We start from the raw sequence: 72,089 nt of genomic DNA, 5'->3' as shown, positions 1-72,089 counted from the left end.
CGGGGCATCAAAGCCATTGAAGATGCTGTACCCATGAGGTGATGACATCTGTTCGTATCTTTCTATTTGTTCAGCCCCGACAGCCTATCCTTCCCAAGCCGCGCCAATGTGTTAGAGTGGCACGTCGACCAGCGGATCGCGACCGGACCACTACTGCCCTGGCGCCGGCATGATGGGCGAGACGCTGCGAGACACCGCTGCGTTCGAGTATTGCGCTCTGCCGGCCGAGTGCTGCCAGCCGATACCGAATGCCGTGTTGTTCGCCCACGCGGCCTGCCTGCCGACTGCCTACGGGACGACGCTCCTGATGACGATGACCCACGTACGCATCTCTACCGGCGAGAAGGCGCTGATCGGAATATTGACGGCGGGAAAGAGGATGCGGAAGGTGGTCGGGCGGCTGCAAACGGCCCTTCCACTTATATATCACTTCCTCTTTCTTCCACCTCCAAACGCAGCAATTTGGTCGCGTTCGACGAGAAAGTCGACATCTTCTGCAATAGTCTCTTTGACAGCAACGTCAACGTCTTTGCCCGCCCCATGCCAACGGGCCCTTCCACCTACTTACACCCAACAGAGGAATTCTGGTCCCTGCCCACCAACTTCCTTCCATACCACATTCGCAGTCGAATACGACTGCTGGACTTCATGCCGGCCGGAAGGGATTGCCTTGCTGACTTGTATACCACCAGAATATCAACATCACTCACCATGACGCCTGCGCCCGCGTCCACGGTGGCCCGTAGGCTTTCAGCTCCGGCGAAATGTGGGAATTGATGGTTGATTCCGCGAAGTCTATGATAGCCCTGGAGCAGTGGGCTGAATACATGCTATGCCTACGTGAAAGTCTCCTTTGGAGGTGGGTGATGGTCTCCAGGGCAGCCTCCTTGCGCCCGCGCCACTTCGGCGACGCGCGCGAACACATTTTGGAGAACGTCGACCCGACGATCCGGTGTGACAGGCAAGCATTTTCCGTCAACTATTTAGAGAGCGGTAACTCGTCGCTCGTCTCCGATACCATTCGCGCCCAGACGAGCAGATTGACGGACTGTTGCCGGCCATCTCTTTCGAGTAGAAGATCGACCATCTCTAAGAGCCTGCGCTCGACCATCGGCACCGTCACCGGGATTTATTACTACATGCGCCTGCCATCCCGTTGACGAGGTGGCGAGACTCGACAAGAAGTACAAGCATGACATTGACGCGGTGGTCGGCCCCGGCATGGTGGCCGGCCTCGTCGATTCGCTCAAGACTACGCTCGGAATGGCCGACAACATTGCGGTGGTAGAGTTCATAGACTGTGTCAAAGGTAAACATGAGCCGCGCCGCATCATCGTGCCGGCCAGCCGCACGGGTATTCAACCTCAGCAACTCCCAAACGCCGACAGGCCCGTGAAGCCGCATCACGCGAGGTACGGCAGTGTTGCGAGATTCATCTGGTTCTCAGGCGGAACGAAGACTAGTAGCGATCGCGGGCCAAACAGATTTTCGACCTCCTTCCCAGTGTCGCACCCTCATTTACGAACCCCTCGACCCTCATACCGCCAATGACCCCGACTTTACGCCTGACAGCCGCGGTCGGCTATCCGGTCCCCGCCGTTTATCCGGCCGTGTCCGGCTTCATCGTTAGGATCGGCCCGATCTGGATGTCGATATCCGAGGTATTTTGCCTCAAGAGACGACAGGCGGACATGGCCACCGGCTGTCTTGGCATCGACGCCGGCGATCTCCAGCCCCATAAGCAAGAAGATCTAGAATAGATCGGCCAGGGCAGCTACATTGCGTCAACTCAACTCCGGCCCGCAGTTCCGCTTCTCGGCTACGAGCGTTCGTGGCGTCTTTGCAAAGCCGTCTGCGGACGACCAAGACCGCAGGGTCGTTCAGTGAGAATGTGCTATCCCATTGATTGCGACTTGACGTCAGTACAGACACCTCCAGTTTTCTCCAACGTGGGCACTTTTTGGTCGGGTGCATGGGTTGGAACTAAGACGAGTGCTAAACGGATAGTTGTTGAATAATACGTGATTCTCTGCTCCCTCATAGAAGGTACGTACTAATCTACTGACATTAACTCACAGTCGATGGGATAAACACGGGATGGGGTCGGTTCAGGGGCACAACAGGGCACAGAGATCGAGGCTATCGAAGACAGCCGACAGGAGCGCGAGATAGTGGCTCATGCCCGCCGGCCCGACAACGCTGACCCTGACCCCGATAATATGCGAGCGCATGCTGCGCCCGGTCGACTACTACGCCCAGCACAATTTCGTCCAGTGCGGCTCCGAAGCCGACTTCACAGCCTGACCCACCGGTGCGGCTGGACCGTCCGCAAGACGGTTGCGATGCCGGGCATCATACTAGCGCTAACGACCGCGACCTTCGTAATCATCAGTCTTCTCTACTACGATATACCGAAGGGCTTCTGTTCGACGGAGGATAACTGCCTTATTACCTCGATGGCTATCGGACCGGACGACGCCTCTTTTAATGCCATCTTGGCCCTCCCGATCGCGCTCTGACCGAGGTGGGCCGCAAGGACCCCAATGTTATTGCCGTGATGTCGACGGTTGGTGGCAGCGGGCCGGCTTCGACTTGGAACTCAGGCCGAGGGTTCATCGCTCGTCGTAAAGAAAGGCTGGCCCGTCGATGCTGACATGGAGACGCCCGTCCACGTGGAGCCGGATCCTGGGACATATATGGTACGTGTTCTGGGCAGAATGACGCGCCGAACGTTGTCGTCGAGAGGCTGACTGACGATTTGATAGGCCTGAAGCGGTATTGAGGCATTGAGGACCCCCGGAGCGACCCCTTTTGTGTAGGCATTAATTGCGACGACGACATGCCGGGCCCTGGCGGCGCCATCGGCAGCGCTGACCGCCCAGGAACCGGATGCCGCGCCGACACTGGCCGAAAGCGCCCGGCTCCAGGTCGAAGACTTCATTCTGGATGCTGCAGGAAGACCTATCTTCACGCTTTCATCGTCCTTGGGCGTCGACAGCACCGGCGCACCGATCAGCGTCTTCGTCGAGGTAAAGTACGCCGTTGCGATGAAGAACTCTTCTCCTGGCTCTGTCACCACCACGGCAAAACCGGACACTGCTTCGGCGAGCGGTTTGACGGCGCCTATGTCTATCAAATCTAATATGGAGCATGTTTGCAAAATGACTTCATATCGGCAACCACTTGCCATGGCATGGATGGCTGCAGTGCGATCTCCCTGACTGATCTCTTGGAGTGGAACCCGCCATTTGGCTTCATTTGCGAGGGTCTTTAGCTAGAAGCTATTTTCTATGCAAGAGTACTGAGATCCAGCAATACCAAGCCGATTAAGATGAGAAGCTGATAGGTGACTGCGGCTGTCACTACAGCCGTCAACGGAACCACGACGCCTCCCTCAACCCGGACCAACATGGTCAAGACTCATGATAAGTCCCACCTCGTTCGCAAAATGACTACCTACAAGGGAATTACTGACAACAACCAGATCACAAGTAACGAGTTTCTCAAGCAGAACAAACCATCGGCCCAGGTTGCGAGAGCTTATGGCTCGTAATGAATGCCTGTGTTGGTGTCATCGGCATCACCAACCAAGACCATCACCAAGGCCGCGACGACAACGACCTGAGCTTTTAGCAGCAGTCTCGTAATGCCGACTCCCACTCATTCTGGCATAGTCACGAACTTCGACAAGTCTCACTTCATCAAGACGACGATCATGTGTCCAGGAGATTTGACCCACAACAGCATCACTATAGCCGAGTTCCTCGAGTGGATTCCCGGAGCAAAGAGTCAACTTCACGGGTATACAGGCCAGCAGATAAGGTTGCGTCAAAGTTTTAGACATGATTAAATACCAATTCCAGCCTGACTGGCCTTCGGCATTGTCACCCTCATTCCGACGCAGGCGAGAATACTTCAAAGGTGCTTCCAGTTCCAACAGGTCAAGGCAACAATCACCTGCCAAGACATTTTGGAGTACAAATGACCACTCTGGACTGTTTCTGACTGCCCAACACTGCAGCTTGGCTTGTAAGAAACCGCTGCCAACTTCACAGGCTCCAAGTACGCAATTACTCCTGCTATCCCCTGTGCTCTTTTGACTTCCACAGACACAGTAGACAGCCGACGAGGGATCGAGTGCTTGAAGGACCTTGGAGAGCAGGTGTCCGTCGAGCAAATTTGGCAAGTTTGCCTAGCTGAACCAGAAGATTGTTGTGGCACTTGGTGTCGAGAGCTGGCTTTTGCTTCATGGCACGGAGAAGGACTGAATACTATTATTGGCATGTGGCCACCTGGCGTGATGCAGAGCACCAACCTGTAACCTTCACGTCTTTTACAACTTGACCGGGACGTCCCCTCCCCAGGACAGATTGAATGACAGACGTCTGGTGTCTTTAGTTGTGAATACATTGATGGTTTCACCGAAAGCAAGATTTGTTAGGCTTCCTTGATGCGGGTATGTTGTATTCCATTTGAAGATATCGAGGACAAAAGCGACACCAAAGGCGATGATGAACATGAGAACGATCATGTTTAACCAAGGAGTGAAACCGACAGAAGACTCATCAGATGGACGAGTCGAGCAATGGCTTCCTTACGTTTCACGCCTCGGCAATGGCAACGTATCAGTACCCTTTCTTCATGTAGGTTCATATTATAGACAACAATTACGTTGTCTGGTACAATAGGTAAGCTTGCGCCGACGGCCCTTGATTGACAAAACGGTTGTGCGACGTGTTGTACTTGTAGTTCAATAAGTAAACGCGAGGCGCGGTGATTCTGCCTGTCCGAAAGACGGCTGCAGTCATTTCCCAGATTCTCTTGAGGGTGAATAAACTAGATATTGGATAGCAACAGGTGCTGATGTGAGATGCATTTGTGTCGCAGGTAAATGAAGTATCCAACAGCTGCAGTGAAGCACATGAACGTTTCTCCCAAAGCACATTAATGCTGCTGCAAGGCACGTAGCTGCTGTTATTCAAGCACTTAGTTACTATTGTTGGAGCACGTAGATGCTCAAATCAAGCGCTTTGGTGCTTTATTGCCGCGGTTGATGTTGAGAGCCTGCTGGTGACGAAGGGTCAGTTGCTGCATGTTGATTGAATTTGTGTGACAATATGTATGGGAGATTCCAACCGTATGATGGAGGGACAATTGAGGTCCGGTTGAGAATCGGACTGGCCCCTGTGCCGCCCTTATCTCGTAGTCGGAATAGACTTCTAATCCGAAAGTTGAGAACTTCACGACGGCATAAGGGGCATATGATCGATCGCGAGACATAACTCAGCCACCTAGTTGACGCCACTCTGGCCATTGAAATTGCCGCTTTGATTACAATCCTGATTTGGATTTCACCGTGGAAGCCCGAGCCGTCCGGCGCATTGTCCCGTCACTACAAGACCAGAAGCTGCGCAGCCAATGCCGGGGCAATACTTGTGAGATAGCAAACAGGTGCGTCCAAAGAAGCCGATGTCGAGGTCGATCTGGTTGCTCGGAGCCTCTGCAATGGCCACAAGGCTCAGCACTGTGTCAAAAGAGCTCTTGTTTGAGATCGCACAGGTATTTTTCTTATCGTTTCCTACTCTCCAGGCCGTAGGCCACATGAAGTGCCGCTAGGATTAGAGGCAAAAGGAAAATGCATCGTATGCTGATGCCGGAGTAAGCTGGTAAATGAGCGCGAAGAATGATGATGATGATGATGATGATGATGATGATGAGCAAAAGAGATATCTTTGTGCTTAGTCGCTGCCAGCACAGGAGAGGGTGGAGGACTGAACGGGGCAAGAAAACTAGGAATGTGTAGAAAGAGAATATAAAAGAGACAAAGAATTGGAATGAGTGAGAAAGAGGCTGATCTCAACTCAAGACATATTACCAACCACTTGATTTGACACGTAAATTTGCCAGAGTCTGGTTTATGAAGACACCCATCAAGACTGGTCTACCTCAACTGTCTTTCAAATAGACGCCTCGAAGCTATCGGCATTGAGACTTTTAAACAACATGATTTCCTACCTACACATGATGTTTGACTTGAGAAAGATGGGCTTCGGAGAGTCTTGAACGGTCATCAACAAGCACTGATTGAATAGATAAAACGCCCAGGCTCCGGACATGAGTTATCAGTCATCCCATGCCAGATGCTGACATCAACAAGAGGCCATGACTCGTAAAGATTAAAGACGTCTGTGCATCTGACTGGGGTCTCGGAGCTGAATCACTCTTGTCCATCAAAAGCGCGAGACAAAATTCGCAGAGGACCTGAGCATATTCTACGACATTTCCCGAACATCGGTCATTTTAGTCACCCAGTTGTAGGGGACTATTACGGTTGTATAGCCGTCATTTCTGGGTTCAAGACTCGAGTTTTCTGCGGACCGGAGGGCAAGCACCCGGGTTTTTGAATACTCCGCGTAGGAAAATTCAAGAAAGTGCCCGAGGGAACCCAGAATGTGAAGAAACTCTAGAGCCTCGAGCGGAAGGGCAGCTGAAAGTAAGGTCATTGATGGTAGTTGAGTCAAGAATTTCAGTCGTTACATCGCCAGCGTCTGACTCAACGAGGCCGTAGTTTTGCCCTAGCCCAACAACAGCGTGCATGTGAGAAGTCTCACGATCAGGACTTCAGCGTACCGATCTCACAAGCTGAAGCCATCGTCTTCCCTGTCCAACGTAAGGTACCTTGTTGACGGAAGCGAATACACTTCACTTACTTATTGTCAACAGTCCCACGGTCTGAGTATCGCGCATTGATTCCCGTGGAAATTTTGCATGCCAAAAAGATCGTGGATTGACAACAGAGCCGTCCTGAGCCGCGTTTTGACACCACAATGGGGATCCTTGACTTCGACTTCATCCAGACATCTTCTACTTCACTCGCGTTCCACGGGACCTCGCTCTCCAAAAACAGGAATATTTCATATATCCAGTCCTTCACAATAGATAACGAGGAACAAAATGAAAACAAGGGTGGTTGATTGGTCATTCCTGTTAGCCACCGTGTGGGCTATTGTTTCAATCCACCAGATCCCAGCTGACGTCTGCCTTCCGATCGTCCGTCGAGATAGGGAGGGTCTCACCGATATCCGCACCATGGTTCGAATTAAACGCTTAACTTTGACGTCTTCCTGGCATGGACGAAAGATGCCGGCAATGTTACGACAAGTCTTCGATTGACTTGCGTTGCACATTCAACTGCAGAGTGTCCGTTGATGGATGGCATGCAACAGGTAAACCCCTTCTGTGAACTAACTAAGCCGCTACTCTAGCTCCGACAGCCTCAGCTACCACACAAAAGTGCTCAATCCGCTGTCAAGACCCCCGTGCAAGATACCCCTGGCATCTAACGCCAATCGCTCCAATGTTTTCAGTTGGAGCGCGTCATCTTGCACGACAAACGCGATCATCACTCCGCCTCCGTTAGCGAGGTCACCCTAGGTACTGCCGCGCCCATCGCAATGTCGACAGCGACGCCTGCATATGCCGCTCCAGAACGGATGCATGGGTCAGTACATTGCGGAGAAGCAGCACACGAATATCCTCTAACTCTTGATGGTGAACAGTTAGATAGCTGAAGGCGCAAACCTGCTCACCACTCCCGGCACTGCGCTGTGCATGCACTCTCACTTGCGATCCGTATGTTGTTGTCGAAAAGATGATACCTTATCGTTATCGCACACGTTATTAAGACCACTTGGGCCTAGATCGTGTTCTGGAACGCGGAGCGGCGGTGACCCTGCCTGAATGTTGGACGCTACGGTGGCGTCTAAGTCTGCATCTCGAACCTCAGAAAGTACCCAAGCCAGATCCGGCTCGGGCATCACGACTTGTGCCACTGTGTCAAGCAAGACGACGACAGTGAAAACTGTGATGGGGCAGACGAGACCCTCCGGCCTTTGAACGCCTTGTTTGTATCTTCGAGGATGGGACGCAAGCGACCTTTTCGGCCACGATGTAAGTTGAATGACGTTTTTTTTTTCTCTTTCGTGTCTATATCAAAGTGTTTACATTTTCAATGATAGCAATCTCAATGAATAAAGAACATAAGACCGTCATCATCCCCGACTTATGGACCTGGAATGGCGAGGAGGAGCTGGGAAACTTCTTCTTCAGCATAGGAACCTCATTCAGAGCAAGAAAGTGGAAGACTTTATTTAGGCACGAAGAGATGTTAGCCAAATACCAACATTCAATTTTGCGAGAAACCTCCATTATGAATTGTGCAATGCCCGAATCTAATGAATTCAGCGATGACATAGCGGGCAGCAAGCTCAGAAAAACTCACATCATTCAAGGGCATCAGAAATTCACACATCAAGACAGGAACGAACGTCCCGAGACTAGTACTCACTAAGATTCCTAGAAATTACGCATGGATATCCCGAGGACTCATTCGTCTATCAAATATCACCGGCTGCATCAGCTAGCATGAACCACGTACAGAGCAATGAACACAGCATGAGTGGTGAGGGACTCATGTTCATCTATGGGTCCTCAATATTCACGCCCACATTTACATCCACACCAATACCCACTCCTAGTCTTGGCCCACCAAGTCTATGGCCCTGCAATCAGATGTCTAACCAGCCGTTAAATCCGATATGGTGTAGTGGCCAACATGATGCCCTCTCATTTTCTCGAGAGGTTAGGCATAGCCCCGAGTTCGATTCTCGGTTTCGGAATACCACCCCTTGATTTTGGGTGTCTCTCTTTTTGTACTCAATACCTACTACGTTCTTTCATAGTGGACAGACAGTTCGTGAACGGCCCCATCAATGACCTCCGCCACGCAAGGACAAGGTGGTTGCAGGGATATACTACCCGCTACTAAAAGTCGTTTCGGTCGCCTTGAGCAAGATAATAGATGTGCAAGTGTCGCTGAAACCAGAGACATGTGAGTTGAGGATGCGCGTTATGACAGAAACCTTTCATTTACAATAGACCCGAGTAGTGCGATGCCAATCCGCCTTTGTCTTCAACCACGCCGCCCCCTCTTCCCTACGTCGTCATTGCGACTCTCGGAAAAGACGGTGAAAGACGTCCGAATCTTTGCCGTTTTGGTATCAGCTACAATGAACATCTCACAACAGCAGGTTCAAAAGCAGCATCAACGTGCTTGATAGCAACGTGCTTCACGGCAGCAATGCTGCTGTTGAATTTCCAGTTCAGCCGCGACTCCTCATACGAAAGCAGCACATTTGACAGAGGCGAAAGATAGACGTCAAGGCCTCCTATTGTCTCTTCGGCCAGACGCCAGGCCTGGGCACCTGTGGTCAGGATCGCCTAGGCAGAGGTTTCAGCCGCTCCTGCGTGCGAAACCTACCAGGTCACCATCACATGTAAGAAGCAGTTCACCAACTATCTATACTTCTGTAGAGAACTGCTACTGATTTCACATATCCACTTGTTGCTGCGACGCCGTAAAGTTGGTGAACTTGCAAGTGACCAGGAGACCAAGCGCGTTGATGAGGTCTCACACAGCGATTGTATCCACGTCGTCTAAGACATTCCCGCAAGACTCAAGTTGGCGACGTACGCGATCAACGGCTCAGGCCACGGAACCTACCAGGGATACAGCAACATTGACTTCTAGAAGTTTCGCTGTTGGAAAATTTAGGGCAGAAGAGAATTTCAGAGGGTGTTCGGACCGTTGCAAACGAACCCTTCACCTACCTTCACCTAACGAAGGATTAGTGGGCTCTGCAACTTCTTCCTTCCATATGTATACTCAATTCAATACCATGATTATTGAGCTTCGTATTGGCCGGAAGGCCTTCCTTGCTGATGTGTATATCAACACTTTCTGTTGCGGTCAAGACGCACCGCTCGCACTAGGTAGTCAGGTGTCAATGACTCAGTGGATAGCAGCATGAAGGTGTTTGGACCGGCAAAGACATGTCCGTTGAGTAACACTGCCATCACTTCATCCTCTCTAGGTAACAGATTGCAATGCTATCGAGTACATCCGCTGCCTGGGCATCGGCTGGGCCATCTTCGTCAACCACATGCAATAACCCGCGCCCTACGCAGAGTTCAACATGCTGAACAAATCAGAACGCACCAATGCCGCAGGGTGGCTTCTTTCAGCCCAGACTGCCCATGAACAAGCAGAAGTAAACACCAAGCAAGATCCGACCACGAGCGAGGCCAACCCGCCTTCGGAGACGAGCACCACGGCAGACAAGAGCTCGTCAAGACAGGACATCATATTGGGCCCCTAGTGTGAGCTTTTCTCTTTGAAGAAGTGGGAAAGGTTTCACTAGAGGCCTTTTAACTCAAAAATTGGTGCACAACATCAGAAGTACAAGATAGTCTGATCTGTGCGTATCATCGGACGAGTAACGAGTAGCCTACTTCCGCTGGCGTGGAGAGGGCAGACGCTACGCAACTACTTCAAAGGCCCAAGATCTGCTCCAAAATCTCCACAGAAGCGAAATAAGCTTGATAGCCACGCTCGAGGCCACGATTAGTATCGCCATCAGCGACGAATCGATTCCCGACGCTGCTGTTAGTAAGTATTTATAGCTTTGATACCGCGGCTAAAGAAGTTGGATTTTGGAAACCATTCTAGTGTCATCTCGCCAGATAGAATTTGGCGTTGATGGTGTTGTGAGTCTATACGGCTTAGCTTATTTAAACATACATGTTAATACAGCTTGAAAGTGCTATTATGGTATTTAGGGTCGAGCCGAGGTTTTTGTTGAGGTGCTGGCCCTGTAGTGTCTTTGACTCTTTGTGGTTCTCTAAACCAAAAGTGGGAGGACAACTAGGCCCTCTTATCTGCTGAGTCTCATGTTCTGACTCTTTTCGCAGCAAATTATTGGAGTCGAGTTCGAATGAACGCTGCGATAATGAGGGCACTGGAGCGGCACGTCATCGTGTTTTCCTTATGTCTCATCTTTTCCACGCCAGTAATACCAATGTCCTATGCACACAGTCTTTCATACTTGACAAAATTTGCGCTGCTGCGTCTCTGTCGCCCACGGGAACACCCATCCGAGCAAGCGTACGGCCAAGCTGGCCAAAAGAGAAAACCTCGCTAAAGCTCCGGTCTACCCAGAAGAGTTGGCGTTGACGACAGAGGCTCCAAACGTCAATTACATTCCGGCATGCGGCCAGAGGAAACGTGCTTCTATATCTCCATACATCAAGAGCAGGTGAGGATTCTATTGGAATGTCGACCGCAGAAAAGGTAGGCTAGGCTGTGCCGACGGACCTTTCCACCTGCTAACGCGTCTCCTAACACTGATCAGTGGTCGAATTAGACAACTCTTTTCATCACAGGGCAGCTTGGGCATGACCGATAGAAACGACAGTCTCGATCGGCCGAGCCAGCGATTACGAGACACTGACTTTATTCCGTCTGTTCAACTGGCGATACACGACCCATTCTGACTTATCTCAATCTCTCCTCCGTCATCGCTGACCGACTGCCAGTCTCAGGCCGCCGAGAGAGCGTCCCATCACACAGACCTCCTTCAGCCAGCTCACCGGAGGAGTCGCTCCGACAGGTGCCTCAGTCGTCAGACCGCTGGACGCTGAGAAGACGATGTTCCAATACACCCACAAGACCAGTTTCTTCCACCAGAAGTCCTCTGCGGAAAGGCTTCCTTCGGCAAGTTGTTTTTCTGCCAGAATTATTCCCTGTGGAAAGAGCTCCCTCGGCGAGTTCCTGAGACTGTTGACCGTTAATCGTTTGACCGTTGGACGTTGGGCGTTAGGCGATGGGCCGTTGGACCGTTGAGAAAATGGCAGTCTGCCTTACGACCTCATTCCGCCAGAAGTCCACCGCGGCGGAATCATCTCAACAACTCCTTCTCTAGCGGTCCCTTTAGGCTCCCTTCTGTCAGAATCCGACGTCGCTACGGAGGGGCCACATCAACGAGCTTCTTCCTGCCAGAATTTCTCGTGAAAAGACCTTGGTCGACAAGCCCTCAGCCGCCAGATCAACCGCCAGACTACTGGCCGCTGGGAGACGGTGCTCCAGAAGTGTTGGAATATTCACGGCATAAGAGGGATTTGGAATATGATCGGGCCGTTTCAAACAGCCCTCCCGCCTCCTTCGAGCTCCTTGCGCGAGAGTCTCGCCGCGAGAAGGCTCGCTTCAACAAGTCTTCTTTCCACTAGATATCCGCCGTAGAAGGATCACTTCGACAGGACCTCCTTGAGCGGCCGTCACGCTGAATTGCTTCTCCTGATCGCCGCGGAAGAAATCCATCTTGACCACCTTCTGCTGCCAAGGGTCAACCTAGCCGCGGAAGGTTTCCTTCACCAAGCTTTCTTTCTGCCAGAACTCCTTGCGGAAAGAGCTCCTTTGACAAGCGCCCCGCAACCAGCCGCTGGTTCAGACCGCTGGTACAGGGCTTCCCCGAACCCCTACCTCGATTCCTTCGTCCAGAAGCTCGCTGCGGAAGTATCTCATCCTTCTACACCACCGCCGAAATCCAACAGCCAACAACTATTAGAATTTCCAACTTCCACCAAGTATCTGCCAGGGTAGCCCTTCGTTTCGACAAAGTCTCTGTTGATAGTGCGCATCCCCCGTTTTCTGCGAAATTTGCGGTAAGCCTACATCCCTCCATCTTTCCTCACCCTTTTGCTCCTTCGTCAATGGAACTACAGGTCCGATAAGTAAGACCAGTAGCTTGACAAAGAGAAAAGTGCCGGGGGTTTCCATCAGTACGGCGAGTTGCCGAGAATTTTCCCTCTGGACGATTGTTTGAGATATCACCACAAGTTCAGCAAAAAACATACAACACCAGGTATTCGCTGGTCGTCACCGACCCAACTACTAATCCGGCCCTCATTGGCTTGTCTATGGGAGAGCGGACGGGATCCCGAATTTTCCAATGGGTATGGTCGTATGTGGTCATTGAAGAAGGTAGGATAGACTAAGATGACATCTCTGTGTTGAGTCCCTTTGACGGCGGGCCAGCATTCATCAGCACTTTCATCGAGCCACTTTCACCTACTGCAGCCATCCCAATGGCCCTTCAGCACTGCCTCCAGCCAACTCCACCTCCAGCCAGTTCGACGGCAACCCCTCTGGCTACATCCACGACTAGTGACCTCCTTTAGCCGCCTCGACGGCACTTCCTCTAGCTGTCAATGACCACAAGGCTGCCCTGCTGACGTGTATACCAGCAGGTCCTTTCGCGAGAGTACCTGCGCATGTCCCGCGCTGAGCAACGAGTTCGGCACGCCTGGCGCCTCTTTGAATATCTCCAACCTTTCCCCTCGAACTCACAACGACACATCACAGTCGTTGTTCTCTTGGACCTTGAAAGAGACATTTAAGATAGGCTTGAACACCGGTGGGATGACTGTTGACTTTCAGTCGAATTCACCCAATTCAGACGCCGAGAGCAAATGAGGCCGCCGCTGTATCCTCGCATGTATTACCATCATCAAGCTCGAGCCCCAGTGCAACAATAATACTCGTCTGGTGGCCAGAGCCGAATGAGATGCGGCGGTCGAAGGAAGCGGGTTCGAGCCAAACTACTTTACGAGCCATAGATGCCGGGGAAATCTCGTAACTGGCTCGGTAGGGCTTCAGGCACTAGTATGTGCGCCTGCTTGATGGAAAAGCCGCACTATCAGGTGAACCCGGGCGGATTCTTCCTGGGCCTGGAGGCTTGGACCAGACAGGTCTGCAAAGCCCTATGTAGATTGCCGTGCCCGATGCCTTCGTGCTGGGATTTGGTCGTTCGAAGAATCAGAAAGAAGACAATTCCATCAAGGAGAGAGATCACCGACTCCAACCTCACCTTAGTGCAGTCGCCCTGGTGCGGTGGAGAGCCATTGATCCGGCACATGATGGCTATCTTCACCGACTTCAAATTCGTGCCGCCTGGTTCGGTGACGGGACTAAAGTATACCAAAACCGATGCCATTTGGGACAGGTATGTGTGTGCTTACACTTGGATTGACTCTGTATTTTGATGATCCGACCGGCGGTTTACCGCCCTCGGGTGGTGGCATGCGCGACGCAGAGCTTCTGTAAACAATGACGCCGGCCGTCTTTCGTCGCGCGTCTTGTACGCACACTTCGCCGATAAGACCCTGGCTGGGGTCGAGACGAAAGTGGCAAGCTTTTATACCTAGAAGTGATATACCTTATCAAAACGGGCTGCTTGACGTCCACGGCATGCACCAATGTGTTAATCCGACTACTGACCTTGCTCAATAGAACTCTGTCTTCCGTGTGCTGAGGTGCTGCTGCGGTGGCTCAATTCCACGGGAAGGTTCAGCCAACGTCTGATCTGTTCATGGCATCACGGGTCAATTGGATCTGAAGGCGGACGGGGCAGGCAACCTTTGAATGGTCTACCGCCTATCGTATATGGTAAGAGACGTAGTTTTACTTCCATCTTGTCTAGTCTGGGGCTGGACCAATATCCTCAAATTTACTTTCTCGGCCTCAATTGACACAATGTTGAGCGGTGTAACCCGATTTGATGACTTCAGCCCATAGGTCGTCCTGGGCGAGCCACCTACCCGATCAAGGGAAAGTTATCACGGTCAAACCAGCGGCCCAATCCACGGATAGCCTTCTTACGACTACAGCACACTTTGTTGGCCTGCCAAATTCTGTTGAATTCGAGGCTGTCCACATCAAAGGCTACTTAGCCGCAACCGGGAAGTAAACACAATGCTGCGCATATGAGACAGCCCGTTGAGGGAAGAAGGCCTGCTAGACGTCTTCTTGCTTTCTCGCGCTTTTGTGAACAGGTATACTAATGCTTTACCTGGACAACTAACTCGGGAAGAGCCGCAGATACTTCAAAGCAGCGCCTGGACTTGCCGTAGCTTCACTCAAGAATACCCACTGAGACGCATGCCAGCGACTCATCTGGAGCAGTGCATCATCTACACGGTAGGGCCCCGGCGGATTGCTCCGTCAGGGGTAAGCGTGAGTGAGTATAGAAGGTGCATTTGGCGGTGCTATATCCGGGCGGACTCAGCTCGTAGTTGCCTGATTACTTTAAGACTGAGGTATTAGCAGTCCTTCAACGTCAGTGCCAATGTACATGCAGTAAGGTGGTCCACCATTTAACTAGATGTCCGCGATCGCTCAAGAAGCCTTGCATGAGGTTGAGGAGAGCAGCTTTCCTTCAAAGTCATCGTTCATTGGACCAAAAGAAAACTGACATCGCAGCAGATGCTCTCGGAAGACGGGTATAAATGGTGGTCATGAGGTGAACTAAAAATAGGGATTTTTTCCTTAATGAGGACATGCGGTCGGCGTATGCCTTCGCCCGTGTCACGACTGAACCCTGTTCCATGTCACGATGTCACAGGCTCTGCATATCTAGCAACCCGAAGCTACGAGCCGCCAAAGGACAATTAAAGCCTTCTCACCTCGTTCTTTGAGGCAAGACCATCGTGAGATCTGTCATCATCGCTGGTCTTGAGCAATCAAGCTCAAATAAATGATACCTCAATGCATCCTAGCTATAAATCCTTCCATTAATCAAGTTCGATATACTGTCCAGATAAACGAACGGACGGGGAGCATCTCACCCCTATCTCTGAAGGGAGTACCCGTAGCTAAGCTATGTCTAGACTCGCCATTGAGTAGTATTGATGATCCAGGCCCCTCTCCATCTGGCTATGTGCAAATAGACTACGTTGACTCTTCAAAGGCTCGCGCGATGTATGTTTCGAAGCAGGTGTCTCAAGACGCCGTTGCAATTTTCTCCGTGAAACTTATTGGGAAATATCTTGTTTGTCTCCTTGGTGTAGGCTCGTAGCGTGTTGACGTTTCGAAAGGTTTGAACTCCTTCCTTGTTTCCCCGCCTGCTTTCGATCAAATCCACGATGTTGACATGCGTCCGTCGTACAGCCTACAATACATGTTAGAATAGATAGATCTAATCGGTATCAGATCACGGACACTAACCTTTTTGCATTGCTCATTGGTAACCGGCAATGGGTTGATCCCAATTGCGCGACAAAGCGCATGCCACGCAGCCAAATCGTCTTCCTCACCAAACCACATTTGAAATTCCTTCTCAAGAGCTTTTTGGTATTTATCCCAGGCTTCTTTTGACGCCGGCTGATCACGATGATACCACCCCATATGTCTCTGTAAGTTGGCGTACGAGATATGTGGTGGAAGAGATCGGTCGTAATCAAGGGACGCGTATGAACGGAAGAATACATCTAAAGGTGTTTCCGTGCTTTGCTGATGAATGGAAGAGTCGCGAAGGTGCTGTTGAAGAGCCTCTTCCGTGCTAAATGATCGATTGCAGGTATCACAGTCATAGAACGGCCTGTGAGCAGGAGAGTCGCGCAGATGCTGTTGAAGAGCCTCTTCATCTCCAAAGGACCGATTGCAACTTTCGCAATCATAGGAAAGCCTGTGAACAGGTGAGTCGCGTCTGTGCTGCTGAAGAGCTTCATCGTCGCCAAAGGATCGTTTGCAGGTATCACAGTCATAGGATGGTTTGTGAACAGGAGAGTCGCGTAAGTGCTGTTCAAGCGCCTCATCGTTGCCAAAAGATCGATCGCAGGTGCTGCAGTCATAAGAAGGCTTGTGAACAGGGGAGTCGCGTAGGTGCTGTTGAAGAGCCTCGTCGTTGCCAAAGGAACGATCGCAGATATCACAGTCGTAGGACGGACTATGGATAGGAGAGTCGCGCATGTGTTGTTGAAGAGCCTCTTCGCTGCTGAAGGATCGGTTGCATGTAACACAGCGGGAGCTCATTGTGCCAGAAATGCCGTACGACTAATGTTGATCATGGTACTCAGAGAGATCGCACGGAATGGTTGGGAATATGAGCCATCAGTCCAATTATAAACTCGGCACATAGAACGTAAGTATGCCGTATAAGTGCGGCTTCGCACTATCGTCCAATGAAACTGTGACACATGGTGCTGTTCCTGTCGTAAATTATCTACCTACCTCAACCAGCCCAACCTGGGAGAGACAAAGCGGGAGAAGAACTTGCAGTAGCCCAAGAACAACGACAACCACCGATATGCCCCATGACCATTGCTTCTATGAGGCGGTTAGCTGTAGCAGGGATCATGTAATGATGGTGCTATCAATCTATCTCTCAAGGCTGGGGTGGAGCGCGACCCAAGGAGCTCTTTTTGACCTTGATATGAGGAAGGCTTTTGCTGGATAATAGATGTCGGTTAGACGTTTGTTCGCTTCCTCCGGATCATGGGTTGTTTGTGATTCTGGGCCGAGGAACCTGTTCCCATCGGCCAAGCGGGGTTCGTTCATGCGCTATGTATGGTCTCAGCCTTTGCATCTTGTCATATGTTGGAGGCGCAGGTTCAGTAATATCGAATCTAGACGCATGCATTAAGGCGGCAGATGTACTCATTTGCGCAGAACATAGCCTTGCCGGACACCAATCTTTGATGGGAGAAGAGGTGTAATGCTAGACGGGCGAGCGGGAACGTGTGGGATGGCGTGCCTGCAACGCCCGGGGTTTTAGCCACTCAAACATCTTTGTGCGCCAGTTGATGTGGATTTACCTGCAAATGATCGCCTCGTTGTTGGTGCATTGCGCAGAGAACAACAACCAACCGCCGTTATGTCCCAACTGGTTCGGCGCACAACATAAAGCTATCGTTGGTTCCGAGCGGGGTTGACATCAGGCAACAATTAGGCACTTATTATCGCTAGTTCGCGAGGCTCCGGCAGGCGAAGTGGACCATGAGCTGATCAATTGGGAATAAGGCATGCTGCATAGGAACGGAGTGCGTCAAGCGCTGCAGCATCGTGATCAGCGCACTCGTTGCTCGCCACAATGTCGACGTCTGGGACTCGAAAGCGAATCTTGAGCTACCCTGGCAGATGAGGATGCTCGAGTGTTGGTCCGCTCGGTTCTAGCGGAGAACAGCCCGGTTGCAGCTGGTGAGGAGCCACGAGAGCTCCGGCCAATGGTAAAGCCTTCGGTTCGGATCTCCATATTTAGCGACAGAGGTTGGGCGCTAAACAGTCCTTAGTACCTCGACCAAAGCAAAGGCTTCTGGGCCATGCCTCGGTCCCTGTCTTGACATGGAAATGCCCGGCCGCGGAGGGCGTCAATCCCAGTGATCACGGAGGCATTCGAACCTCCCTTGTTCTGCTTTGCTTCGTGCCGCTAGATACTTATCTAGTCTCTTGGAAGAAAGTAAGTATGCATGGCTCTTATGACTCTATGGTTTGGGGTCGCGGGTCGCGGGTCGCGGGTGGTGCAAAGAACCATGCTGCTTGACGCGGGGACGCAGGGGGCAGGCAGGTCTGGCATGTTGTGCTTCCAGTACCACATCTTGCTGCTGGCACAGCTCGTTGTATTTGTTCGTTCTGCTCGCAGCCACTTGAGCTCGGGTCAGAGCCTGGACAAGACACACGCTGAATATGTATCGATGACTATCACCGTGATTGACTCTTCATGGAGGCGGCTATCTGTTGTGGTCAAAGTAACAACAGCCGTCTTGTCTACCTACATATATGTGTGTACATATCTTGTTCTTTCCGGAGACTTTGATGCAGCTTTGGAACTAAGCCCATAAGCCTTTGGGATCGTCATCGTCCTCAGAGATGTACTGCAACTCAACACTGTCAGTCAAACTCAAGATCATCGTTTTGCTCAACCGTTGCAGTTCCGGCCAGATGGAACTCGTGCTCTCCATGATCTCCTCGATCCTGCTACGATACTTAGAAAGATGGTTCATTCGATGCATGTGGACATCGACGGCCAATGCATACACCAATGGTATCAAGTCGCTGACTTCTCTGTGAATAGCCTTTCTCCGTGGACGGCACTTGCAGAAGCGTGCCCCAACTGCAAGAGGGAGGCTACCGACACCTTTGAACATAGTTAGACAGGCACAGCCGCCCCAGAGGACTGTGCTGTGAGCCACTTCCTGTGTCATGAATGGAAGAAAGTTCCTCCAGACGACACTGCCTAGAACGATGCCAGTCTCAGCCACTCTTGCCTCTGGTATACAGGAGCAACCATGCGAGAATTTTGACAAAGGCATCTCGAGACAGTCGGCGTCGCGACAAAAGTGCCTGCTCCAAGGATACGAGCGGCGGGCACAGCCGTTCTGAGAAGTCTCAGTGTCTTCTCGATAGCCTGGTCAATCTTGGCCTCGATGTCCGGGATGTGGGCTGCGCAGATCGCCTCCGATACGACAATTTCATGGAATGAAGCCGTGGCCATACTAATCAGACCTTTGATAGAGTCTTCGTCATCTAGAAATATGCGAGGGTGGTCAGAGAGAGATCAAAGTGCTCTGGAAACGAGGAACCACGTACCTCTGGAAACGAATGCAAACTTCACGCACAACTTGGGCCAAAGTTCTCTTATCTCCAGTCTCTATCTGCCTCAAAAGATTACTTTCAACACAATCTGTCTCTCCGCTGATAGCGAAGTCTCATTAACTTATATCAAAGTGGTGTTCGTACCGCGTCTGATCGTACCTGTGCGGTAGGAGAAACTTATCTTTCTCCGTGCCAACGATGATTATGGGGACTAAAGGTGCAGTGGACGCCACCTCTTCCAGCGCACGAGCCAGAGCGGCCTGAATAGGGCGAGCAGTCTTCGCATCGACACAAGTTCTGGTAAATTAAACGCTGAGCTCATGCAATGGAATATCCTTCGCGAATTGATGACACAACGCATACCATATTGCGTGAAAGCTCTCCTCGACCAGCGTCTGGCCTGATCTTTTGGCCAGAAACTCCTTGAACGCATTCACTTTCTTTGAGGTTGCCGGCCTGAAACCCTTCAGAATCGTGACCATGATTCCAGGTGTTCACCTGTCTCGAAAGCATCGTGTATTAATCTTCGACTAGCTTGTTACGGGTCTGGAGGACGTTAGTGTTGAATCGTAGTTGCTTTCTTCGTCGATGTCTTACCATGGTTATGCCAAAGTCACGATTGAGCAAAGTTGACTTTCCGACTCCAGCATTACCGCAGCTCAGGATCCGGCATCCTGTGCTAAATATCGGAAGATGACCTCGGATCTGGATATTAAATCTCGCTGTTGTCCTCCCTGTGTCGAAAAATCAGGTCAAGCATACCTTTTCTCGTTCAGACTCCGTGTGACTTTGGAATCCTTTCAAAGCTTACTGTATACCCGAGGTAGCGTATGTGTTCATCAAGAAGTAGATGGACAGGTGAACGACAGTTCCGCCTTTTGCTGGATAGATCTAGGTCAGATCAAACACCAATAATTATCAGAACAGCTTACAACAGGTACTATAGCCCTGCAGCTCACCAAGTGTGCTACCTGCAAACACAGCGCGTTCTCCTCTACCCAGGTGGCCTCAGGTTCCCTTGTTGATGCTGACCCAATTTGTGGCCTTCTCTGGACTATGGCGCTTTTGAAGCTTACTTTCTGTGACCTCTTAAAGATTTCCATGATTGTGTAACTGCGGAGATCGACCATGCTGATTTGAGCACCGTTGGAGTATCGGTATATCCAGACTTGAGACGGAACGGGGCCCTCATATTAAAGCGTCTCTGTCAGCACTGTGGAATTTTTTGCCGTTGGGGTGACCAATGGTGAGCTTGGGAAATATTAAGTTCAAGGGTTTCTGTATCTGACCTTTAAGATGGCGCGGAGGATCGTGCTTGGATACCACACCCTGGGATCTGCTTTCAATCAACATCCACTGGAGGGGTAACAGAGATAGTCCGTCGTGCACTGCTCCTCCGCACATATCATCACGAGTGCCCACGAGTCCTGCTTGCTGGTGGCAGTCTTCTTGCCCCCGATGCCCAGAGTTGTCGACGGGCTCGCTTCGAAGGACTGGGAAGTGCTTGCGCTCCTCGTTCATGGCATGAGCGTGTCTCCCGGGCTCGATTCGGCTGACGTCTGGAGTATCGACCTCCTCGGAAGAGCTGTGTTGTTTGGCAGTGTCAAAAGGCCCCAGAAACTTGACTTTCTGAGGCTCACGTGTGTGTTGACAACTAGATGCAATCGTTAGCTATAGATTCAGCAACCTGAAGGACATGGACGTCCCCGACTTCTCCAAAATAGTACTCTCAACCCGGTGTGATTGGGCCCTATTGCTTTTCTCCTTACCCACGATCTTCAATCGCTTTAGAAAATGATCTTTCTGGTCTGGCGGCACGTTTTTCGATGGGAACCACTCAATGCGTGCCGCCACGGCGCGGCTACATCTGTGCTCGATCTTCCATAGTCCTATCCTCTCAGGGGGGCAGGGTAAGTGTAAAAGCTCCCCGACTGAATTCAACTAAGTAAACCTCATTGACGGAGGACCTGACTGCGCGGGTGCAGAAGTAAGAATATTTCAGTACGCCTTGATCTCGAGGGGATTATGGTAGGAGAATTACAAACGGAATAAAACTCGACTATCTCCTCAGCGCAATCAGCACCGGTGCCGCCATCTTTGTATTAATCCAACGGCCACTTGTCAGCGCCGATTCCGGGACAGTACTTGACAATATTCAAATCTATCAGCGATTGCGGCAAACGCAAAATTTGGTTAGGAAGCCCGTACCTGCTCAACTTTGTTTCCCTTCTCGTCAGTATTCTTGCCGTTCTTGAGGAAAGCATAGATACGGAACAGGCTGCTGTAATTGCCACTCCCACGTCCTGAGATGGCGTGCAGCTTTCCTTTAGGTGGCTTAAGTCTCCAGGGTCGCTCACCTTCCTGTGAATCTTCACTGCGCCCTGTCTCATCAACGCAGGCGACGATTCGACGCAATCTACTGGACATGTTGATCTTTGATGTATATGTAAGCTAGAATCCCCTCACTCCTTTTGTTGGTATACACTTCAGTAGATCAGCTTTTCGGTGGGTAGGAAGCTCAAGAATCGGGTATTGGACTGCGAATATGGGTGGAGGTAGTTGCTGGGTAGAGCCTATGGTTCCTCTTTCAGGTGTAAGTAGGTGGAATGGCCGTTATAATAGTCTTTCTACCTTTTAACTCCTCTTTTTGCCTCCAAATCTAGCACTGGCAGTGTCTGAATTGTGGGTAGGAAATGCAGCGGCTTCGTACAGCCGTCATGCTCGGTGGTGAGATCCCCTCTTCCCGAATGCTCTTTTTCTATTTGGTAGCACCTCGGCAGCAGTTGCCATTCATGAAGAATTGAAAGTCCAAAGCCCCCGTATTCCTTCATTCCAACGCTCATTATATAATCGTGGTTGATTCTGTTGGTCTGACTGCGCCCAGAACCCGTGCGTTATTATCCAAGCTGAAGCCCAAGAGGCGTATACGTTCGCTGATGACTTGCTGTCTGTAGTATGCTGCTGTTTTAATCACGCATGTGAGTGGCTCGTGGCCCTTGCCCTTTAGTTAGCTATAGGAGGTAGGTTGCCATCGAAGTGACTAGAGGAGGTGCTGTTGAACTGGCTGAAGGTATGTTTGACTAGAGATCTGACTGAAAATTTGACTGGAGGAAGTGCTGGTAAGTCGTTGAGGTGGCTGCGGTAGATGGAATTGATTTGGTGGAAGTGCTGATGGCTGCTGAATCTTATCGTCGAACTGGCTAGAAGAGAAGCTTGCCGTCGTACTGGCTGGAGGAGAGGCCTGTCGTCGAAGTGGCCACAGAAGATGCCCTCGCAGTAGCTGGAGCAAGTGGAAGTGCGTCGACATGACGGGGAAAAGCGGGCAAGTGGAAGTGTCCGTCTGCCGTACTGATGAGAACTCTAGCACTTCTCTCTTTATTGAGGCACTTACCGCACTTTCCGTTTATCGAAGAGCCCCGAAGGCGGGGAGGAATAGCCAGAGATCTAGGCTGACCGTAAGTACGTATCAAGCGGAAGATGCCCGCATTGTACAGGACCTTCGTACAACCCATACAGTTGCCCTAGAAGAGATCCGATGAAGTTGAAGATCTCAGCGACTAGTTAATCTCGGTGGTGGTGTAGGAGGGTGGGATCCTTCCGCCGCGAGCTTCTGGCGGAAGGGGGTGGAAGTGGACATGTTGTGAAGCCGTCTCTTGACGGCCAGCGAAGTGACGGGCCGAAGGCCGAGGGCTTGGTGACGTGACTCTTCCGTGGCGATGTCGACGTCCGGCTGAAGAAAGTCTATAGAGAATGCTGAAAGGCTTTTCGAGGTGATTCTGCCACAGTGGATCTTTAACAGAAGGAAGTCTTGTTAGAGAAACTCTTCCGCAGTAGATTCCGACAGAACGAGGTCGCACGGCGTGCTGAACTTCCGTCTTCTCAGCGACCACCGGTCTGATGGGCTGAGGACTTACGGAAATGACCCTTCCGCAGTGAAATTCTAGCGGAGGTCTGCGAGATGGAACGCGCTCTCAAGGCTTCCATCTAGCTTCCGCAGTCGGAAGTAGGTAGCACAGCGTTGACAGTGATCCTGCCAGTAAGTCTCAGTCATCTAAGTTAATAGGCAACAGAGCTGTCTGTCTGTCTGTTCGATACTGTCTCTTCTGTTGACTGCGTGGCCTAGCTGACCTGTGATGAACCCTACCACTGATCCCTAGATACTTACAAGGTCGTAAAAATCATGGTCATTCCAAGCACTAATCAATCTTGGTGTCACGTCAGCAGTGCAAGTGCACGTTTGATACGAAGGGCCAATAAAGTGGTGTTGATTGCTGCGTATGAAGGTGGAAGGAGAGATGGAAGGAGGAGGAAGTGGCAAGAAAGAGGAAGTGGGCAGAACCCACGATTCCTCAGAAAAGTTATGTAAGTGGAAGGAGTGTTTGTGTGGTCCAGACCACCTTCCAAATCCGCTGTCAATGAATAAAACCTGCAACAACAAGGCCAGTGCAAGTAGCAAGAGTTTGGTTGAAAAGATCCTAGTGAACGCTCCTGACAACATTTTGTATCAAATTTTGAAGCAACCTAAGCTTAACAGTTGCCGCAATTCAGCAACCTTCGTTGTCAGAACTGAGGTGGCAACCATCGCCTGGGACATCCGGCCGAAGTTCATCTACAACCCACTCAACAACAGCAAGTACATACTGCCACGAACTCTGAGTGCAAGAGTCCCGTAGGCCTGGCTCAATCTTTTGAGACTCCTGTATAGAGGAGGTGAATGACCAGCAAAGGGCAATAGATCATTTTCAGTCCAGGAGAGAGATTACCTTCATATTTCCCTTCGATAGGTATGGTGTACATTTTGCCCACGAACTCATTTACCTTGCCGACAACGACAACTTGCGGGCAGTTATAAAACGGCTCAAGAACGAGCTTCTGGCTACTGGATAGAGAGAGCACGCTACTCCGCGATGCACGATACTTTCGATTTTGATCGCTATCTGTGCGAAGCCCGCAAGAATAATCTCCTCCAGCAGAGTGGCAACGGGTCAGTCCCGGGACCTTCGGGATCGAGTATTCCGCGACATCAGCATGTCAATTGAGAACAACAAGGAACCTTTGCTGATAAAACTCGCCGCTGATTTGACACCGTCTCTATACCAGTATGCGGAGAGCAGGGAAGCGCAGAGTCTCCAACCGATTCGTCGAGCTTGGAGACTCGCCGCTCTCGATGAAGAAGTACGAAGCTAATCAAATCTCAGCGGCTTAGGCGACAATCCTATCATCCGAGTAGATCCCGAGCGTTGTGATCGAAGTAAGACTCAGAGATTCAAAATTCCAGCCCAGGCCCCAAATACCAGGGATTACCATACACCGGCAAGCCAAGAGTACACTTAGACTAGACGCGATCGCAGTCACGTTCGGGGCATCTGGAACTATGATCAATCTTCAACTGACCGGAGAGATGCGCTATGGCCGGTTCTCAAACGCATTGTTTTAATACATTACTCGGATCGATAGCATGGAAAGCCACCAGGTCATGACGCAGCCGGAATTCATACTATCTTAGCAGTGAACGGTGACGGGTCTCGGACATGCTATCAGCAGGCCATGCGCCTTGTCAAAGAAGGTGAAGACTTCCTCATGGAGAGCTACTTCGAGATCGAGGACTTCTAAGAAGATTACGCATGCTTCTTTGGTAATGAACCCGGTGGGTGTTGTGCCAGACCCGACCCTGGCTATGTCTGGAGAAGTAGTACTGAACGATTGTACATAGCGGATGAGGGAATTGGACCCAATATACAGCTCATTAAGAACTCGGTCAGCCCTCGGGACCTCGATTATTGCAAGGACATTACTGAATGTGCTGAGACGTTGGCGGAGGTGGATTCCAATTTTAACTCGCTATCTGCCAAAGGTTTCGCACTAGTAGAGAAGGAGAAATAACTGCAGATGACGGGAGAATGATATTACCAATGTAAGGGGTATCTTCAGGGTTTTGCGTATGAAAGGTGAAAAGAGAATGTTAAACCTAAAGGTGGAGGATAATAATAAGGCGCCATGCCGCGACGAGGTCATTAGCATTGCATAGCTCCTTTCGATGCGGGGTACCTGGACTGGCAAAAGCCCGACCTATGCGCCAAAGTCGCTCTCTCAGCAGTATCTAACGTCGTCGAGCTGAGTTCACACTCGAGCGGTAGTAATGCAGTGCCCTGCAAGTGGGTTTTCAAGACGGCACCATGTAAGTTGAACAAGGTGCGTCCCTCCATCTCAACGAAGAGATACCTTGTACGCCCGCGTTTGGACCTTCTGTAGCGAAAACTACTGCAATGAGACTTGACTGATAGTGGGTCCCTTTGGCTGAGACCGCTCTTACTCGATGTCAGAACTTGAAAGGTATGTTGAAGCGCCGGGAATCACAGATGGATCTTGCACATGTTGCCCTCTAAACATTTGAAGACGATCTCTTTACTGATATGCAACATCTTGAGTTATTCAGAACCCCGGGGCTTACGATAGATACTTGGCAAACGTTCACTAGTTCATCAAAAACGCGATGGAGAATGTCAAGCTCGCTCACGAGAACACGCTCAAAACATCCCGAAGAATGCATGTCTACTGGAGGAAGCCAAGTCAATGATTAGCAAACGAAGGATGGGAGAACGAGAAGCAGGGCAATAAATTCCAACTACAACGTCTCTACGCGCTGACCGAGGTGTATGCGAACGCCTGGACGGCGGATCTTTCGACCAGCATTCGGTGTCGTTGAAGACAAGCTAGGCAGATTCCGAAAACTCGCGCAGGGCACGACGGAAACTGACATGCTCGCACCAAGACAAGTTCGAATCACTTGGGAGTCCAGTGAGCATCACAACCATGAAGGCTCAGGAGAACTTTCGGAACGAATGAATGCGATGGCGCGGCTAGCTACTGGCGAATCCGCCAGGAGCGAAAGGATGCCCGAAACAACATGCCACCGATGAACTTTAACTCAACGCAAATCCAAACGATCCATCGAATGAGGAGAGGTACTAAAACCTCCCTTCCTGACCCTTTGTCCGGGAGAATGCTAACGCGGTGTAACAGAAAGTACAAACATCCATGGAAACAGAATATGACGTGGTCTGGTAACTAATACAATAAGAGACAGGAGATGCTGAGTCGAAATAGGATGACGGGCCTGTTTACGTCAATGACTAGCTATGTGGCTACCATGGTCAAACTCATCGGAATGGTTTGCCCGCACGTCGAGTTCTACGTGGCTAAGATTGGGCAATGGTCTAGGGATGGGATGAATCGCGAAGCAGCCTTGGGGGAGCACCTCACTGCCAAGATTTTTGCCGAAGTAGGTGAATTCCTTTGCTCAGATACCCCGTACTACATATCACACTGCAACCCGGACGTTCAGGGGCAAACTTCAAGTCGAAATGAGGCCGTCAGCGAAACGATGGGCAGAGCGAGTGAGGCCAAATCAGCACGTCAGGCAGTCGATTGGGTCAGGAGGGAGAAGGTTGACGTTATCCCCATGAGTCGGAACCCCATCGAAACGAGAAACAGCATAAAAGAGATCAAAGGCCTATTCGAGAAGTGTTGGGATATTGACGGCAGAAGAGGGGATTCCAATCCAAGGTTGGTCGGGCCGTTGTAAACGGCCCTCCCACCCACCTACACCCAACAGAGGAATCGTGGGCTCTGCCCATCCTCTGCCCATCAACTTCCTCCTTCCATACATATACGGAGTTCAATACCAGATTATTGAGCTTCGTACCGGCCAAAAGACTTTGCTCTGCTGACGTGTATACCAACAAAGATCCAGGCATCATCATGTTTTGGGCTGCGGCAGACACAGAGGTACCTATGGATCGTTCGAACAACTTTGCCCCGTGTCGTCTGATACGGCTTTGATGAAAGCGGTGGGGGCCTTGGACCGAGATGGTGCGATGTCAAAGTGTGTATATACGCAGAAATTGCATTGCCTTTCCCGGGTCGGGATGTCAAGGAATTGGATGTGGGTGACGGCAATGGAAGCTCGGCTTCCGCGGCGCTGATCTTGTGGTGCTTTGAGAAGGAGAGAAGGAATGGTTCGGCGGACGTCAAGGATGCCAGTAACATGCACAAGACACTCGGGGTTGAAGATGGGCCGTGCTGAAGGTAAGCGAGCTCAAGTCCTGTCAGCCTGTAAAATGCGCATTGGGGGGTCGGCAGCTTTTGGAGTAGGCCAAAATTCAACCGTACGCCCGGCAGCTTCTGGAGTCATCAGCTGGTGCCGGGTGTCAGGCTCGCCAGCGACATAGATGCCACCGTATTGCTCGAAGATGGGAAGGACAGAAGCGTAAATATGGTCATGGATTAGTGTAAGACCTGGCTCACTTGGTATTTCGGGGTTTGAGAAGACTGCAATGAACCGTGAGAAATCATCGGCTGTCCTGAGCTGCATTGAGGTAAGTGTGTTGAGTGGGGTTAAATTAACTGTGTGCTACGGTAGACTATAAGAGGCACTCCGCTAAAACACTTTTTTTATATATTAAAGTAGAAATCGTATTTTACGGTTACCCTACTACCTAGGATAAGGTCTAGACTAGTATAATAACTTATAAATAGTAGTTATAGAGATTTATAGCTTAAGAGATATTTTAATTTCGTAATATATTAAACCGTACGGTAGTATATAAAATTATATAATATTATACCCCGATATAAAAACTTTTCTTTTTTTTATAATTTTATTATAAAAATAACTACTATTTTTTATTTTCTTATAGGTAAAAATTACTTTTTATTTAAGTTATTAAACTAATAGCTTACTTATAAATATTATAATATAGATTTATAATAATTTTTAGTTTTTATATAAGACGTTACTAAACTAATTGACCTTATAATACTTTTTTATAAAGCTATTTTAAAATAACTAATTAATAATAATACTCGTATAAGCTCTATCCTTTTTATATAATAAGAACGTATAAATATATAAACCTTGATATTAATAAAATCTCTTTTTATAGGTTTAAAAGAGCGAGAACGAAATATTTAGTAAATAAAAAAAGAGCTAAAGTAATTACTAATAATTAATATTTTTATTATATTATATAACGTATCCTTTTTTAAGAACGAACTTAATAGTTTCTAAGTAACGACTTATATTAATATCTAAGTTATTAAAAAGTTTATTGAAAAAGTTTAGTTTAATTACTTTTTAATATTTACTTTATATTAAGATATAATGCGATTTATTATTTTATATTTTATAATAAACTAGTAAATTCTTTTAATAGAGTAGATAGTATTTTTAATTAATATAAAGAATCTTTATAATATTTTAGAATATTATAAAGTAGCGTACGAAGCTATAAGTTTAAAGAGATTCTTTTTTAAAGCTACGATTTTATACGAAAAAGATAATTACTAACTTTTTATTATTTTTTAAACTAAAATTAAGTCGCTAGTTATTAAACCTTAGTTAGTAAAAAAGGGAAAAGGTTATATAAAGCTAATTATAATTAAAACTTTAAGTAAAATAACGTATAGAAATGTTCTAAAAACACGGCTTTTAATAGGTATTAATATTAAACTAACGATAAAGATTAAGGAGAAATTATTAGTTAAGTAAAAAAAGAAAATCGTTAAAAAGGAGGTAAAAGCTAAAATAAAGGTTAAAAAGGATAAAAACGATAAGAAAGACGAGATTATAGTAGTTCGATAAGAAGATAAAGTTTACGATAATAAATAATTTAGTATATTATAAAGATAGAAGCGAGTATTCTCGTTAGTAAATAGTTTAAAGTAAATTATAATTATATTTATAATTCCTCTTCGTTTTTAATATTATTTATAATTACGAAGCTATTTAATGCTCTAAGATTAATTCTAAAGTCTTTTAATTTTTATTTAACTTATATAATACTATCCTATAGTTTATTAAATAAAGTAACTTTTAGTTAGAGCTTATTATATATATATTACTTTAAATAAATACGAAAATATTAATACGCTTTAAAATAAGAATAATTAACCTCGCTAAACTTCGTATTTTTAGCTAATATAATTAGGGAGCCCTTAATAATTAAGGTATAAATTTATAAAATAGCTTAAAGAAAATATATATCTAGATTATTACTATTCTAAATAGTATTTAATAGTTATTAAACTTAGTTTTAATTAATCGGCTATATAAAGTCTTATATAGTTCGTAACATAAGTTAATAATATAGTTACTATAGCTAACTAAAAATAATATAAGGGCGACTTTTTTAATAACGAATTCGATAAGAGTTCTAAATTTATATAAAGTTAATAAAATTAAAACGAATTAGTAATATATACGTAAATAGAAGTATAATCTAGTTAGAGAGTATATTTATATAGAATAGCCCTTAGAACTTAAGTAATTAAAAATATTCTTATAAATATAAGTATATTTATATAATGGTTTTTTTCCGGCTTTATAAGCGTAAAAAATCGACTTTAATAGGATTACGCTTTTAAAAAAAATTATATAATATAGTATACTTTTTAACTATATAATACGTATAATAGACCCTAAGTACGCGCTTAACGTAATATAATAATTTTAATATAAAAACCGCTATATAATTTAAAATAAATAAGCTACCCTCTTTATTACGTAATAGCGCTAATTAAAAAAGTTAATAATAAAAATTAACTGTAATAATTAGCTATAATAGTTAGCTATAATAGTTAGAAGCGGCCCTTAACTATAGAAGTTCTAAACTTTAATAGTAACGTAGAGGTTTTTAAAAAAAGGGCTAAATAAGCTAATATCTACTACTTTACTATACTAAAGCTCATAAAAATTCTTTCTATCCTTATCGCTTCTAATATTACTTAAAGCTCTATTTAAACTAAATAAATTTACTAAATAAATTTACTAAATAAACCTATTAATATATAAACTACTACTTAATAAGAACTTACTCTAAAAATACTTATTAATAAGTCTACCCCTCTTAGGCTAAGCGCCCTCTTTAACTAGCTCGACGCTATAACTATCATAACTAATATAAGTACGCCCGAGGATTAGTAAAATACTTTTTAATAATATAAAATTTAGCTAAATAATAATATAAACGCTATAAATAGCCGGGCTAATATAGATATTAAAATCTAATATATTAATATTAACTTAAAAATTATACTTTATAAAACTAAAAATCCCTCTAATACAGGCTATATTATAAATATAAAAGAATATATAAGGGGCCCCTTAACTTTTAATAAAAAGGAGTATATAATATAAAATTTAGTTATTTATACAGGTTAATACTAAGAGGTTTTATATATATTAAAATAAATATAGCTCGCTCTTTAAATAGCTAAAAGTGGGGGAAGGTCGGGAGCTATTAATAAAAAAAAATAACGGTTAAGTTAGTTAACTATTTTAATTAATAATTAAGTATAGAGCGCAATATACCTAGTTTTCCTTAATACGTAATATACAGTACGGCCCCGGTAGATTACTCCGTCAGGGGGGTAAGTATATTTATATATATTAAGATATATATTACTTACTTATTAATATACTAATCTATTTTAATAAAAACGATTTTACTAATTCTTAATCTTAACGTTATAAATACTTTTACTAAAAATCTAGTAATTACGGAATATAATTAGACTTTTTATTATTAAACGGTATTATAAAAAGTAGTAATAAATACTAAACGTAAGAACGGTTTTTTTCTCTCGGTTTAAATAAACTTATAATAATATAAATCCCCGTTATTAAATAATAGTAAGATATTATATAAGTATATTCTAGAATATATAAGTAGAAACCCTTATATAGAACTATATAATAAACTATAAATAAGTATTAATACTAGTATAAATCTTAAATCTAAATAGTAAAAGCTTATCGTACGTATTTAAAAACTAAATATAATTTAGTCTAGGAGTCGTAAACCCTTTATAATAATACCTTATTTTACTTAACTAATCCTAGATTTATTATAAAAAGGTTTTATAATATACAAGGTAAAGTTTATCTTAGTTAATAATATAAGCTTATTAACGAACTTATATATAAAAATACTCTCTACTATACCCTTTAATATAGTAAGTAACTTTTAGTATATTAAAAAAGAACTTTTTTAATTATTATTATATAATTGCGAGCTATTTTAGTATTTGTTATTGCTAAAGCTGATTTTATTAACGAAGTATTAATAATTTTATAGCCGTAATTATAAATCCTTTAGACTAGAGTTAAAAAAGGATATCTTTATTATTTAAGTATTATTAAAAAAATAATTCTTAGATACGAATTAATAAATCCTTAAAAAAGACCGTACGCTCTTATTATTATAAGTCCTATTTTATAAATTAACGTTCGAAAGTTCGCTTTATAATTCTAGTATTAGAAACTATAAAGATATATATAATAATTATATTATAAGTCTAATTACTTTTTAACTTTATAATAATTATTATTTAATATAATAAAAGATTAATACGCAGTTATACTATTTTAAAAAAGTAGTAATATATAAAATAAGAAACTAAAAAAGAAATTTTAAGTAAGGGGTAAATATTTATATATAATTATAGTAATATATAGGGGTATTCTTTTATTTATAAAGTTTTATAAGTATATATATAAAAATATAGACGCTTATAGGGATCTATAATACTAAAAAAGATAAAAAGTATATAACGATAATATATAATAAATAAAAGTTTTATAATTTTATTAAAAACGTTAAACTTTAGGGGGAGCTTTTATATAGTTAGTTACGGCCTTTTACGGGCTAAATTAAGCGTATATACTTTAACTTATAACTAGTAAGTACCCTATAACTCTATAAGGGCCTTATTACCTAAGTATTAAGCCTAACCGTACTATATCTTAATATATACTTATATAAACTCCTATACTATACTATATAAGAATATCGAATTAATTACTCCTTACTTAGAGTTTATATAAGTTAATAATTCTTTTTATAATCCTATATACTATTATATATACCCTCTTTATTATTTTTAGCTTATTTAGCTACTTATTTAAGGGTATTTACTATTATATAGAGGTATTTAGTAGGGATATTACTTAGAGACTTAAATAGAGCGCTAATACGGACTTTATATAAGAGATTAGGCTATAAGCACTTAATTAGTAAGGTTATAATATAAGTATAGGTATATTATAAGATTAAAGTTTATAAAGTCCTTTATATAGGCTCTACTTTTTAAAAAGTTTTTTTATAATATAATCCGTATACCGGTTACTAAGTTATTGGTATCTTATTACTAGTTATATTCTAAATTTATTATAATTACTCTCCCCTTACGTAACTTTAATTCCTAAAGTTATTACGTAATATCTTCTTTTAATATTAATAATAAAGTTATTAATATCGTTATTTATAATAAATTCTTTAAGGCGTTAATAATATCCTTTTTTATTTAAAAATAAGGTATTACTCTTATTTTATTATTTAATAGATACTTTATTATTATTATTTAGTAATAGCGCGCCGACTGGTTACTAAGTTAATAATACGTATTTATAATAAAGTATTCTAACTATTATAATATATAAAGGCCTGCTTAACCTCGTAGTTATTATTATTACTAAGCTATTGAATAAAATAAAAAATTTTCTTTTATTATTAATTGTATATTTACTTTTTTCTTTCTCCTTTTTATTTAGTAACCGTTCTACGAATTCTTTTTTATATAATTATACTTTTTTTTTTTATAATATTCTAATTTTATATCGTTTTTTAATTATAATTTTTTTATTATATTATTATTAAGTATTTACTAAAATATTTACTATTTTATGTATTTAAAATATACTTAATATAAAATATAATTTTAAAAAAGGCTTTTGCGGTCTTTATAGCAGTACTCCCTATATATACTACTTAGCTAATATATATTATAATATTAACGAGCTCGTTTATATTACTAGCGCTTATATTACTAAGTATATTATTTATTAAGTTAATAAGAAGAAGTATTTTATTATAAGTCGTTGAGTCTTTGCTAATCCGTTATTAAAGTATTTAATTAACGATGTTTTTTAAGTTCCTAAAGAGCTATATAGCGCTGCTTAGTTTACTTAGAATACTTTTATAAAATTTTATAATATTAAGGCGTAAAGTAGCCTTAACTTTTATAAGCGCGGCCGCATTCTCTATACTTTTAGTTATATTATTAGTGCGTAAAAAAAAGTTGTTATTTATATTATTAACTCGTTAGTAAGTAATATAAAAAAAAAGATCTACTTCGAGTAGGCTACTTTTTAAAAACTTATTACTAACTACGAGTATTTAAACTTATTAATCTTAATTATAATAAGTCGTTAGTAATCGTTTAGTAAATATTTCCTTTTATTAACTTAGATTTTTTTAGGCTAGTATTATTAATATTAATAACTAAGCTAAAATTATCTCTTACTTTAGTTACTTCTAGCTAGCTTATTTTTATAATAATAGCCGTGCGACTGCTTTATAAAGTAGCCTTAATACTCTAGCTTAGTATTATAAAGAGACTCCTTAGGGTATTATTATTATATATATTTAAGAGTTTTTTAATTTCTTTATTTTTTATAAGCGCGTTACTAAGTACTTAGTAAATAAGGTACTTATTTATATTATTATTATATATAGTATTACCCCTATTTCTTACGGTCCCAAGACTCGGACTCTTATTAAGAAATATACTTTTATTACTAACTATGTTTTTAGTAGTAAATATAAGTAGGATGACTTTGGGTTTAAATTTAATAAGTCCTAGTACGAGGATAATAACTTTAAAAAGCTCTTTAATAATTTAAAAGATTCTCTTTTTTAGTATTATAATAAGCGCTACTATTTTAATACTAACGATTTATTAACCCTTACTTATACTACTTTTTTTAGTATAAATAAGGGTTCCTTAGTCCTTAGTTATATTATTTTAAACTTCGATATAGTTAGTATTACGCTCCTTCTACTCTAGATAAAAGCTTTATAACGGCTTAACGTAGTTATTATTATAATTAAGGTTAAAGCTATGGGTTATAGTTAATAGTTCGATATTAGTAGGTTCTTTACGAATATTAACGTTACTAAGGCCCCTTAGCTCGATTTAGAGAATAAGAGCGGCGCTTTAGATAACGTCTACTATTATTAACTTATTAATAATAATAATAGTATTACGCCCCCTATTTTACTTCTTATTATAGCTCTTATTATAGCTCCTGTTATACCTCTTATTATAGCTCTTATTATACCTCTTATTATAGCTCCTATTATACCTCTTATTACGGCTCCCGTCGTGCCTCTTATTATAGCTCCCGTTATACTTCTTATTATAGCTCCCGTCGTATCTCTTATTATAGCTCTTATTATGCTTCTTATCGTAGCTCTTAGTAATAATTAAGTAGCAAACGCTTTATAAACTACTATTACTATTATATATAATAACTTACGTAACTTTAATTACCTTCCTCTTACTTATTATAGTATTAATAAGGTTAACGGTTTTATTTTAAGTAGTTAGTTTAATATGCATATAAAGCCTCCCCGCTTCTTACTTACTGAGCGTAATATTATTGCTAATTATTATATTTTAGAGATATATACTAAAGCTGCTACTATTATTATTAGTATTACGTAAGTTACTCCCCCTATATAGCTAGATTTTAATAATCCCTTAGTAACGTATTACTAAAGGTTATAATACTATATTTTTTTTTTAAGAATTGCACTAGGCTAAATAAAAAGGGTTTTATAAAATATTATTAATTAACTTATTTTTAGCGACCTTTTATTACGAACTTAATATTTATTATCTTATTTTATATATATCTTTTTTTTATAGTGTTCGAATTTTTTAATTACTTTTGCTACGCTTTTAAGATATTTAATAAGCTCTTATATATTATACTCTATAAGCTACCTAGCCTATTTAATAAAATAATATAAGTTTCTTTCTTTGCTTTATTTTATAATAATTTCTTTAACTTTTTAAATATCTTACTTATCTTCTAATTCTAGGAGATTTGCTATTTAGTTATTAACTATTTAGCGATTTCTTTATAGTTCGAGCTAAGAAATTAAGAAAATATTATATATTCTCTAATATTACTTTAGTAAATATACTTAATAAGCTTATTTACTTACCTTTTTAGCTATTATTATTTTAATATATTTCGGCGCTAGTTTATTATTTTTAAAACGTATATTCTTTATTAATAGGCTAATAACCTCTCTATAATTAAACTCTTTCGAAGTATATTTTCTATTATAATAAACTACTTAGTTTTTAGAGGCTTGTACTTAGGCTTGCGTAGCTTAGGCCCTAATTTTATTAATTTTTTAAACCTTTTTATAAACCCCCTAGATTATAGCTTTATAATTAAGTATATATTTAATATACTTAGGGTAATAGCTATATAGCGCTATATACGGGGATACTTTTATAATAGAGTATAAGCTATTATTATATATAAACTCGGCCTTTTTTAATTATGCTATTTACTTATTTAGCGAGCCCTTAGTATAGATCTTTAAGTATTTTTTTAATATTTAATAAGTCTACTTTATTTAGCTATCTGTTTATAAATAATATATAATAAATAGTTAGTAACGTATTGCCCGTTCTTTAATAAACTCTTTTTAAAATATGCTTATAAAGAGCTTATTTTTATTTATAATAATACTTTCTGGTATACCGAACTTATATTTAACCTCCTTATATAAGATACTTATTATTTATATTACGTTAAGTATCTTAATAGTAAGTAAGAACTTTATAAACTTTATTATATAATAAATAATAATTAAGATATAGTTATATTTAGTGCCGTTATTACGAGCGCTCGGTAATAACCCCGTAGTAAAGTTTATAAATATTTTTTAAAATAGATATAAGAGTAATAGTAGTAATTATAGCTACTTATATAGCTTATATTTTAGGGTTATAATTCTTAAGTAGTACTCGTAGTTCTTAACGTATTTTTAAATATCCCGTTAGATATTTTTTTAATAGAACTTTTTTTAAATTAGCTTAAAAGTTTTCGTAGCTCTTATATAACTTATTTTATAATCGTCGTAGTATTAGTAAAGGATCTCTATTTAAAGAAACTCTACTTAAAGAATAATAAGTCTTTTTTTAAAAAATAGTATACCCTATTTATTAAGTAAATATATTCTTAGTTTGCTAGTTATAGTATAAACTCTTATTAATTATAATATATAGAACTTGTTTTTAGTTTATAGTTTTTTAATAAGCTCCTTAGTTTTTAGCGAGAAATAAGAAGTAAATACTATTTTACTTTTTATAAGCTCTTTTATAACGGGACGTAAGATATACTATTTTAATATAATAACCCTAGCTCTATTTAACTCCTTTTTATCTTTATTAGACCGTTAACGAGCGTTTATTAATAACTCTTTTATTTTTTTACTTTAAGTTATTACGGTAGTAATTATTATTATTTTATTAGTGCGCCCTATAGTACGCTATTAATATAAGGGGGAGGATTTTTTATTTTTAAAACTAGTTAATATCTAGTTAGGATTATAAAAGGAGGCCTCGACTATTTAAATATATATTTTAATAATATTATTTTTTTTTTTTAAGTTAATTATTTTTTACTAAACGTTAAGTAGTAGTTCGTTAATAAGACGTAGCTTTTAAGCTAGCGTAGGGAAGACGTTTTTATAAAGTACTTCCCCCTCTATATAATCTAGCTTTTTAAATAGACCGTCTACTAGGTTTATTTTCTTTAACTAGTATTCTAAGTTAAAGTTAAATATTAATAGTTTATATACTTACTTCGTAAGCCTTTTCTAAAAGTCCTATATTAGTGCGCCGATTACTCCCTTAAGGGCCTAGTAGTCTATTAAGACTATAAACTTTTATAAAAGGCTTTAGAAGTAATAAGCCTAGTACTCTAGTCCTTTTACTATAATAAGTAGTTCTTATTAACCCGTAGCCTATTACTACTCTATATTTAAAAGCTTTTATAATTAATAAGTAACGGGTCGCTATTTTTTATTAGCTTATTATAATAAAATTATTATAATAGTTTTAATTAAAGCGTCGGTTTTTACCTATATAATACGTTATAAGTTTTAATACGTAAGTACGGTTACTAAGGTAAAAGCGACTTTTAATTAATTAAACGCTTTATTTACTTCTTTAGTCTATTAAAAATCCTTTACTTACCCCTTTTTTATTTTTAATAATATTATTATTAGTATAACGATACTTAAGTATTTAGTAATAAACTTCTAATAGAAGTTATAAAACTCTAAGAATACTTAGATATTCTTAATAGACTTTAGCGCTTTTTAGTTAGTGATTGTTTATACTTATAACGGGTTAATCTTAATTCTTTTTAGTATAATAATATAACTTAAGAATTTAACCCTTTTTTAATAGAACGAGTACTTTAATAATTTAGTAAAAAGCCCGTATAACCGTAATTATTAGAGGACCTTTTTAATATCTTCTGTATATTACTCCCTTATTATTAAATAGATTATTAAATCGTCTATATATATTATATAGTAAATATCTAGTAAGTCGGTAAGCGTTTAGTAAATATATACTTAGAATATTATAGGTATGTTTATTAGCTTAAAAAGTATAATAATATATTTAAAGTAGCTGTATTAGCTTTAGAACGTTATTTTCTATCGGTTTTCTTTTTTAATCTAAATATGGTAGTAAGTATTCTTAATATCTATTTTTAAAATCTATTTTATTTTACGAAACTTATTTAGGAGCTCGCTAATAAGTAATAATAGGTATTAATTCTTTATAATTACTTTATTTAGCCCGTAGTAGTTTATATAAAAGTATAGCGTACTATCCTTTTTTAATATAAATAGGATTAGTGCCCTAGCCTTATTAATTAAAGGTATAATATAACCGTTTACTAGGTTCTTAGTAATATATATACGAAGCTTATTAAGTTATTTCTTATTTAGCGAATAAATAGGGCTATATAGCGGTTTAGTACTTAGAACTAGGTTAATTAAGTATTTTACTTTATTATATAATTACGGTCTTTTTACTAATTACTTATTAAACGTCTTTACTTTTAATTAAAGTTTTAGTAATAAACCTCTTTATAATTTAGTCTTTATTATCCCCGCAATACTTTTTATAGTAGTAATATATAATACATAAGCCTTTTTATAATTCTTAATAATATTATAAGTTATTGCCTCTAGTTTAGTAATAGAAATAGGCTCGTATAATTATATATTTATTATAATATTAATATGGATACCTTCTTAGCTTATTAATAGTTATAATAATAAAAAGTTTATTATTTTTTTATCCTTATTAACTATAGTAAATAGTTACTAAATCTTCCTTAGCTACTTATAGTAGTTAATAAAGAAGAGCGTTAATTAATAAACCTTTTTTTAGCTTACGGCTTTACCTTAAAAGTCCCTTAATATAGGGGTTATAATAATAACTAGGGTTAACCCTAAATAGGTTACGAGCTTAGTATTAATAATATCTATTTTAGAGTATATATCTATATTAACTTTTACTAACTTTTTAGTAACCCCTTATAAAACTATTGCCCTACCCTTTATAGTTATTCTTATTAGTACTTTTTTAATATTTAGTATAGGTATATTAAGTATATTACTTATACTTATTTATTTTTTAAAGAATCGATTTCTATAACTTTTGGCTTAGTAATAACCCGTTAGATAGTTATTAACGTTAGTTTTAATTGGGGGTACGTCGGCTTATTGTTACCCTAACTTCCTGACTTATTCTTTTAATACTTATTAAATATATAGTTTAATTTATTATATATAAAGTATTTAATATTATTACTACGATACTTTTATAATAACTTAATACGAGTACTTTTATTATATAGCTTTTATAATATTGCTCTTAATAAGTTTTTAGAGCCTAGCCCCTTAGAGCTCTCCTTACTCTTTTTTTTATAAAAAGGGGATATTTAATATAATTACTTTAATAACAAATATAACCTTTTTTTACTATCCTTTTATAATTAGTTACTACCTTTTTACTAATTTAATAACTATAGTTTATTAGCTTCGTAAGTTATATTACGTACTCTTTTAATTAAAACTTTATAATAAATTAAGTTATTTTATAACTAAAATAATAGTTTAAAAAAAAACTAATATACTTTTATTTTTAAGTTCTCTATATTTTTTATACCTAAGTTATAATAAATTACTAACTATTTAGTAAAGAACTAAGTAGGGGTCTAACTCTCCTTTAACCTTTTTATTCTTAGTTCTTTATAATATTCCCGTTTTTACGTCTCGGGGTTTACGTATTATTAATAAACGAATATTAAAAAGTTACCCTAAAAAAGGAGATCTTAGAGGCTTTTTTTATAATTATACTATTACGTTTATAATAATAGGAATATTTTAAATAGGGCTTATTTAATATACTATTTTATAGTACTTTTTATATAAAAATTATTACTTATTTCTATAATAATAATTTAGTTTACTACTTAAGTATTCGTAAACTCTTTTTTAATTAGTTTATAATTATAAAAAAGAGGCTTTTTATATTTTTATTAACTTAGATACGTTATTAGCCGCTCGGTAAGTTATTAAATAAGCTCTTCGTATTAATGCCGTTTTTAATTTCGGTTTTTAATTATTATTTTTATTATTTTATAAAAATAAGTTATTATTAAGCTTATAAGGTTTACTAAACTAGCTATTTTAGTACTACTTGCGCTTTTATATATACTTAGATTTTATATATCCGGTAATTAGTTATTAATAAATGCCCCGTTTATAATAAATAGGGTCCTTGGGGTATTAACGGGGTAACTAACTTATAAAAGTAATTTACCCCGATTATTTTCTTTATCTAGCTCTTTTATAAACGCTAGTATTTAGGTAGGACTTGCCCTATAGTAAGCTCGTTCCCCTAGATAAAATAAGGTCGAGTAGTTAACTCTAAATAGCTATAGCTCGTTAGTATTAATAGCTCTTTATTAATAGCTAAGCGTTATTTTATTAACGTTCTATTCGTTTCTATAATTTATTATTACTTATATTAATTACTTTATAAAAGTAAAAGCTTTAGAATTATAAAAAATTAAGCTATAAGTACTTAACTAGCGAGGCTATAATATAAGTATAGGTATATTATAAAACTAAAGTTTATAAAGTCTTTTATATAAGCTCTGCTTTTTAAAAAGTTCTTTTATAATACGATCCGTATACCGGTTACTAAGTTATCGGCGTCTTATTACCGGTCGTATCCCGAATCTATTATACTTTATTATAACTTTTATAGTTACGACTATACTTTATAACCTTAGTAAGCGTATTACGAGCTAATACGGACTATTAGTAAACTATAAATAAATATAAAGTAATATATAATAACGTATAAGTAATAACGGGAAGCGTAATAAGTATATACTTATATATACTAAATATATAATTATAACTAAAATAGCCCCTATTTATAAAAATAATATAATTAGTAAATATATTTTTATTAGCTTTATAATAGGCATACGACTCAGTACTAATCTTAGTATTATTATATATAGTTATTTAAATAGTATTAATAGCCTAAGTACGAGTTATAGTAATCTCTCTAGGTATATAACGGCTATTTTTAGTAATTTTAGGGTTAAGCTTAATTTAACGCTAGGGCTAAATTATATAAGTTAGTATAGTAATATAAAATAATATAAAGTAGTATATATTAACCTATATAATACTAAGGTTATAGATCTTATAAAAAGTCTTTAAAAAGGAAGATAAAGAGTTTATAAATAATATAAAAATCCGTATAATAAGGAACTTATTATATAGAAGTATACGTATTAATAAGGAGGTAAGAGGTTATTTTATAGGATATAAGGTCGTTAGGGTATACCGTAAGTTAGTATACGGGGGCTATTAGGAGCTATATACCCTCGATATAGTCCGGAATACGGTATTAAGTACTTATTATAAGTATTATATAGCGTATATAATTATTAAAAAAAGGAGTATCTTATATAAAGTTATTAATATATATATATAAATAGTTAATACTAAAGAAAAAAGTAAATAAAAAATATTAAATTATAAATAGGTAAGTACGCGTAATTATACTTATAATTACGCGTACATTAACTTAAAAAAAAGTATAATTACTAATTAGTAAAAATTGTATTAATAATTGCGCAAAAAATTACCTAATTACTAATTAGTAAAAATTATACTAGTAATTATAAAAAGAAATTACTTAATTATACCTAATTAATATTTATAATAAATAAATTACGAATATTATATTTATAATTGCGCGTATAATTAGGTAATAGTAAGAAAAGTAAAATAAAAAAGGGTATAAAATATAATAAAGTAAAATATAATTATTAATAAGTAATTATAGGGGCGTAGGTAGATTACTTATTTTACTTAAAGAATAGTAAGTTAGTTAAGAAAAAAGGGAAATTAATTAGTAATAAAAAGTAATATAGAAAATATACCTATAACTACTCTATTTTTAATAAGTAGTATAACCGCCCTTATATAACCCCTACTACTTATGGTCGTAAGTAATTCTTTATAATAATATACGGGATTTATTATAATATTTATTTATATATATAAGAAATTCGCGCTATTAATGCCTAAAATATACGGTGGCCGTAGGTTTATTAGAAGGAAAGGTTTTGGCGGAGTGCCTCTTGCAGTCTGCCGTAGTGTGCCACTGACAACGGCCGGTAACACCGATTATGTAATCCTGTCCCGTCGAAATCGTTGCTTTCCGCCTCCCCAACACTGCAATTGACGGTTTCCAGCGGCCGCAGTTGACCAGGCGCAATTGGGCGTATTGTGGTGTTGAGCGCGGTGGTTTAGGTAAGCGTCCGTGTCCGCAGCTGGGAGAGGCACACAGTCAAAGTAGCCGCACTCTTCTTTACGGTCCGGTCGCCTTGCATCTTGGGACACTCCAGAGTACCTGAGGTGGTCAACCACACCCAGAGCTGCAGAATCTCGCAGATTGTGTCTAACCAGGATGAAAGACCGATAGCCAGAGGGATATGCTAATCAAAACTTAGAACACGGGTTGATATTAACTCAAATTCAAACCTCGTAAACTTACGAGGAAAACTTCCTCTCAGTCGTCGCCCTTGTCTTCATCCACGCCATTCCCTCCATCTTCATACCCATCTCCTCCACCAAACGACATTCTCCAGACCAACTCTTCCGTTGCAATTCTGACTTTCTCCTACATGGGTGCCTCACCATCCTATAGCGCACCAGCTACCCCTTTCAAATGCTGCGACGGACCTGGACTTGAGCAACTTTTCTCTCTATGACATCCTGGGCTTCTCCTCTGTTCAGCCCCGTCAGGTGGCCCCTTGTCTTGATGATGGAGCACTGCAGTCTCAAGCCCCATTCGACCCTCGTTTTCAGTGCTTTGAAGAACTCTCTGACATCACAGTCCAAGAGCTCATGCCGCGAGATTTCCGTTGCTTCGCCTGTACGCTCTTCTCTTGCATTCCCACCTTCATCTTTACCAGCCTACCTACCAGTGCGACCACATAGTACCAACTTTCTCTCGTCAGCATCCCAGCCACGATTTTGGGGACGGAGCACAATATCTACTTGGTCACGCCACTGTCTTCCTACCGTACCTATGTTGTGTCATCAATGCAAGTGTCGGATTGGATGCCCAAGTCAGGGCAGCCGCAGGGCCACCAACAGTAGCTTTATTAACTCCCGATTACCCAGAAAACCTGCGTTTTGGGAAGAACCTCTCTTCTTCCATTAACACAGACTCTTCATTTCTAGTCCATTGACCCTTCGTCACACCACATATCAAATGGTTCTTGCCAATTGCCCAGTGATATGGACACCAACAGGGTCGCAAAGACGGAGATCAGACACCAGCTGCGGTCGTGTCACGGTGAGGAGAGCGCTAAGACCTAGGATGAAGACAAGGAATATACTTTTGAGAGCGAAGACTTGTGGAAATGAGGAACTGGAAACAACAGGAAATGACCGTGTGCAATTGACGTATCTGTATTGATCTACTAGCCTCTACGGCGGCGAGAATTCCGCAGCGCAGCTTGACCGCCCTGCTGCGAGCTGGCTGCGCTTCCTAATGTGGCTTGCGAACGCCACATAGGCGCACGAGCCAGCTACATGTGGCCAGCCAGTCTGACACTCGGCGCCAGCTGATGGCTCCAAAAGCTGCCGGGGGCACGGTCGAATTTAGCCAACTCCAAAAGCTGCCGACTTCCCAATGCGCATTTCACAGGCTGCAGCAGGCGAAGATGGAACACAGCACAGCCAACCATTGTGATTGCGACTATCCACAACAGTTTGCGTCCGCGGCGGCCGACCTAGATAGAGGGACTCTCCGTACCGATGGGCACGCGATCCTGAACAAGTAATTGGCAAAGATGGCGACCCCGTATTATTGGGATATAGTATCGCAAGACAAACCACGGCTTCGTTTATTGTTACTCTGGTCTCGATGAGAGAGCCATGATAGAAGCTTCGTCAATGTGTTACCGGATAATCGACTGAGGTGGCCGAGAGATTCGCGGCAGAGAGGTCTGCGGCATTGCGACGCGTCGAGAACCCGCCTCTCTCTGGGTGAATTCTTGGCCCGCAGAGTATCAAGTGACTACTCGCTCACAGAGCAAGCTCGTAAGTCTTGAGACTTCGAGACTGACTGTCATCAGCGGGGCATTCTCAAAACAATCCGCTTCTGGTCGCTGGAAGGCGCAAGCAAGTTTGGATGATGGCGACATGGCACAGTTGCACTTGAGAACCGATCGACATGTGCGAGGAGCACTGAAAGGGTTGTGAAAGAAGAAAGCTTCATCGGTAAGAACAGCTGAAAACAAACAAATCAGAGCAGCCAGATACTGGCTACAGGGTATCATTTCGCGCCACATGTCCATCTCCCAATCCCAAAGTGCCGCATGGGAAGGCAGTCAGCCAAAGGCTGATGCCATTGTTCCCATACAACATAACCACCGTCTTTCACACTAGCCGACTCCCAAGCTCCCATCATTCCCGCCTCACGCGTGCTCTCTTTCGTGGCGCGCTGCCCTCTTCTTCATCCACCTTGTCTTCATTCTGGTCCATGCGCCCACGCTTCCGTATAGTACGACCATCTGTTTCCATGTCTGCGCTGTCTCGGTCGGCACCACTGCCTTGTGGAGGAGGGAGGAGGGCTTCATGGAAGCGCTGTTGGAAGGATTCGAATGGTTGGTAGGCTATCGCGCGGGTGTAGACTTGACACGTTGCGGACGGCAACGGACGACGTCGGGTGTGTGTGAACTTGTCGAGGAATGATGGCGAGACGTTGGCCGTATATAGAAGCAGCTGCGACGTGTCGTGGTCATCGCTGAGGATAACATGAACCTGGGTCGTTTGTTAGCATGGTGAATGCTGAGAGGCACCGGGAAACGAAAACATGCTCACCTGGATGCTCGCCATGCCTTGCGAGGCCGAGCGCTGTCGGTGGTGCTGGGCAGCGGCAATGATGATGGCAGCAATGTATGGATCGTGGGCCCCCGGGGCAGGCGTCAAGGCGGCAAGACGAGCAGTGTAGAGGGATCGGGTGATTCGATTCCAGTGTCCACATGATTGCTTGAGGAAGCGGCTCCGAGCGGCACGGAGGCCAGATGCGTCCAGGTAGGCTATACAGCCTGGTGTAGTTGAGGTGTTGGCAGCAAGCGTCAGACAAGGTAAGCGAATTCGTTTTGATTCGAAGCTGAGCGTCGTGTGGTCGCTGGTCAATCGGGTATTGAAGAAAGAGGTTGGAAGTAACTTCGTCAGGGCACTCTCCTTCATAGTGAGCAAGTGGCTCCTGGCCAGAGTCCTCGCCCACTGCTCATGCTTGGAGGCCGGTGGGACTGCTTGCTGTTGTGGTGGTGACGGCAGTCGATGCGGCGAGGGGACGGTACCCTCGTGGTTGGCCTTGTTGCTGTGGTGTTTAGGTAGATTTCCGGTAGAGTTTAGACTCTTGTCGGAAAGAGGTTGACGCTGTGCTTGTGATGTCGATGGAGACTGAGGAGGGGAGAGAGGCCCTGGTAATGCTTCAACAAAATCGCAGCGCAGTAGATGGAGATGGCGAGAGGTCCATAACAATGGGTGCACCTGCAGTCGCTCACGTGGATGGCAGTGGAGGATGCGCCGTATTGAGAGACTTGCCAGGTTGGGGGGCGGTTCTGGTGTTGCCATGTCCGGCAGAGTTGGTTCCGTGACTGCTGTAGTTGATCGTGAACTGGTGATGCGCCGGGATGGAGTTGTGAACAGAGAAGAGTGACATAAGGTAAGTACGGACGGGAGCCAAAGCTGCACAGGAGGCAATGGTGCACAAGGAATGTTATGCACAAAGGGAATCTGTGCCACTCATGCGCGGATGGATTCCGCTCACCCTTCAGTCACCCTTTTCCAGGGCCAAAAATGGAGGGTACCTACCTACTGTAAAGTAGCCATTGCATTCCTGCCTTGTAGTGCAGCGCAAGCATGTCGTTCATCTGAATTATGTAATGAGCGCGTCTCCTCTCACGTGACCCATCTGCGTTGTGAAGAGGCGCGTTAAGGTACGGGTGCCACTGAGGAACTTGGGCTGCTGACTAACAGGCTGCCCAAAGTCGGGCAGCTCGCTCTACACTGTGCCCCCACTCTACTCGCTGCTCCTGCCCGCTCCTGCACAAGTACCTCCCCAATTGGAGCTCCCCCGCCAATACAAGGTAGGCGGTACCTTCTGGAGCTTTACCCCTCCACACCTCAATTGCCCCTCCATTCCGCAATTTGTCGCCAGGTGGAAATCGATGGGCCCAACATGACGTACAACCACAAGCCCTACTTCCACACTGTCACGACGTCCAAAGCATTCCTTCGCGAACCGCAACAGAAGGAGAACTGGCTCGAGAGCTTGGATGAGGTGAGTGCGAGCCATTGGGGTCGCCATCAGCTGTCTGCACTACGCGTTCTTGTCCCGAAGCCTCAAACGAAGCTCTTGCCGGCATTGCAGGAATGGTCCAACTTGCCCGCCTTTAACTTCGACAGCAAGAACCGTCTCCCCTCGAGATCCGCCTTCTGGCAAGACCATGGTGGTGCCCGGGCAGCCCTCGAGAGACTTGTCCAAGGTCCCGAGCCCAGTGACAACATTAACCGACCGACGCCACGCTCCGAGTACGCGCTGCAGAAAGCCTACGGCACGTCGCTGGGATCAACCTGGGCTGCTCTGAATCGTTTGTGTCAAACAGGTAAAGCCGAAACGAAACATCAGCATGTCGATACTGACGATCCAGGTGACGCAAGCGATGACAACGATGATGCTGAGCTTGCCGGCCATGGCACTTCAACAACAAGCTCACCCCCCGCGCGCTTAACCCCCGAACCTGAGAAGAATCAAAGGGCACCGCCGCCGCTGCATAGCTCACCGGAATCGCTGCCCGAGCAGAGAAGGTCGAAAAGAACGAGACCAAACAACACGGTCACCAACACCTACGAGCCGTTAATCTCCTCAAGCCCCTCTGTTTCGACCAAGCAACCCTCTTCGCCTCCCTACATCAACGAGGAAGAGTCCGTTGTCCACCCGGCTTTGTCTGAGGATCTCACACACCGATTTGCCAGCGCTTTCATTAGGCACATCCTCTACAATACCCCAACCGACGACGAACATCATGTCGACTTTGACGACCATAGACTTTCACTGAAATGCAGACTTGAATCAGGAATCTCTTATACATCTATCGACGATGGCGGCCTCCTTCTCGTGGCGGATTCGGCACGCGTTCACGGTCGCATTGCAATCCTCGAGGCAAAGCGGAACCTGGCATCTATTGACAGCGGCAGACACATCCTCACCGACGAGCGTTTCGCACAATTGATTGGCCAGGCATTGGCTATTGCGGTGAATAGGCCACAGAAATGGGCGGGACTGCAGCATACGTGAGTTCAGACCTTTTTGCTTCTCGAAGTACAACAACCGTTAAGAGCGCCGTTGGACTGACTGCATCTCTATCTAAGGATCTTCATGATTGCTGCCTCGCGTTACTATATGCAGTTCTTCGAGGTCTGCGTAAGCCCTATATATCTCGACCAGCTCCAAATACACAGTCTTCATCAAGACGAAAACGCCGATTTCATCAGAGTTCACGCCACAGAAGTGTTTGACCTGAAGGTAGACCGCGGTCGCCAGCATGCCGTGAAGAACCTCGCCGGTATTGCTGACCAGTCGCGCCAGTGGGCGACGGGAAACTCTTGAGCGGGACACGTCCAATAATGTCAACATCGAACCATGCTCCATCACCGTACGATTCATGGTCTGGCCGGTCGCAGGCCATGAAGAACCATTTCAAGCACCTCTACGCGTCTGTTGTTGAGTGAGTGTTCTCCTGTCCAACGAGCGTTACTTGCTGTTTCACCGTTCTGAACACAATGGAAGGCATTGAGCACTAATCCAACTTGCTAGCAACGGAGTGGAAAGACGAAGAAGCTTATGACGAAGACGACGATGGCGGTGACGAGGACGAGCCGACCGCAACCACCATCGATGCGTGAACGCAATGAGCAAAGAATGACGATACTATCCTAACGAGACGGACGAGACGGACGAGACGGACGAGACGAACAGAACAAACGAGGCGAACGAGACGAGTAAAATAAATGAGATAGACGAGATAGATAAAAGGAATAAAACAAACAAATGAAACGAACGAGACCAACAAGACAAATGAGATGAATCAAACGAATCAAACAAACAAGATAGACGAGACGAACGAGATGAACAAGGCGAACGAGATGAATAAAACGAATAAGACGAACGAAACGAACGAGGCGAATAAACCGAACGATGCGGACGAGAACGAGATTGATAAGATAAATAAAACGAGTAAACCGAGCGAGACGAACAAGATAAACGAGACAAACAAAACGAGCGAGACGAACAAGACGAACAAAACACGGTGCGCGATACTGGTGACCTGGAGCCTTGTTTCGTGACAAGAGAGAACCGCTGGCGTCTGCAGCCGCCAGGTAGACTTCACTTGCCCAAGCCGACCGCGATTCTAGGCCCGCGCCAGATCATCTTGGACGTATCGAGTGATTGATCATGTAAGAATAGTATAGACATTTCCCGGAAGAAAGTGGCACCATGGTTTGTCTCTGTTGCGACTACACAGCTTCTACTGCCACTCCAACCCGCAACCCGATGCTAATATAGTCTGCCGTATAGGATAGACGTTCGTCTCTCAACTCCATGGCTTTCACCATGTCTGTCAGAGATGTTTTTCTACTTGCTACGCACTCTCCGGTAGAATTAAGAGTCCTCTTCGTTTAGCCCTATCACTCATGTTTAGAATAGCAGCTCTCGTTCTCCATCTCTCGGATATCTGCTCTAGTAACACCGTTGTTCTTTCCTTTTCTTTCCCTTCTCTTCATTTTCATCTGAGTAACTGACTTTCCAGGTCTCTTGATGCATCATTCTCTTGCTTTTCCGCTCTGTATTTTCTTCACTCCTGATCTGTCAACCTCGACCTCTCTCTCTCGCCTGGTTGATTCCCGCCCTCCCTTCTCACTTAGCAACACCCCAAGATCGAACGGTTCATCTCTAAACAACGTGTGCAGGGATAACACCGCCGAGGTACTATATAGCATCGTCTCAGTCCATTCACATCGTTGATCCAGTCTCTCACAGACATGGCCATGCAGCACGTTCAAGGCATGTCCCTTCCATCTCTTCGATAGGGCAATAACAAGCCGCTCGTCTGGGGAAATGCCGCGCTTATCTTGTCACGTTCCGCCATCTAGCTAAGCACAGGCAAAACAAACGAGCTTCCGGTAAGGTCGACCATCATACACCTCAAAATGGCTCGAATCTACCTGTGATGGCGACACTCAAGCACCCCCTGTCACCCCTCTAGTCGAAGTCTCAGCTCCCAAGGCAGTCGTCTCGTCCGGAATCCTCTACTCATCGGGAGTCAACATTATCGTCCTTGGTGAGTCTGATTTGAGCATAGATCTGGCATACGAGCCTTCTCATGTCCATCAGACTTCATCCGCTACGGAAACGCAAAATGCATAATGTCCCTCTCCAAGCAGACACCTCGTCCCTCTGGAACGCAGTTCAAGATAACAACAACAACTACGCCTCCTTTGCATAAATAAACGCCCTACTCCTCAACGCGCCGACCCCTCTCCGCAACGTGCCCCTTCGCGTGCGTGCTCAAAGCCAAGCTCCTCCACCAACCTCTTCTGGCACCATCACCACAAGCTTTCATCCGTCTTCTCCCCTTCGACGACCTTTTCGGACGGATCTTTTCATGCAAGCAGCATTTGCATCACATCCTGTGACCCTTTGTAAGCTCCCTCCCACCCGTTTGCAAGACAACCTGTCTCATCTGCGTCCAGCGGGGTGTCTGTTACCACTGTCGACCTCACATATGCTCCATCAGACTGCACACAAGACGACGTGGGCCCCACCTCCCCGATCCAAGCAGCAATCTCGGCGTTCGGTCCAAGTTGCGACGGCGTCGAAAAACGGATACGGGGGCCAAGTCTTACGGTTTTCCTATCATCCCGGAACCGGAGCATGACGAATGCAAGGGAACGACCCTGCGTCCTGATCTTCCGTGTGCACACCACGAACAAGACAGAACACAACAGCCCTTCACCAGCCTGTCCGCTCGGCCTCGCGTTCTAGACGGCAAGTCACGGCATGGCTCAATTAGCAACAGAATTTGGGACCAGCACTGCTTCAAGATGAGCCTCCTGAACCACTGGTGAACCCAGCAGCGGCGCCCCTGCAACCGGAGGTGTTGCCGCACAATCCCGAGGAGTGGAAGCACCAACCGCAGCGAAATGCGCTGAGACTTACAAGCATCACTCTTGAGCTCCGGCTCCTGTAATAGTCACACATCATCTAACGCTCATCCGCGCCATCAACGCCGCGGCCTACTGCGGTCAATCCAGTGCCAAACATCTCCCGACTTTGCTGAAATGCGCTGGGGAAATACAAGCAAGAGTTCCGAGCTCATGTTCTCACAAGCTGGCGGCCTCCTCCATACCATGAGTTCGGTACTGTTGTTGGGGGCTTCAGACGAAGCGTCCTGCACAGCTGTAGACATGGCTCCAAAAGATACCAATGACGCGGAACAAACACAACTCGGGCTCTTGAACAGTGGGTGCAGCACAATCTTCCAATCATCGATGCCGCCATCTCTGCTGTAAAGTCCTTGCTAACGCATTAGTGAAGGCAAGGGCCCAGCCGATGCTCGTATCAACGCTGCTGACGTCAAGATGTACAGGGATACTCTCGCGTGGTACCTAACGCTGTAACGCTCAACGTTGAGGTCTAGCATCGAATGAGCGAGCCGTGGAATGACGACGATTCTCGTGTCTCCCAGATCCAGATTCACCCATACCCTCCCAGCTGCAGAGCGCGATGTTGGATTGTATTTCGTTTTCCAGATGGCCTACGGCTTGCCTCAATCCATCGACACCCTTCCACCTTGCGGGCTATCGCGAGCCGATCCTTCGTCCTACCGTCTCCTTTTCCGACAGAAGCCTCTCGAGGGTCACTAGCAGGTCGGCCGATAGGCTGGTCACCTATTCCAATACGGACTCGTCGTCCCCGCTGAGAATATCCCCCGGAGCCGTTGTCACACTCTCGATCCCTTCTTCAAACTCGTCTCTAGCCTTTGGTTCCCATTGTACGTTCTTCTCTTCCAGCGTTACTCTCAGCCAGGTCTTTTGCTGCGTCGAGTTCGGCGTCACGTGGGAACAGACTATGAGTGTCCACAAATCAGGTTCGCAGGTTCGTGAGAGTCATGAGCGCCTGGATTGTGGCGTCCTCCATCACCTTATCGCGGCTCTCCTTCTGCGTCTATTTGCTTCTCTTTTCTACTTTCTCTTCTTCGGCTCCTTTGGCTTCTTTGGCTTTTTTCCCCTCTTCAACTTTCTTCGCCTCGTCAGTCCTCTTCGCCTCCTCGAATCTCGTTGCTTCTTCGACTCTCCTCGCCAACTTCGCCTCTTCAATTCTTTGCACCGCCTCTCTTACTCCAAGTCTGTTCGCCGTCTCCTTCGCCTCAACTATGTTGGACGTATCTTTTGTGATATTCTCTTTTGAGCCCTTCGCTTCGAATTCCTCCACCGCTCGCCTCTTCATCTGCAACTTGCACCAGTTCCACACCGCCCATGGCCGGTGGCCCCCTTCGCCACCATCCGCCGCCACCACATGCACACGAGAGTCGCTATCATCACCATCATATGCAATCCACGACTACGATTCCTCAATAATATGACCCGCGAATTTTCCAGATGCACCCCGCAACCGCTTGATCTCAAGATACCCGGCAAGCCCGCTGAGCTTCCATAGCTGCTGCTCGAGCTTCACCCCCCTGGCAGCATGATCGATATAGTTTAATCATTGGCATCGCAAGAACAATTTGTCAGACTATCATGTCCTTGAAGCGAGGGCAGAATCGCACTCTCTTCTACGAATTGCTACGCATCGAGATTACGTTGCCGCAAATCTGCTTATGGAACCTCAGTGAATGGCCATGGACGCGGGACGGAGGCGCGGATTAAGAAGGCCGATCGCGGCTACAACGCAATTGTCATGCGGATGTTCTTCGGGATTTGATGACGCGGAAGAGGCCTTTAGGGCGCGAAACCTGGGTAAGCTGGTTCTAGCTCGACGCAGTTGGGTCCTTTCTGGTAGTGATTCTGAAGCAATTGGGCACAAGACTTGGATTGAATGGCTGTGATGAGATGGTATTCTTATGATGATTCTGATTCTTGTGTCTGCTTCAGTGTGTTATAGGTGCATGGATTGCGGATACTCTGTTCGGGAGTTCGGGAGTAAACCTTTCATGTCTACGGAGGAACTACACATTGGCTTTCCGTATGTAATCTACGCCAAGAACTTTCAGACCTCAGACTTGACTTGCTCATCTGTGTCACGGCTGTGACGGATAGGACTAGACATGGCACTTCCCTGAAGACATCGAAGGTCATTTTCGTCTTCGTTGTCACTGTCATCTCTCCTTCGTCTGTGGAGAAGCCATTTCTTATCCAAGTTGTCTTCTCGCTGCTTTTTCTACAGGTATTCTCACCACTTTGCCTGCCAAATGCCACAATCAGCTTTGCAATCAAACCAGCCTCTGCTTCCTCTCTCTTTCTCTCTTTCTCTCTTTCTCTCTTTCTCTCTTTCTCTCTTTCTCTCTTTCTCTCTTTCTCTCTTTCTCTCTTTCTCTCTTTCTCTCTTTCTCTCTTTCTCTCTTTCTCTCTTTCTCTCTTTCTCTCTTTCTCTCTTTCTCTCTTTCTCTTCCCATTTCTCCCGTCGCCTTTCTTTTTGCTTACTCTCTTTCTGGATTTCACCCGTACACCCACTCACTATCACTCTTGCCCTTGGTCGCCTTAGTCCATTGAACGTCCCTCTACGTAAGCTGCGTTGCATATATGATTCTATTGCACAAATGTGTCGAAACAGTTCTGGCAACGTATGATTTGGACAAAGAAGTCATCATTTCCATGTTCAACCGAAGTGGTGAAAGATTCCAAGTAACCGGGGTTGGACATGAGATAGTCGATCCTAACCCATAGAAACGTTCCGTTCGAAAGGGGTACTTGTACCGCGTACAGTGGACCGGGTCCCGGCCAATATTACGGCGGCTAGAAGTGAGTCTTGCACGGCAACGTAACTGAACGCGGAGACACGGCAGGGGTGGGGGAGTGGGAACGAGCAGAGTTCTCTTTGCTTTTTGACGGTCTATCACTCTTGAATCGGTTTGTCCGAAGCTAGACAGCTTAAATATAGCTCTTCTGGCGTCCCTATAGCCGTTGGAACTAGCTCCCTCGAATGAACTCGCGTCCACTATTGCGAGCTCACCAAGCAATGGATTTTCCGGGGTGTGGCAATCTATGGCCAACGCCAGGAAGTGATTTCCCGTTTACTCGAGACCGGCAGGTCATCGGCGCAACTTCAATCTCATATCAACATCCTGCGAACACGCTGTCATATGGAACACCCCGGCCTCGATCCCCTCATACAGACATGGCTGGCTCAACATGCTCCTCGATAGCGCCGATACCTACCGGAAATGCTGCGGCTTTTTTGGTTCAGAGCCTGATCCAACTACAATCGCGGAATGGGAACAGAATCTAGCTCTCGCCGTCGCCTTTCTTCGTCTACAGAGCGTGGGACGAGAGTAGACTGTTGGAACTGACGGCTGAAAAGGTGAATTCGGAAGGCCGTTGCACCTGCCTACTCAAACCCAACGGAGGATTCGTGAGCTCAGCCCATAACTTCCTCCTAACATTTCTTCATTACAAAAGAGATCGTTCGATCACGAAGACCTCCTTCCGCCAGAGATCCACCGCAGAAGGGTCGCTTTGATAGGCGCTTCAGCGTTCCCTATAGGCCTCCTTTTGCCAGACGTCGATCTCGCCACTGAAGGGTCACATCAACCTTGTTTCTGCCAGAATTATTGCCTGCGGGAAGAGCTCCCTCAACAAGCTCTCAGTCGCCGAATCGACCCTCGGACCGCTAGATGAGACTGCTGGCCTTCGAGAGAGGGCGTTCCAATACACCTACTTCCACCAGAAGCTCGCTGCGGAAGAATTTCACTCTCAGACACCAATACTGAGATCCAACAAACAACAACCGGATCTTCCTCTTCCACTAGATCTCTTCTAGGGCAACCGTACGGGTTGAAGTTAAACGAGGGTCCTTCCCACTGTCGGCATCTTCCGTTTGCTGCGTAATTACGGTCAGCCCTGATCCTCAAGTTTCCCCCGCCTTCGTGACCCTTCGGCAAAAAGAAATGTGCCAGACTTTTGCCTGTACGGCAGAAGACAGTCGCAGGGCCCCAGGCGAACACTCTGGCACTTCCACTTCCTCCAGTCACTTCGACGGCACTTTCACTTCCTTCAACGGCCAACTCGACGACAACACCTCCCTCAGCCAGGTCTGCGGCAAGGGCAAGTGCAATGGCAAGGGGCAGAGAGCTACTCACACGAGTGGATCAGATAGGAGCATACCATAGGCGGCAAGTCGCCCGCCGATCGTATACGCCTCTCGGACTCAGGCTTGGAGAGAAACGCACGTGTTCGAGGCGCAGTCAGACCGACAGAAAGCTCTCTTCTACTACGGTGACATACGCGTTAGAACGGCGGAGTGGGAACCTTCAATTTCCATGTGCGGCAATCACTGCCGAAGGGCTGCCAAAATGGAAAGGGGGCATTCGGTTACGTGTAGACCAACGCAGGCAAAGGCTGCAGGAGTCCAACCAGGCCCTCGACACGACGGACTGAGAGATGATATACCGGCCGAGCCCGAACCTGGACACGGGTCGTGGTTCCGCGAGCTCGTTCTCTGCTTTTCACTCAACGTGTTCGACCTTCTTGCCAGCTAGCACCTATCTCGATCTCCCCATGAGTCATGGCGAGTACATTCGTCGCGTCGTACAGCATATGCGAGACGGTCAACGATGGAATCCCCGAAGTCAAGGAGTTTCATCACGCGCTGTGAAGTTAGCTCGTCTGCAAATCGTTGAGTTGACAAGAAACTCAATCGCACCAAGCTCCATCAGGCCGAAGCTGCTTCTCAAAGGGCTGCCGCGAAGCTTTTGAAGACGGAGATAGAGATGCGAAGTGCCGCATGGAGTATTAGGCAGTCAAAAAGCGCTGGAAGGGATCTTAGGCGTTGGCTTCGGATCGTCTCTTGTCTCCGGGATAATAATCATATAAACGGCGCCGCGGAGTGAATGCTTTCGTGGGGATGGATAATGTTGGTTTTCAATGATCCCGCCTCCTGTGAACACCTCACACTGCTATCCGGGTGAGATGCAATCGAGCCTTACACAGACAAAAGGCCTAACTTGTTACACACCATCGACAGTCCAAGCTTGCTAATTTCAAGGCATTTCTTGAAATATCCCTCGTAGAGTCTCCATAGTTTCTGTTCGCTCAGAGCCCCAGTTTTCTTCTTCGCGAGAATCTGGGAAGCCAAATCACTTCCATCACTACCCGAGGAGTAAACACCGTTGCCGGCCTCCACTCGGTGTCCTCGACTTGCCCCAGTACGGCGAGCTCCAGTACGGCAAAGTTGCGCAACACTTCGCTGTCATACTTAGATCGGGATGCCGAGGTCAACAAGATGTCGACGGCGCGGTTGGCGAAGACAAGGTCAGTCTATAGACCTATAATGCTGAGTCAGTGCAAACGTCTAGCAGCTCTGTGTGCGAATGCGAGTGCCTCATGGCGGGAGCAACGGCAGCAGCTGCTGGATCAGCTACCGCATCGAGGCCAGCTTCGTTAAGTGCCTTCGAACACGTCTCCAGACCCGTTTTCAGCTCTGCTTAAAATGTTTGGCAAAGCTTCCATGAATCCGACGCGTGCAACTGTGCGGCCAACGTTGAAATTGCAGAGCGTTCGGTGCCACCCGTATCTGTAACGAACATCTCGCTGGAGGTAGTATATCGATCTTGTTCAGAGTGCGGCATACCAGCATGTCTGCTTAGTATTGGAGACATTGCCATTTGGCTCTCAACCCCCTGTATCGTAGAACTAATGTCAACTGAGACGTGTATTTGGGAGACACAACGTGCTGAGAATCGTGTCGTGTGTACTAGGACTGATAGAATTTCGGAAAGAAGAGGTGACCTAAGTAAGGTTCCTCTTGAGATTCATAAGAAACCTAGAAAGAGACGTGTAACAAACCCGGCAGCCACGCAGTATCATCCTTAGCACCATCGACTCTCCTCATCTGATGAAGCCACTGGCCCTCCTTTATTAATCATGGTACCTAGCTCAAAGTAATCTATTAGAACTATTTATTTTTTATTTTTACCTTTACTAGCTGCTCGGGCGATTCTTAATATCGGTTATATAGTATTAATACACAGTTTTAATAAATATTCCTACTATCTTATTAAACTATTTTTTTTTAGATTTTTTACTTTTTTAAACTTTCCTTCTTATAAAATTTATAATTATAAATTAATAATAATATTAAGTACGATATTATTATTTTATAAGCTTATATTTACTTAGCTAAGTTTATAGTTCTCTAAGTAATAGTAGTTTATAATAGTAGTATTAGAGATATTATTATTATTATTATTAAGAATAGTTAGTGCTAACCTTATATTTACCTTATTTTAACTTTACTCGTATATATATATTCATTACTTTATTTTTTTTATTAAAATTAAAAAACGCTACTTCCCTTATTATTTATTATTATTACGCTATTATTATTATTATTATTATTATTATTATTATTATTATTATTATTATTATTATTATTATTATTATTATTATTATTATTATTATTATTATTATTATTATTATTATTATTATTATTATTATTATTATTATTATTAAACCGTTTATTTTAAGAATATTTAAAATACTAAAACGCTAACGCGTTAACTTATAGGGATATTTTAAGGGCTAGTAACTCGATCTTATTAGTATTATACTTAATAATTTTAATTTATAAAGAAATTATTCAAAAGAGTATAAATTAGCTATTATTCATTTAAAGATTTAAAAAGACGTACATACCCTTATAAATATTACTATTATTAGTACTAAACTAATATAATATAGCCTCGATATACTTAATAAACTTAGGAGTATTATTAATATTCTAATATTATTATAATAAAATAAAAAACTCGGAGAGATTAAAAAGAAAAATCTAAAGCTATTAAAAAAGGGAAAAAATAGGGGGTAGTTTTTAATTATTTAGAGGGTAATTAATATACTATAACGGCGGGGTTATAATATTTTAAGTCCCCCTAACGGAGTAATCCGCCAGGGCCGTACTATATATTACGTATTAAAGAAAACTAAGTATATTACGTTCTATACCTAATTATAAATTAAAATAGCTCCCGACTTTCCCCTACCTATTTAGAGAGTAAACTATACTTATTTTAATATATATAAAACCTCTTAATACTAGCCTACGTAAGTAATTAAATCTTATATTATATACTTTTTTTTATTAAAAATTAAAAGGCCCCTTATATATTCTTTTATATTTATAATATAGCCTATTTTAAAAAGATTTCTAACTTTATAAAATATAATTTCTAAATTAGTATTCTTATATTAAATTTTAATATTTATATTAGCTTAATTATTTATAATATTTATATTATTACTTAGCTAAATTCCGTATTATAAAAAAGTACTTTACTAATCCTCGGGTATATTTATATTAATTACGATAGTTATAGTATTAAGCTAGCTAAAGAGGGCGCCTAGCTTAAGAGGGGTAGACTTATTAACGGGTATTTTTAAAAAGTTCTAGCTTATTAATTACTAACTATATACTAAGAATAGAGTAGTAGTTTATATATTAATAGGTTTATTTAGTAAATATATTTAATAAATTTATTTAGTTTAAATAGAAAGTAGTTTTAGGTAATATTAATAATAATAAAAATAAAAAGAATCTTTACGAGCTTTAATATAATAAATAAATATTAGCCTATTTAGCCCTTTTTTTAGAAACCTTTATATTATTATTAAAGTTTAGAACCTCTATAATTAAAAAAGGCCGCTTTTAACTATTATAACTAATTATTATAGCTAACTATTATAGCCGACCTCTATTATTAACCTTTTTAACTAGTGCTACTATAAGGTAGCTTACTTATCCTAAATTATATAATAATTTTCATATTAAAACTATTATATTACGTTAAGTACGTACTTAGGGCATATTGCGCATATTATATAGTTAAAAAATATACCGTATTATATAATTTCCCTTAAAAACGTAATCTTATTAAGGTCGATCTTTTATACTTATAAAGCCGGAAAAAAAACTACTATATAATATTTTAAGTTTAGTTAATATTAATAACTATAGCTAGCTATTATTGGTTATAAAGTTTATTACGTAATAAAAACTCGGTATTAACCCTAGTAAACTAGCTTGTTCGTAAGGGTAAAGTTAGCCCCTAATGAGGCGGACCGGACCCTAAAGGGTAACTACGGATTATTAATAGCGATAATAAGCGCTATTACTTTATAAACTTATTACGTACTTAGCTAAGTTAGCTACTTTTCTAAGTATAGTAATTTATAATAGTAGTATTAGAAATACCCTTATTACTATTATTAAATAATACCGACCTCTATAAGTATAATATTTACCTTAGTACTTTTAACTTTACTTATATATATATATATATATATATTTATTACCTCGTTTCTTTTATTAAAATTAAAAACGCTACTTCCCTTATTATTACTATTACGATTATTATTACTATCTAACTATTTACTTACTCTTAAGTATATTTTATTAAAATACTAAAATACTAATAGCTCGTTAACCCCTAGGGCTTTTTTAATAGCTAGAAGTTATTTAATTTTATAAGTATTATATTAAACGACCCCGAGCTAAAGAGAGACCGATTTAATAAATACTATATTAATAATATTAACTTATAAAAAATAGATAGATATATTATAATAAGCGTTACTTTTATTAACACCTTTTTAATATAATAAAGTAATATAAATAAACCTAAACTTAATAATATAATTAAGAGCTTAAAAAGAGTATAAATAAGTATATTAAATAGGAATATTAATAAAAAGAGGTTATTATTAAATAAAATAAAAGAAGAAAGTAAGGGGTAGTATTTAGTTATTAAAAAAGTAATTAATATATTATAGCGGCGGGGTTATTAATGTCTTAAGTTTAGTTAGTATTAATAACTATTTATTAATAACTACGGCCGGTTATAGTTAGTTATAAAGTCTTATTAAAGTACGTAATAAAAACTTAATATTAACCTTAATAAACTAGCTTACTTATGAAGGCGAAGATGGCCCTTAATAAGGCGGACCGGACCCCAAAGGGTTTCTAGCTTTATGAAATATATTTTCTAAGTTAATATTAATTTATCTTTATATTTTACCTTTACTAGCTACTCGGGCGGTTCTTAATATTAATTATATAATATTAAGATATAATAGTAATAAATACTATTACTATTTTAATAAACTATTTTTTTAGATTTTTTATTTTTTTAACTTTCCCTTTTATAAAGTTTATTTTTCTTATTTTACTTTTATTAGTTACTCGGGCGGTTCTCAATATTAATTATATAATATTAATATATAGTATTAATAGATACTCTTACTATTTCGATAGACTATTTTTTTTTAGATTTTCTAACTTTTTAACTTTCCCTCTTATAAAGTTGATAAGTACGGACTTTTATAAAGTTTATAACCCCCCCGACGGAGCAATCCGCTAGGGCCGTACTATATATTACGTATTAAAAAAAACTAAGTATATTACGCTCTATATTTAATTACTAATTAAATTAGTTAATAAACTTAATTATTATCTCCTTTTTATTAATAACTCCTAACTTTCCGCTACCCGTCTAGAGGGTAAGCTATACCTATTTTAATATATATAAAACCTCTTAATACTAACTTATATAACTAACTAGATTTTTTATTATATACTCCTTTTTATAATCTATCGAGATAGTGGGATTATTTATTAATACTGTGTATTTATATTATATAAACGATATTGAGAACTGCCCGAGTAGTTAGTAAAGGTAAAATATTAAAATAAATACTCCTTCTTATTAAAAATTAAAAGACCCATTATATATTCCCTTATATTTATAATATAACCTATATTAGAGGGATTTCTAGCTCTATAAAACATAATTTCTAAATTAATATTAATGTATTAAATCTTAATATCTATTAGCCTAGTTATTTATAGCGTTTATACTATTACTTAGCTAAATTCTATATTATTAAAAAGTACTATACTACTTTTTAAGTATATTTATGTTAGCTATAATAGCTAGGGTATCGAGGGGGCCTAATTTATCGAGCCTTAGAGGGGGGGACCTATCGAGGGGCATTTTTAATAAAATAAGTTCTTAACGAGTAGTAGTTTATATATAATAGTTTTTCTGCCCGATAGAGCAATCCGCCGGGGCCGTACTATACATTACGTATTAAAAAAAACTAAATATAATATACTCTATACTTAACTACTAACTAAAATAGTAATTAACTAACTTAATTATTATCTCCCTTTTATTAATAACTCTTAACTTTTTATTACCCGCTTATAAAATAAGCTTTACTTATTTTAATATATATAAAACTTTTTAGTACTAGCTTATATAAATAGCTAGGTTTAGTATAATCTATTTTTTTATATAAATATTATTATTACTTAGGGGGTCTTATAAAAGCTATTTAAAGTACTAGTTTATTATTTTAATTTTATATACTTTTAACCCGTTTATTATAATTATTATAACTAAGTTAGTATTAATATATTAAAACTTAGTATTTATATTAGCCTACTTATTTATAATATTTATAATATTACTTAGCTAAATTCCGTATTATTAAAAAGTACTTTACTATTTTTTAAGTATACTTATATTAGTTATAATAATTATAATATTAAGCTAGCCGAGGGCGCTTAGGCCGAGAGGGGTAGACTTATTAACGGGTATCTTTGAGTTCTTATTAAAGTAATATTTTAATTAGCTAACTTCTTAATTAGTTATTTAATTAGCTATTTAAGTAGTAGTTTATATATTAATAAGTTTATTTAGTAAATTTATTTAGTAAATGTATTTGATTTAAATAGAGAGTAGCTTTAAGTAATATTAAAAGCGATAAGGATAAAAAGAATTTTTATAAGCTCTAGTATAGTAAAAAAATAGTAAATATTAGCCTATTTAGCCCTTTTTTTAAAAACCTCTACGTTATTATTAAAGTTTAAAACCTCTATAGTTAAGGGCCGCCTCTAATTATTATAGCTAACTATTATAGCTAACTATTATAATTAATTATTATAACTAACTATTATAACCGACCTTTACTATCGACCTTTCTAATTAGTATTACTATAATAGCTTACTTATCCTAAATTAAATAGCGGTTTTCGTATTAAAATTATTATATTACGTTAAGTATATACTTAGGATATATTGCGTATATTATATAATTAAAAAGTATATTATATTATATAATATCCCTTAAAAGTATAATCTTATTAAGGTCGATTTTTATACTTATAAAGCTAAAAGAAAAAAACTATATATAATAGTTTTTTTTTAACTTTATAAGCGTAAAAACTTAACTTTAATAAGATTATGCTTTTAAAAAGAATTATATAATACGATATACTTTTTAATTATATAATACGTATAATATACCCTAAGTATGTACTTAACGTAATATAATAACTTTAATACGAAAACTATTATATAATTCGAGATAGGTAAGCTACTACTACTTATTAATAATAAGCTAAGTAATATATTTATATAATAGCACTAGCTAAAAAGGTTAATAATAAAGGTTAGCCGTAATAATTAACCGTAATGATTAGTTATAATAATTAAAAGCGGCCCTTAATTATAAAAGTTCTAAACTTTAATAATAACGTAGAGGTTTTTTGAAAAAGGGCTAAATAAGCTAATATTTATTACTTATATTAAAGCTCGTAGAGATTCTTTCTATCCTTATTGCTTTTAATATAGTGGTTTTTTTCTAGTTTTATTAGTATAAAAAATCGACTTTAACAGGATTACGCTTTTAAAAGAAATTATATAATATAGTATATTTTTTAATTATATAATATATATAATATGCCCTAAGTACGCGCTCAACGTAATATAGTAATTTCGATATAAAAGCTACTACGTAATCTAGGATAGGTAAGCTGCCCTTTTTAGCTACTTATTAATAATACGCTAAGTAATATATTTATATAGCGGCGCTAGTTAGAAAAGTTAATAGTAGAGGTTAGCCGTAATAGTTAGCTATAATAGTTAGTTATAATAGTTAGAGGTAGCCTTTTTTAATTATAAAGGTTCTAAATTTTTATAGTAACGTAGAGGTTTCTAAAGAAAGGGCTAAATAGGTTAATATTTATTACTCTTTATATTAGAGTTTATAAAGATTCTTTTTATCCTTATTACTTTTAATATTACCTAAAGCTCTATTTAAATTAAATAAATTTATTAAATAAATTTACTAAATAAACTTATTAATATATAGACTATTACTTAAATAGCTAGTTAGATAACTAGTTAAGACGTTAGTTAAAATACTATTTCGACGAGAACTTAAAAATATTTATTAATATGTTTACCCCTCTTAAGCTAAGCGCCCTTTTTAACTAGCTCGACGCTATAGCTATTATAATTAATATAAATATACTTAATAATTAGTAAAATACTTTTTAATAATACGGAATTTAGCTAAGTAATAATATAAATATTATAAATAACTAAACTAATATAGAAGTTAAAATTTAATATATTAATATTAACTTAGGGATTATATTTTATAGAGCTAAAAATCTTTTTAATATAGGCTATATTATAAATATAAGGGAATATATAAAGGGCCCCCTAACTTTTAATAAAAAGGAGTATATAATATAAGATCTAGTTACTTATATAGGCTAGTATTAAGAGGTCTTATATATATTAAAATAGGTATAGCTCGCCCTCTAAATAAGTAGGGGAAGGTTAGGAGTTAATAAAAAGAAAATAATAGTTAAGTTAGTTAACTATTTTAATTAGTAGTTAAGTATAGAGCGTAATATACTTAGTTGTCTTTAATACGTAATATATAGTACGGCCCTAGCGGATTACTTTGTCAGGGGGTTATTATTTTTAATATTACCTAAAGCTTTATTTAAACTAAATAAATTTACTAAGTAAATTTATTAAACAAATCTACTAAATAAACTTATTAATATATAAACTATTACTCTACTCTTAGTATATAATTAGTAATTAGTAAGCTAAAAATGCTTATTAATAAGTTTACTCCTCTCGGGCTAAGCGCCCTCGGCTAGCTTAACGCTATAGCTATTATAACTAATATAAATATACTTAAAAAATAATAAAATACTTTTTAATAATATAAAATCTAGCTAAGTAATGATATAAATACTATAAATAGCTAGGCTAATACGGATATTAAGATCTAATATATTAATATTAATTTAGAAATTATATTTTATAAAACTAAAAATCCTTTTAATACGGACTATATTATAAATATAAGGGAATATAAAGGGCTTTTTAATTTTTAATAAAAAAGAGTATATAATATAGGATTTAGCTACTTACGTAGGCTAGTACTAAGAGGTCTTATATATATTAAAATAAGTATAGTTTACTTTCTAAATAGCTAAAAGTAAGGGAAGGTTAAGAGCTATTTTAATTAGTAATTAAGTATAGAGCGCAATATACTTAGTTTTTTTTAATATATAATATAAGTTCTATTAGGGGGGCTATATTAGTTAGCTAGGCGGGCTATGTCCTACTTTTTTTAACTAATAAGATAATTACGATTTCCTTAGCCACTAGCCTTATATAAAACCTATTTATATAAACTTATATAATTTAAAAATTATTTTAGTTTTTATTATAGTAATTAAGAAATCTTAATAAATCTTAATTTTGATTAATTTTAATTAAAACTTCTTTAACTACGGCCTTTAATTAACTAACTAAGTTATTAAAACTATAGTTTTATTAATATTATTTAAGTTAAAAAAAGTTAAAGTTATTTATTATATTTCTTTATTACTAATCGCTAGGCTTTTTCTATTTTTATTACTTAACTTCTATTTATTATTATTATTAACTATGTATTTTATAAAACTAACTTATTATTATTATTATTATATTTAAACGCTAATTAATTACGGTATATACTCTACTTAACTAGTTATAGTACTAGGTTCTAAGCTTTATAAGGTTATCTAAGTACCCTTATTATTAACTAGGCTAGTATTACTAAAGAAATAAGTACCCTTAAAGAGGTAAGTGCCCCTAAGGAGAGAGGAGTTAATAAAGTACCATAATAAATAATATTCTTATTCTTTAGGCGCTTATATAAAATAATAATACTAATAAGGTTTTTAATATTAAATAAAGTACTTTTAACGTTCTAATTTAATAGTAAAATTAATATAATTTATAAATTAATAGAAAACTTATTAATAGCTAATATAATTATTAACGAGGGTAAATATATATTTTTATAAATAGCTATTTATATTTTATATAATTCAGTAGCTTATAATTTATAGGAAATAATACTAATTTATAAAATTATTAAAGTATAGTAATAGATTAGGAGGGCGAGGACTTTATTTAGTTAGTAATAAAAAAAGGGCTTTTTAATACTAAGTACTTATTAATTTTAGTATTTTTAAACTAACCTCTTTAAAAATAAGTTTAAGTTAGTCATAGTAGAGGTACTTATAATAAATACGAGATTTTATTATTATTATTATTATTTTATAAATATAAGCCTTATTACGTAATATCTTCTTAACTACCTAAGTAATAGTATATAAGTTAGAGTTATTATTAATAATATATAACTTTAGGTCTTTATAAATAGTCTTAGTAGGACTATTAGTCTTAATACCAAAGTTCTTATATTAAAAAATAAAGTAATTAGCTTATTAATATTATAGGGGGAGGTAGGTATTTATAATATACTTTAAAAATAAGTCCTAGTTAGTAAACTTTATTAATAAGTAGTCCTAAGTAGCGTTAAAGTCGTCCTTAGTATTAGTATATATAATATAAGCCTATATTTAATAAAAGTTAGTAAGTATATAAGGAATTTCTAGTGGCGTCCCGCGCCTAATATTGCTATTAATCCGTATTTATAAACTTTGTAAGAGGGAAAGTTTAAAAGGTAGAAGAAAATCGAAAACAAAGTCTAATAAGATAGTATAAGTATTTACTAATACTATGTATTAATACCGTATAACTAATATCGAGAATCGCCCGAGTAGTTAGTAAAGGTAAAATAGTAAAACAAATATAAGGAATTTCCTAAGACTATTAACTAATACTAAGGGTCTTATTAGCCCGGGCCCTATTATTAAAGTTCTAAATAGTTTTATTTTTAATAACCTTCTTATTATAATTAATATTAAGCTTATTAATAGGCCCACCGGGGCCCTTTTACTTATACTTAATATTAAAACTAACGTTCTAATTAATATAAAAAATATAAAACTAAAGCTAAGTATTAAGCTAAACCTTTATTATTATTAACTTTATAATATCTTTAAAATTAATAATAGCTATTTTAAGCCGCTTAATATTAATTTTAATTTAAATAAATTTAACGAACTTAATAAAAGAGTTTTGCTATTGGGGCAGTACCATTTAGCTATTGGGGCAGTAACCCACTTTTCGGACCAATGAGGGCTTACAAATACAGAGCTCGGACCACCACCCCACACCCGTATCCGCTATACCTACCCACGGGCCACCTAGCGTAATTGCCTACGGTCGCAATTACGTATCGTAATTATATAAGGTAGCTACGGGCACGTACGGTCGCAGTTGCCCACGGTTATAAGTGCTTATTAAAAAAAGATAGTTGAATAGGTAATTAAGTAGGTAATTACGACCGTGGGCAATTGCGACCGTAGGTAATTGCGACCGTAAGCAATTGCGACCGTAAGCAATTGCGACCGTAGGTAATTGCAACCGTAGGCAATTATAACTGTACGTGCCCGCAGCTGCCTTATGTAATCACGACGCACATCCGCCGGGTGGCCCGTGGGTAGGTGCAGCGGGGCTAAAAAAGTTTAGAGTATAGACGGTAGGCTCTAATTGGTCTAAAAAGTGGGTTACTGCCCTAATAGCCAAATGGTACTGCCCTAATAGCAAAACTTTAATAAAAAAGTTATAGCCCTCGTAGCGTTTTATTAAAATAAAGCTAAAAGCGTAGTTATATAAAGAGTTAATATTAATAATCTTAGTAACTTAAGAAGTATTAAGATATATTTTAAAAAAAGAAATAGAGTTTAAAAAAGATAAAGAGGTTTTTTAAATATTAATTCTTATTTAGAATAATAATATTTTAAATTAGTTAGTTTTATATATATTATTAAGCTTAATAACTTTAAAAAACCGCTTTTATATAATCTTATATTAAGAGTAGGTTTAAATAAAGCCTATAAGCTAATTAAGATCCTTTAATAATTATTAAATACGATATTTATATTTTATACTTATTAAAATACTTACGAATTACTAAATAATAAAGCGACCGTTAAGTTCTTTTAAGTAAATTTATTAATAAGTATTATTAATATCCTTTTACTTAATAAGGGACCTAGGCTTAATATCTCGAATAATAATAGCTACTTTACGTAACTTAATAACCTTATACTTAGAAACGGTTTTAAAAAAGGTTTATTACGTAGTAATAAGCTTTTAATAAAGCTTATAAATAGAGGGGTTTAAAAAAAGTACGTAGTTATAAGTAGTATTTATTTAAGTTCTACTAAGGGGGCTGTGTTAGTTAGCTAAGCGGGCTATATCCCACCTTTCCTAAACTAATTTAACTAATAAGAGGCTAGTAATTATTCCGACCGATTTTTACTACTACTAATTACCCACTTCTACTTACCCACTTTAACTTACTTACTTTAACCTACCCACTTTAACCTACCTACTTTAACCTCGCTATCGCTACTTATAAAAAGTAAAATTATTACGACTTTTTAAAAGAGGTATTACTAATTAACTTAATTACCCCTACATAATTAGAAGAGTATAATATACCTAACCCGCCGTATCTCGTACTAGTCTCGATTACTATAATAAAAACTAGAATAATTTTCGAATTATATAAGTTTACGTAAGCCGGTTCTATATAAGACTAGTAGTAAAAAGTTAGAATTAATTACTTACCGTAGTTAGCTAAGAAAATCGCGATTATCCTATTAGTTAAAAAAGTGGGACACAGCCCCCCTAGTAGAACTTATTTATTTTTATATTTTACTTTTGCTAGCTACTCGGGCGATTCTTAATATCGATTATATAATATTAATATATAGTATTAATAAATACTCCTACTATCTCGATAGACTATTTTTTTAGATTTTCTACTTTTTTAACTTTCCCTCTTATAAAGTTTATAATTACGGATTATTAACGGCGAATTATTAATTATAAAGTCTTATTAAAGTACGTAATAGAAACTTAATATTAACCCTAATAAACTAGCTTACTTATAAAGGCAAAGATAGCCCCTAATAAGGCGGACCGGACCCTAAAGGGAAGCTAATATTAATATATTAGATTTTAATATTTATATTAGCCTAGTTATTTATAATATTTATATTATTACCTAATTAAATCCGTATTATTAAAAAATACTATACTACTCCTTAAATATACTTATATTAATTACGATAGTTAGGGCGTTAAGGGGGCCTAAGAATTTATTAAGCTTTAGAAAAGGTTATTTATTAAAGGGTATTTTTAAAATAAGTTCTTAACGAGGTAACATTTTAATTAGCTAATTTCTTAACTAATTATTTAACTAATTATTTAAATAATAGTTTATATATTAATAAGTTCGTTTAATAAGTTTATTTAATAAATTTATTTAGTTTAAATAGAGAGTACCTTAAGTAATATTAAAAATAATAAAAATAATAAAAATCTTTATAAGCTTTAAAAAGTAATTAAATATTAGCCCTTTTAGCCCTTTTTTTTAAAAACCTCTACGTCGCTATCAAGTTTAAAACCTTTATAATTAAGGGCCGCCTTTAATTATTATAACTAACTATTATAACTAAGTATTACGGCCGACCTCTATCGTTAACCTTTTTAATTAGTATTATTACGTAAAGGGTAGCTTACCTATCCTAAATTATATAATAGTTCTCGTATTAAAACTATTATATTACGTTAAGTACGTACTTATAATATATTATTTATTTTTTATTTTTACCTTTACTAGCTACTAGGGCGATTCTCGATATTAGTTATATAGTATTAATATATAATATTAGTAAATACTCTTATTATTTTATTAAACTATTTTTTAAAAATATTTTTTACCTTTTCAAACTTTCCCTCTTATAAAGTTTATAATTATAGATTAATAATACCCCCCGACGGAGCAATCCGCCGGGGCCGTACCGTGTATTACGTATTAAGGAAAACTAGGTATATTAGGGCAGCTTGCCTATCCCGAATTATATAGCAGTTTTCGTATCAAAATTACTATATTACGTCAAGCGTATACTTAGGGTATATTACGTATATTATATAGTTAAAAAATATACCGTATTATATAATTTCTTTTAAAAGCGTAATCCTATTAAGGTCGATCTTTTGCGCTTATAAAGTTAGAAAAAAACCACTATATAAAGATTAATAATAATAATATTATAATTATAAATAGTTTTTTTAAAGCTATATAATAGTTTTTTTTCCGGCTTTATAAGTATAAAAGATCGGTTTTAATAAGATTACGCTTTTAAAAGAAATTATATAATATAATATACTTTTTAATTATATAATATATATAATATATCCTAAGTACGCGCTAAATATAATATAATAATTTTAATATAAGAGTTTTACTATTCGGGTAGTATTATTTAGCTATTTAGGTAGTAATCCATTTTATTAGCTAATTAGAGCTTACTATTTAAACTCTAAACTTCTTTACCTTACTATACTTACTTACGGGCTACTTAGTATATACGGACTATAATTACGTAAGGTAGCTGCGGGTACGTACGGTTATAATTACTTATAGTTATAATTACCTATTTAATTACTTATTTAATTATTTATTTAATTATTTATTTTAATAAGTAATTATAACCGTAGGCAATTATAACCGTAAGTAATTACGACCGTACGTACCCGCGGCTACCTTACGTAATTATAGTCCGTATATACTAAGTAGCCCGTATATAGGTGCAGCGGGTACGGATATAGGGTTATAGCCCGAGCTTTATAGCCATAAGCTCTAATTAGTTTAAAAAGTGGATTATTACTCAGATAGCCAAATAGTACTACCCGGATAACAAAACTCTAATATAAAACCGCTATTTAATTTAGAATAAATAAGCTACCCTTTACGTAGTAGCACTAGCTAAAAAGGTTAATAATAGAGGTTAGTTATAATAATTAGCCATAATAATTAGCTATAATAATTGGCCGTAATAGTCGGCTATAATAATTAAAAACAGCCCTTAACTATAGAGGTTCTAAACTTTAATAATAACGTAGAGGCTTTTAGAAAAAGGGCTAAATAGGCTAATATTTACTACTCTTTTATTATATTAAAACTTATAAAAATTCTTTTTATCCTTATTATTTTTAATATTACCTAAAGCTACTCTCTATTTAAACTAAATAAATTTACTAAATAAATCTATTAAATAAATTTACTAAATAGATTTACTAAATAAATTTATTAATATATAAACTACTACTTAAATAGCTAGTTAAATAACTAGTTAAGAAGTTAGCTAGTTAAAATACTACCTTAATAAGAACCTACTCTCTTAGTATATAGTTAGTAATTAGTAGGCTAGAACTCTCTAAAAATACTTATTAATAAGTTTACTCCTCTCGGGCTAAGCGCCCTTAGCTAGCTCAATACTATAGCTATTATAACTAATATAAATATGCTTAAGGAATAATAAATTACTTTTTAATAATATAGAATTCGGCTAAGTAATATTATAAATACTATAAATAGCCGGGCTAATATAAATATTAAATTCTAATATATTATTATTAACCTAGTTATAATAATTATAATAAATAAGTTAAAAATATATAAAGTTAAGGTAATAAGTTAATACTTTAAATAGCTCTTATAAGACCTCTTAAGTAATAATAATATTTATATAAAAGAATAGATTATACTAGACTTAGCTACTTATATAAGCTAGTACTAAGAGGTTTTATATATATTAAAGTAAATAAAGCTCGCCCTATAAGCGGGTAGTAAAAAGGTAGGAGTTTTAGTTAGTAATTAAGTATAGAGCGTATTATACTTAGTTTTCCTTAATACGTAATATACGGTACGGCCCCGGCAGATTGCTCTATCGGGGGGCTATTTTTATATTATATTTTTAAAATATTAATAATATTCTAATATAAATTAAGTATTTTAAAGTTATTATATTATGTAAGCTAAGTACTAATTAAGGTAATATTTATATTAATATACCTCTTTTTAATTTTTAACTTAATAATATCTAATCCGTATTTTTTAAAATAATTATACTATAGTCCGGGGTCCTCTAGTATAATACTTATAAAATTTAATTTCTAGTTATTAAGAAAGTCCTAGGGATTAATAATAATTAAATATCTTAGTATTTTAATAGTATATATTTAAAATAAACGATTCGATAGTAATAGTAATAGGGTAATAATAATAGGGTAATAATAATAAGGTAATAATAATAAATAGTAAAAAAAGCGTTTTTCGACTTTAATAAAAGAAATAAAGTAACGAATCCCTTTGGGGTCCGGTCTGCCTTATTAGGGGCTATCTTTACCTTTATAAATAAGCTAGTCTATTAAGGTTAATATTAAGTATCTTTATTATATACTTTAATAAAACTTTATAACTAACTATAACTAGCCGTAGCTATTATTAATTATTAATATTAACTAAACTTAAAATACTAACGACCCCGCTATTATAATATATTAATCGCCCTCTAAATAGTTAAAAACTACCCCCTATTTTTTATTTTTTTTAATAGTACTAAATTCTTTTTTTAATCCTTCTTAATTTATTTTTATATAGCGATTTTAGAGTATTAATAATACTCGGGAGTTAGTTAGGTATTTTAAAATTATTATATTATATTAGTTAGGTATTAATAAGGGTAATACTTATATTAATATATATATTTCGGATCTTTAAGTTAATAATATTTAATTTATATTCTTTAAGACGAATTTATTATAATTCGGGGTCCTTTAGTATAATACTTATAGGATCGAACTTCTAGCCCTAAAGGTATTCTTATAAATCGATAAGTTAGCGTCTTAGTATTTTAATAATATATATTTAAAGTAGATAATTCGATAGCGATAGTAATAGTAATAGTAATAGTATAATAATAAAAACAATTAGAAAGAAGTAGTATTTTTCGATTTTAATAAAAGAAATAAGGTAATAAATATATATATATATATAAATTAAAATAAAAAGCGTAATAGATATTAATAGTAAAAAGGTCGGTATTATATTTAATAATAGTAATGAGGGTATCTCTAATACTATATTATTATAAGCTACTATTACTTAGAGGGCGGCAAATCTAGCTAAGTAGGTAGCTTATAAAGTAGTAGCGTTAAGCACTTAATATTATTATTAATAATCCGTAATTATAAACTTTATAAGAGGGAAAGTTTAAAAAGGTAAAAGAATATTTAAAGAAAAATTAGTTTAGCGAGATAATAAGAATATTTACTAATACTATATATTAATACTATATAACCGATATTAAAAATCGCCCGAATAGCTAGCAATAGTAAAAAAATAAAATAAATAAAATAACGAATATATATACGTATACGAATTAAAATTAAACATATTAGGGTAAATATTATAAAATTAATATTATTTATAATAATAGTAACGAGGGCATTTCTAATACTACTATTATAAGCTATACTTATTTAAAAAGGTAAGGAACTTAGCTAGGTACATAATTAGCTTATAAAATAATAGCGTCGGGTACCTAATATCGACGTTAATAATTTATACTTATAAACTTTATAAAAAGGAAAGTTAAAAAGGTAAAAGATCTAAAAGAAATAGTCTATTAAAATAGTAGGAGTATTTATTAATACTATATATTAATACTATATAAATAAATCGAGAACCGCCCGAGTAGTTAATAAAAGTAGAATAAAAAAGAATAATCGTAGTTATATAACTTGTTAATGATTTTTTTTCTTTTGAAAAAAGAGTTATTTTAATTTCGTATTTTTTATATATATAGTATAATAGTTATTATAAGTCTTATAAAATAAGCCTTAGCTTTATTA

General features: G+C 39.4%; 9 protein-coding genes across 9 annotated transcripts in view; 3 read left to right on the top strand and 6 right to left on the bottom strand.

Annotated features, from left to right (window-relative positions):
* CCOS01_16429 (uncharacterized protein) overlaps positions 1–2,519 on the top strand; it is a gene marked incomplete at both ends in the record, with an annotated part of 2,676 nt that extends 157 nt beyond the window's left edge. The window contains 7 exons of the mRNA XM_060464565.1: positions 118–388; positions 693–742; positions 848–952; positions 1,095–1,412; positions 1,505–1,661; positions 1,807–1,883; positions 2,153–2,519. Of these exons, the coding sequence (XP_060304881.1) occupies positions 118–388; positions 693–742; positions 848–952; positions 1,095–1,412; positions 1,505–1,661; positions 1,807–1,883; positions 2,153–2,519 (1,345 nt within the window). The remainder of the gene's footprint in view (positions 1–117; positions 389–692; positions 743–847; positions 953–1,094; positions 1,413–1,504; positions 1,662–1,806; positions 1,884–2,152) is intronic.
* Positions 2,520–2,599: 80 nt separating this feature from the next.
* CCOS01_16428 (uncharacterized protein) lies at positions 2,600–3,190 on the bottom strand (the record flags this gene model as incomplete). Its single annotated transcript, XM_060464564.1, has 1 exon — positions 2,600–3,190. One exon carries the CDS (start codon positions 3,188–3,190, stop codon positions 2,600–2,602), a length of 591 nt encoding a protein of 196 aa, XP_060304880.1.
* A 6,844-nt stretch (positions 3,191–10,034) lies between these two features.
* Positions 10,035–10,716, top strand: CCOS01_16427 (uncharacterized protein; the record flags this gene model as incomplete). The annotated part of the gene is made up of 4 exons (XM_060464563.1): positions 10,035–10,213; positions 10,425–10,507; positions 10,568–10,605; positions 10,678–10,716. 4 exons carry the CDS (start codon positions 10,035–10,037, stop codon positions 10,714–10,716), a joined length of 339 nt encoding a protein of 112 aa, XP_060304879.1.
* A 4,919-nt stretch (positions 10,717–15,635) lies between these two features.
* Positions 15,636–16,705, bottom strand: CCOS01_16426 (uncharacterized protein; the record flags this gene model as incomplete). Its single annotated transcript, XM_060464562.1, has 2 exons — positions 15,636–15,842; positions 15,899–16,705. The coding sequence occupies 2 exons, from the start codon at positions 16,703–16,705 to the stop codon at positions 15,636–15,638; spliced, it is 1,014 nt and encodes a 337-aa protein (XP_060304878.1).
* A 1,793-nt stretch (positions 16,706–18,498) lies between these two features.
* Positions 18,499–18,816, bottom strand: CCOS01_16425 (uncharacterized protein; the record flags this gene model as incomplete). Its single annotated transcript, XM_060464561.1, has 1 exon — positions 18,499–18,816. One exon carries the CDS (start codon positions 18,814–18,816, stop codon positions 18,499–18,501), a length of 318 nt encoding a protein of 105 aa, XP_060304877.1.
* Positions 18,817–18,905: 89 nt separating this feature from the next.
* CCOS01_16424 (uncharacterized protein) lies at positions 18,906–21,691 on the bottom strand (the record flags this gene model as incomplete). The annotated part of the gene is made up of 7 exons (XM_060464560.1): positions 18,906–19,195; positions 19,386–19,524; positions 19,628–19,762; positions 19,862–19,998; positions 20,554–20,849; positions 21,216–21,235; positions 21,473–21,691. The coding sequence occupies 7 exons, from the start codon at positions 21,689–21,691 to the stop codon at positions 18,906–18,908; spliced, it is 1,236 nt and encodes a 411-aa protein (XP_060304876.1).
* Positions 21,692–44,223: 22,532 nt separating this feature from the next.
* On the bottom strand, positions 44,224–45,402 carry CCOS01_16423 (uncharacterized protein; the record flags this gene model as incomplete). The annotated part of the gene is made up of 2 exons (XM_060464559.1): positions 44,224–44,580; positions 44,641–45,402. 2 exons carry the CDS (start codon positions 45,400–45,402, stop codon positions 44,224–44,226), a joined length of 1,119 nt encoding a protein of 372 aa, XP_060304875.1.
* Positions 45,403–45,627: 225 nt separating this feature from the next.
* On the top strand, positions 45,628–47,736 carry CCOS01_16422 (uncharacterized protein; the record flags this gene model as incomplete). The annotated part of the gene is made up of 7 exons (XM_060464558.1): positions 45,628–45,647; positions 45,827–45,917; positions 45,989–46,111; positions 46,202–46,421; positions 46,482–47,124; positions 47,203–47,396; positions 47,648–47,736. 7 exons carry the CDS (start codon positions 45,628–45,630, stop codon positions 47,734–47,736), a joined length of 1,380 nt encoding a protein of 459 aa, XP_060304874.1.
* A 17,028-nt stretch (positions 47,737–64,764) lies between these two features.
* On the bottom strand, positions 64,765–65,275 carry CCOS01_16421 (uncharacterized protein; the record flags this gene model as incomplete). The annotated part of the gene is made up of 2 exons (XM_060464557.1): positions 64,765–64,850; positions 65,062–65,275. Coding segments are annotated over 2 exons (300 nt in total), but the record flags the coding sequence as incomplete, so codon positions are not given.
* Positions 65,276–72,089: the final 6,814 nt, after the last annotated feature.

Source organism: Colletotrichum costaricense (genome assembly GCF_030867565.1).
Source record: "Colletotrichum costaricense strain IMI 309622 chromosome Unknown Scaffold_30.1, whole genome shotgun sequence".
Taxonomy (NCBI): Eukaryota; Fungi; Ascomycota; class Sordariomycetes; order Glomerellales; family Glomerellaceae; genus Colletotrichum; species Colletotrichum costaricense.
Note: the sequence above shows the minus strand (reverse complement) of the source record. Positions and strands in the feature narration are given on the sequence as shown.